General features: G+C 41.0%; 5 protein-coding genes and 2 non-coding genes across 11 annotated transcripts; 3 read left to right on the top strand and 4 right to left on the bottom strand.

Moving 5' to 3' along the window:
• Positions 1-9,163: 9,163 nt before the first annotated feature.
• Trnat-cgu (transfer RNA threonine (anticodon CGU)) lies at positions 9,164-9,235 on the bottom strand. The gene has a single exon. It is a non-coding gene; the product is annotated as a tRNA-Thr (tRNA).
• Positions 9,236-14,713: 5,478 nt separating this feature from the next.
• Positions 14,714-15,783, bottom strand: LOC131264670 (uncharacterized). The gene is made up of 4 exons (XM_058266941.1): positions 15,732-15,783; positions 15,566-15,664; positions 15,440-15,496; positions 14,714-15,363 (listed from the first exon to the last, which is right to left on the bottom strand). Exons 1-4 carry the CDS (start codon positions 15,781-15,783, stop codon positions 14,714-14,716), a joined length of 858 nt encoding a protein of 285 aa, XP_058122924.1.
• Positions 15,784-26,407: 10,624 nt separating this feature from the next.
• On the top strand, positions 26,408-33,805 carry LOC131262728 (uncharacterized). Its single transcript, XM_058264791.1, has 4 exons — positions 26,408-26,533; positions 28,574-28,853; positions 29,114-29,214; positions 33,659-33,805. Exons 2-4 carry the CDS (start codon positions 28,664-28,666, stop codon positions 33,803-33,805), a joined length of 438 nt encoding a protein of 145 aa, XP_058120774.1. The 5' UTR covers positions 26,408-26,533; positions 28,574-28,663.
• Trnap-ugg (transfer RNA proline (anticodon UGG)) lies at positions 27,211-27,282 on the top strand. The gene has a single exon. It is a non-coding gene; the product is annotated as a tRNA-Pro (tRNA).
• A 32-nt stretch (positions 33,806-33,837) lies between the features above and the next one.
• Positions 33,838-34,855, top strand: LOC131262729 (uncharacterized). The gene has a single exon (XM_058264792.1). It carries the CDS (start codon positions 33,838-33,840, stop codon positions 34,009-34,011), a length of 174 nt encoding a protein of 57 aa, XP_058120775.1. The 3' UTR covers positions 34,012-34,855.
• A 3,841-nt stretch (positions 34,856-38,696) lies between these two features.
• On the bottom strand, positions 38,697-50,763 carry LOC131266457 (PAN2-PAN3 deadenylation complex subunit PAN3). Of its 5 annotated transcripts, XM_058268993.1 has the most exons (17): positions 50,647-50,717; positions 47,339-47,945; positions 44,238-44,314; positions 44,076-44,168; positions 43,664-43,976; positions 43,467-43,567; positions 42,747-42,885; positions 42,528-42,674; positions 41,569-41,712; positions 41,372-41,488; positions 41,181-41,301; positions 40,983-41,105; positions 40,768-40,897; positions 39,699-39,835; positions 39,423-39,614; positions 39,160-39,322; positions 38,697-39,048 (listed from the first exon to the last, which is right to left on the bottom strand). In XM_058268993.1, exons 3-17 carry the CDS (start codon positions 44,301-44,303, stop codon positions 38,932-38,934), a joined length of 2,103 nt encoding a protein of 700 aa, XP_058124976.1. In that variant the 5' UTR covers positions 44,304-44,314; positions 47,339-47,945; positions 50,647-50,717; the 3' UTR covers positions 38,697-38,931. The 5 variants fall into 5 exon arrangements, with proteins under 5 accessions (XP_058124976.1, XP_058124972.1, XP_058124973.1 ...); XM_058268989.1 differs by having other exon boundaries at positions 42,528-42,885; XM_058268990.1 differs by lacking the exon at positions 50,647-50,717 and adding an exon at positions 50,177-50,193 and having other exon boundaries at positions 42,528-42,885.
• Positions 50,764-55,155: 4,392 nt separating this feature from the next.
• Positions 55,156-64,172, bottom strand: LOC131263325 (G-protein coupled receptor 52). Its single transcript, XM_058265507.1, has 3 exons — positions 64,004-64,172; positions 63,668-63,926; positions 55,156-61,030 (listed from the first exon to the last, which is right to left on the bottom strand). Exons 1-3 carry the CDS (start codon positions 64,170-64,172, stop codon positions 60,454-60,456), a joined length of 1,005 nt encoding a protein of 334 aa, XP_058121490.1. The 3' UTR covers positions 55,156-60,453.
• Between the last annotated feature and the right edge of the window lie 6,873 nt (positions 64,173-71,045).

Raw genomic sequence — 71,045 nt, 5'->3', positions numbered from 1 at the left:
ATTCACACGTAATTTTTAACATCGTCAGAAGAGAAAAAAGAATTCAAATCGGGTGGAAAAGTATTTTACCCTTGGCGTACCGTTTAACACATTTCCAAGAAACGTTGTTCCGTTTGATCCTTGAGCAGTGCATTAAGAATACGTTTGCTGGATGAAATAATCCTCTACCGAAGCGCCACAGCTGTACAAGCTGGCACATCCAGGTCGGGTCGGAACAACCAGATACACCGCTGGCGTTCACTCCATCCGCGCGCCGGACGCACTCTTTAGTCCTTGGAGAGCAATTCCAGCAAAACAGTACGAACTCGAAAAATCATCGGCACTCGGTATAGCATAGTTTTCCGACGTCGACGGCATCGTCGCCGTCATCGTGCTCAGCAGAAAAGGTGTGAATGAGGAGGTATGTGGGTTAAGTAAAATGTAAGTGCTTCATCCGGCCTCACCCCCACTTGACTTTGCGTCGTAGAGAAATGGTCAAAGAAAGCTTTCCAGAAAACTTCAGACATTGTTGAAACTTTAGGTCCATCGCATCGCCACCGGGACCCGGTTGTCAAGCGTTAAGGAAGGCACTTTTCGCTTGCCTGCCGTACTCCCGAGATGCCGGTCTTGGGGCAGACATGCTGCCTGACCTCGGACGGATCGAACGGGGGTTTCCGTACGCCACCGTTGCCTTTATGCATGCTCCCTCTATGATTTTCTTTTCATTGTATGAATTCTTGCAAATCGTGGCCAGCGCCCGGTATTTGCGAGGCGAGGGAAATTATGTACTCAGAGTCATAAGCAGCTGCACCAGCCAGCTCTTCTGTGCGCACCATAAACGTCCTTAGAGAGTCCGTTTCCAGCTCGCTGACCCGATTGTATGCGAACCGGGCACGGCTTTAAGCACGGCAGGCGAAGTGGAAACAAATTACTGTAGCAATTTAATACGCAGCCCCATCCACCGGTAGGCATGTCCTGGAATGTTCTCATAAGCGTAGTGGTGTGCGGTCACACATCTCTTGCGCCTACCGAACCCGGCCCGCTTTCCGGCCCGCTACGCTCCGAGGAACGAGAATAAATTTGGGATGATTATTTAGCAATTAAAACCGTTCCCACAGTTGCCATAAAGAATAACCTTGTTATGAAGGTTCAAAGAGAGCACATCTCAGCGTTTCTTAACCCTGCGTTGTGTTTGCGAAGACTGTAAACTCCTCCATGCAGTATACTGATAAAAGCAGGTATACTGACAAAAGGTCTTAATGCGAATTTCAGTAAGCAACAATAGCATAGAATGAAACTTAACTTGTTTTGAGTATGAAGCAACTTTTGGGAAAATGTATCATTTTAAACAGTGTAAAAATACATTTTTTTAATCAATATGAAGTATTACAATCTTGCACATCTTAGTCTTTATTATTTTCATACTAATAATGAATACTACGTTTTTCATGTTTCGTGTTATGTGAGTTGAAAACCCCTTAAATGGAAAATCATGCAAAAGTGACTCCCTCCATTCGACTCAATTTTGTCCCACGCATGCGTTTCGACACAAGCCTCTAAATGCAAACTGCTGAACTTTGGTAAACGCGATGTATCATGAGGAGTAAGGAGATTATAATGTATATATGCTACGCCCCCACCGTATGCGGTGCGTCCTCAAACACACACATTTGCCTTCGAAGAAATTAAGAAACTCCATTCAGCGTACGGCCTGGACAATTGTGCACGAAACATCTTCGTCGCAATCGTCGTGCAGGGCAATTAAGATTGCACGTTTAGGCCTTTGGAGGAGGAAATGAAAAGAATGAAACAACCTCGAAAGGTTTGTCTTAGGTTAACCACCATAAACATTCGTAGCGAAAAGGATCCAACGGCGCGTGTGATATACTAGGGCCATGTTTGAGCGAATGAAGTAAAGACACAACAACGACTCCAAGGAGAGGGCTTTTCTGTTCCAACGACACTGATACGATTTTACTACGGATTGTAACGAACTAAGCCGATTGCAATCACTCAGTGGGCACAAAACGAAGGATTGGGTAATGTATGATTAACGAAACGACTTACAACACCACGATGTACAATTTAAAAGTAGACTTAAGAGAACTTAACATACAAATCCGCTTTGATACATTTAAAAGTAATGCCGCAGCGATTGCTTTTAAAATTGTTTTGCGATTGTTTTTAAATTGAAAAAAAAATAAATAAACTCAAACTGTAATGTAGATTTAAATATTTCATCGATTACCTGAAGAATCAACCTAAATCAGCTGAACTAAAAATCATTGTAAAGTCCAAATTCGGAGAAAGTGTGCAAAATGATGTAAAATGTACCAGCCCTTTTTTAGCCAAACTAGGCCCAATTCCCCTATGTGTTAAAGCTTCTTCTTCTTCTTCTTCTTCTTCTTGGCGTAAACGACCTTGTTGGTCATGCCTGCCCCGGTTAAAGGCTTACGAGACTTTTTTTCCCTATATGTACGTCGAAAGTCAGTCCTCTCGTACAGGCGGGCGAACAGCTGTAATTGGATCAATGGAAAAGCTGTATTCTAGCTGAAACCATTACTATTACAATAATGTTCGTATACTTCTGGTAATTGCACTATTTAATTAAAGAGTTTTCGCGTAACTTACATTCCATCCGAAACCGCATGAGCTCTGCGTACGAGCTTTTGTTTTTATGTGTCTTTCTTTTACAGTGTCAAACACTTTTTCCCAGCCGTTTATAAATGGGATGGTAGGTGGAATGCCACTTTTTGTATGCTTCCCAATTCGCGAACTCATTTATTGGAGTGTATCGGCACATTTTAATCGCGTTTCATTGCGACCCGCCCAACTGCGTTCGGCAGACGGGAGACGCCGTTGAAACATTGTTTCGCATAAATATTTCACCACCGATCCCTTTCCCTGATTGGGAGTGCGCTCACGCACGCCGCCGCACATTAATCATGCCGAGTTTTAATTGAAACCCTTCCGAAACCCTTCCGATTACATTACGAAACACTTTGCGCAAGGTTAGGGCGAGGGTATTAAACGTAAATGTGTAAAAAGCTATCCTTGTGTGCCGCGTGAAGATGGCGATGACCACGTGACGGAAATCAGGTCAATGGTTTGCCGAAGTGCTACGGAATTATGGAATAATCAAAGAACCGCACGCCATCGCGATACCGATCGAAATTCAATTCGAAATTTGTCGTTTATGAACTTCTGTTTATAATTCTTTCGTTATGGGTTAACGATTATGTCAAAATTATGTCACTGTGAATTGCAATATTAAATCCGAAGGGGAGTGCTAAGAATTTCACACGAAATAAAAAACGCCAAGTACGAATTTTTAACAGGCTTCCTTCAAATTATTAACGTATGCGGGACTATTTGGAACAAGCGATACAGAATTGCCTATCTACTCTTCTGTTGTGCCAACGTTGGCCTGAATAAACGTCTTGTTGTTCAAACAATTGTGCGAAGGTTGAATTGGATTTTCACAATGTAAACAAACACTATTTTGGCCCCGAAACGGCACTGTGTAACCATTAGATCTTCATTTGCAGCTTTGTTCCGATGCGTGGCCCACTGTCAGCATAAAACCCGTTAGCCGAAGATTAATGCTGCGGAATTCTACAGCATCCGCATGTCCACCAGTATCGTCCAAGTTACACTATTTACCATTCCTCTCCCTGTTCCTTCCCTCATGCGTCCTTCGCTCTGTCCTGTATATCTCTCTCACACGTACACACACAGGCACACTCTCTACTAATTTTGGTTTCTATCGTCTGGCCGACTTCTAAATGCATCGGAAATGTTGGTGTTTGAATGGACGGCGGGTGCATCCTGCAGCAGAGAGCGTCCGGAAAGCTGCCAATAAATCCTGAAGTATAATCAGCGTGCACACCGAAAAGGAGAGGAAATCGCTGATAAATGGCCTAGCGGCAAGTCGGCACCGAACGGGGCGAAAAATGTGAACGTAAATGAACCGAATCGAACCGTGGACTTTTCACCCGGAACGGCAAAAACGTGTTGGACGTACAGAAAAAAAACAGAACAAAACATATCTATTTCTTCATTTGCAACGATTATTTCCGAAAGGTTGAGCACATAACTGGACTATTCGGGTAGAGCAACCCAAAAATGTAATAAAAGTAAAATAAAATAAAAGGTTCGTTAATTTATTTATTTTTGTCAAACGGTTGTGGAACTAATACTACATACGGTGCAGTAAGAAAATGTTGTAAAACTAAACTAAAATTGTAAGTATGTTTAAAAGAACTCTCTTTCTTCTTCATTAAACTACTTCCTTATTTTTTCCATTTCAGCTTCATAACAAGAAATATTTATTTGTGAGTTATAATTTTTTTTAAATTTAAAAGAAACCATACTTTTTTCATCAGATTATCTCCAATATTATGTTTTTAGATTTTAGATTTATATCAAACAGCACGTATTTATTATGCTATATAAGTGGTTTTGAAATATATTTTAAGAGCCCATGCCTGCCAAAAGGTTCAAACACGTACTGCTCCTTTTGTAAGAGATACACCATGAGTTACTGCAAATAGTTACTTCTAAGTAATAAAAATATCTAAAAGGGTTATCACTGCAAAAGCAGTAAAAAATAAACGTAAAACTACAACCGGTCCATTGAATTCGTTCGACGCTCGATAGTAAACCTTTTCCTTCGTCTTTAATGTTGTGCCCGATTCGCTCGTAAATTAATAACTTTTCCCCGGTACTACAGTGAAGTCGAGCTGGGCACAGGAAGGGAGGAAAGGTTTCCGGTTGTACATTTGCCCGATTGCGTTTTACTTCCCCCAAAAATAGAGACACGGTCAACAAAGGGGCCTCCTGCTAGGAAAAACCCTCTCCAACGGGCGATAGCATGCTTTCACCGAAAAGGATTCCGTGACGCCGCAGCACACGACGGAAAGGGGGAGGGAAGAACGTGAAGCGGGCACGGTTCCGGTGAAGATGAAAAAACTACTTTGGCCTTAATTAAAAACTTTCTTGGCATCGATGGCATCGCCCGGGCTCCGTCGGCTGGACCACCCACTGCCATGCCCCTTTTTCCGAAAGCAACCGCCCATCGGAAGGATGAAGAAAAAGCGAAACTATCCTGACGCCATCCGCACGGTACGGCATGCCAAAATACTGGCTGTGTCTGCATGTGATATGATGTCCACCGGTGGAAAGGCTTCAGTACTCTGCTTCCGACGTCTCCAAACCTACTTATCTGTCCCGCTCTTTCGCCTTCAGACAAGGGGGTACCCGGACATTCCCGGGTTGTGGTAGAGGTCGTGCATCGGTTGTAAAATTGGCAAAACTATGCATAAACTTATCTATTCGTTTTATTAACGATGGCAGCTTTATGCCCTCACCGATGGTTTCCATCCGTCGCTGCCAAGGTCTCGGTTCGCTCCTTGGAAAAGCTCCTTGCAGTTCCGCTCTTCGGAGTCATTTCACTAGACCCGGGACGACCCGGCGGCGGTGTTTTATCTCTATGGGACTCGTTGGTTGGTAATCGTTGGTCAACTACGCTAAACGTATCCCGTACTCGCTCTGGGTGGAACTGCAGTCCTCAGGCCATGGTTCAACAACGACGCCCGTGAACGGCGACGTCGTAGGCAACTATCAAGGCGGAATGGTATGGCCAAGCGCAGATCATCTTTTTCTCCTACATCCACTATTCCTTCTGCTTGTGCAGCCTGCCAAACCGGACCAAACTTATGCCATTCCTTCTATGAGCTTTCCTCGCCTCACCCCACCAGTTAGCAGGTCACCCACTTCTCAGGCCGTCAACCGGTCTTCTGGAGGAATCGATCGCCCGGGCTCGACGGGGCGACTTGTCTGGGTTTTGTCTTCGCGTCGTTTTCCCCCCGTTATTGCTCCCGGAACCAGGCGATGAACGCTGCTCTCTGGGAAGCAAGGGCCTCCGACCAGGTAGATGCTGTGTGTAACGGGAAAACTCCACCAACATGATGTTATGCAAGGTCCTCCACCTCCCAGACTGGTGGAGCAGGTAATTTATGCAAGAAGAGATACTCGACGAAACCCGGGCGAATTTACGGGTTCTAGTAGCAAAAAAAAAATAAGTGGCCAAATGTGCCATGACCACCGCTAAGAGATTGCATGAGTACGCGCTGTGATAGGTAGGAGAAAGAAACTGAACCATGATACCTTGTTTTGAACATTTTCAAGTGTTAAAAGCGTTTACTAGGATATTTAAACTCATGCTTAACTCATACCAAAACAAACTTTTTTGAAGAAGTAAAGCGCTTCTGGTGAATTTTGAATAAAAGAGTAAAATAGGATACTGAAAATCAATAGTTTAGTTTATTGGATACATAGTTCATTTTCATTTAATGCTTTAAGGTGCTTTAATGTGAATTCAACCAGTTACAAAGCTTCATTATTTATTAACCTTGGATTATTTATTTGAGACCGTTATCAATTATTCTAATTATCTGACCACATTAACAATATTTTAATACTGGTTTTATTCTCTTGACTATCGCTTACAACGAAAACAATTTGTATGAAATCAACTACAGTCCCAACGAGCTTATTTAAATTACTTGGCATTACTTCCCAGTTCCCCGGTGATAAATGTTGCGGAAATACAAATTTAAACCTTCTACTATTAAACAAAAGCCAAAATAAAACCGAATATGAAACTCTTTTAAATTACTGGATATTTAGAGTTTGAAACAGAAAAATGACACAATAATCAAAAAACGTTGCAAGGTTTTGTTTTACTATAGAAAATACTATTGCTTTTGTTCTGGTGATTCTTAGCGACAAAATATTGTTCGAATGTTAGGAATGTTACTGAATTTAATTAAAAATTATAAAAATATGCAGGTATACACGAAAAAGAGATTTTTTTGAAGATTTTTTGATAGGGTATTACAATATGATCTAACACACATTTAAACTAAGCTAATAATCATTGCATTGATGCGCCTTTTAATAAAATGCAGCATTGCTACAGAGCGAGGAAAATCTGCAACAAACGCATCTGTTTCGACGCATCTGGTTTAAAATCAATTCAACAAACTTACTTAAGAGTAGCCGGTTTTCTGCTACGGCGTTTTACCTTGCTGTGTACTGCAATTACAGAAAATGTAACCTGGATGGGTACCGCTGCTGGCCCCATCTGATACTTGCCCTGAATTTCTACCTTCTCTGGGCTACGGTTCGACGTCCGGAGACAATGCCTTTGGCTTTGACAGGTAATTCCGCAACGATTCCGGGGCTAGACAACCATTTAGAGACTCAAACTCATTAGGGAAAATAACGGAACGGGCACCGGGAAATGACTGAACACACACAGCCACAAAGTAAAGGTTCAAAGAAACAAGGGTAGGTGATTGTGTAAACAGTCTGGTCGAGCTTGCGTTTGTTGGCCATCGTTGGAGAATTTTAACGTGCCGGATAAAAGGCGGATAGCAAATTGTTTATTCCTTACCTAACGCACTATGGTTCTAAAGAATGAATGAGAGCAATTTGATATGAAACAATCGATGGAAACCATAAAACTTAAATTTGTATAATTACTGTTTTTGTCATAAGCTAGTGCAAATATTTTACTTGGGTTTAAATATTATATGATTGTCACCAAACCTAATATGTCGTTAGGCACGGTATTCTGGAAGATATATTTTATTTTTTATTTAGTAATATTATTTTGCAATGGTATTGGTTGAATCAATTCTTTGTTCTACATTCAATGAACGGCATATCAGTAGCAATAGCAAAACAAAGAAAACTAATGGAAACACGTACGTAGTATTACAAACTTAGACGAGACGTAGCAGTTTCAATTGTAAATTTTGTTTTTTGACTGGATTCAGAACACAATACCGCTTTAACCAAACTCTACGCAAACAGACTTTTTAGTGCATTCTGACACTACGCACAGGGAACAGATTATCAATCGGGATGGGACAATACCGTTCCGCGTATCGGAACGCTTCATCCAGATGGAAAGTCAGAGTGAAAAACGAATTAATGGGAAGGACGATATGCGTCGTTTAATAAAATTTAATTTTAATTTTATAAGCGTCAATAAAGATCAATCAGTTGAATCCTCCGTCATGGCGCCAAACGAGTCCTTTTGGTGCAGGCACGTTCGGTAAGTGTGTGTGTATGTGTATGTGCATTTTTTGTATTATTAATTTATTTATTTGCGTATGCTTCATAATCAAATTGCGCACAAGTGATTTTTGCTCGCTTCCATTGTCCTTTTGATTTTTTTAAATAATGTCATCCTGTCATCGACGTCAAACGGAAGCGTAATAAAAATAAATATAAAAACTTTAATATTCATGCACAAACACTCAGGCCCAACCCAGAGTCCCGAAGGAGATCAACTCAGTGGACCGTAATTATGAATTGATGCATTATTTACGCTTGTCGGTTGTGCAGGAGATTATTTAGTAGTTGGGCATGATTATTCCCAGGACACTATGGCGCCCTGCCAGCGTGTGGAACCTCTCAACTCGACTCGCAAACAATCGACAATGTACACACTGTTGCAATCGGTGTGATTCGAAGCGACGGAGCAGTGATGAAAATTGAGAAAAAAAGAATCAGTTTGATCTATATCATCGCTTTTGCTGTACGTCGAACTAATCGATTTTCGAATTCATTTCACGCCAAATCACATCCGCCGGGGTGGTAGCTCTCTAATATGTACCGGATGCAAATATTTGCATCCATTAGGCAGTCTCCAAATTGTCACATTTACATTTGTCCGTCATAGAATGTTGGTCCATTTTATTTCATTCCTTTTCATCCCCCTAACGTTTGTTCACTGTCGGGATCAAACTTGCTGTTTCATATAGCAAAAAACCCAACAATTGAAATCCACACTGGTTCGGGGTGCAACGGGTGTAACTGGGGTGTTCTGCTTCAATATTTGTCTATTCGTCCCTTGGGCTGAAATGTTACCGCCCGAGTATCGGTGTCATAATTGACAGGCGTCCAGAGACGTATCAAAGCTGAATTGGATAGCAAATTCAGCAGCATAGGCAACACTATCGAAATATAAAAAATGTAATACTATTGAGGTGAAAAAAGATGTGCTTTCACGTCTTTTAGCAAATAATTCATTCAGTTCGATGTTACAACAAGAGTTGAATGCAAAATACTACTTTAATAAAAACAGTCCAGCAACGCGCTTTTACTAATTTGCCTCCTGTGAGGATTGAACTCACGACCGCTGGTTTACGAGACCAGCGCTCTACCACTGAGCTAAAGAGGCCATACATTTTTTCGCGTTATAATAAGGTTTTGCAGCATTGATTTTAATTTTTCACCATTTTATGGTTTTATATTCTACCCCAACATGTATGTTGTTGTTAAAATTGATATTAAAATTGATGAAAAGGATTAGCGCCTAAACCTTCTTTGCGCTGGAAAGTATTGCTTACAGATGAACTTCAACAAAGCTTATGAGTAGTAGATAGAGCTTTTCTTGGCTCGAATCCGCAATTAATTATTGCTGTGCCTGAGAATTTATCCTTGGAGCTGGGAATTGCTTACCACAGAGCATCGTATGTCACGCAGAACATTTTATGGTAATTCCAACCACCTAAGTTAGCTCTGTCGACTGGGTTAGCAACTGGATAAATTTCCCAGCCCATTTTCCATGTGGATTCGACGATAACTTACCGATTCCGTTCTGCAGTCTGAAATCAGCCTTGTCGACTGACTCGCGAAAGCGTTACATAGTGGTTTGGCAAAGTTAATTTGAAATTTACAATCTTCGCCCACGCCTACGGAGTCTCTGTTTTATTGAGCATCTTTTTTCGGTGCGTTGCGAATTCGCGTTTGTAGAACAAAAAAACAAGTTTTTGATAGCGCATATCGCCACCGCAACGAACTTAGCTTTTCCATATAGCAACCGCTGTCACGACGTCGGAAACTGTGGCTTGAAAGTTCCGCCCAGTGACTCCAGAAGCGCAGCGTGTCGTAAATACCAAAAGCAGGCGCACTTCTGTGAGCGATGGTTATAGGGCTAGTGTAAGTAAGTAAAAATCCACACCAAATGCCGTGGATGCAAAAATGCGGACAATCATACAAATGTGGAGAAACGCGTCTGGTGATAGGGTTTTTTCATTCCTTCCTTCAAATAGGAAACACGAGAAGCATGTACTGGGCCGAAACTGCTCCAAAAGAAGACCTTTAACGTGTATCCATTTTTCCGGTCATTGTACACCTTTTCCGCGCGATTTTATGCATACCAACTAGGTGATGCAAGGGTCTGGAAGTGAGTGAGATATTTTTCATCATCGTATTTCCTTGTTTCGCATGTTGGAGGCAGCTTGTATGACCAAAATGTCATTTGACATGTTTCAGTTCGGTTCTGTAAGCTTGACTTCAGTTGAAATGTGTTGTATATGATCATTTAAATTTTAAATCTCATTAAATTGTTTCAACGCTGTACATGTAAAACAAAATTAGTTTTAAATTACCAACAGCACGTTGGTCCAAAGAAACAACTGGTTTTATCTCAACAACATTGCACAAACTAAAGTTTGAATAATTATATTTAAGTTGATTTCTATTGAATTGAGTAAATTCCCAAAACTAGATACATTGCCTATTAAATTGGGTATTGGAATTGATTTTTGGATTGGTTTATTAACACACAAAGTATCGATATTTAATTTGATGTTGAAATGGTTTCCTAATTCTTTGCTCATCAACAAGTAGCGCCGCTTAAAAGCAAAAGCTCAGAAACTTGCCTCTAATATTCGGCAGTTATTTGAAACATTAAATCGTCGACCATTTCAACGGTTTCGAACTTCAGCACGAAAAGCTTATTTCATTCTGCGCTTCTGGCCGGTGTCCGGCTTCCGGCTTCCGGTTTTGGTGGCATGGACAAACGATACTAAAAAGCGGTCTAAGGTAAGACTGGTGAGCTGGCGGAAACTGGGAAATAAAAATGAGAAAATTATTCATCCTTGAAATTTACTTTACGCTCCGTTTCCTTCAGCTGCTGGTTCGGGTGAGAATGGCAACACACGGTGGCTGTCGGTGCTCAACGAATTGGTCCGGCCCTCGTCAATCGTCCTGACACATTTTTCGCGATCATCGTTTGCACACGCACACCGCACCGGTAATCGGCAGGTGGTATGCTGAGCACAACTTGCCAGAAAATAACCAAAAAGCTTTACTGTCGTCCCATTCCAACGAGATAACACCTCTAAAAAATAACCATGCTATCGAAAGGTACCTTAATCCGATCCGGCGCTTAACAGGATCATTGTCAATGTCTGCCTTGGCTTAGCGGGCATCGAGAGAACGGCACCAGAAAAAAGGACATCAAAAGAGAACATCGTTTCCACTCGGCACCGATGTCGACGGTCAGTGCGTCATTCTGGTAGACATTTCCCTCAAAAGCTTACGTCCATCCTTCGAATGCGGGTGCGTTTCGCCGAAACCGTGGACATGGGTTTCGGTTGCACTTTGCATGCGGTACCAGAGCCGACGGGAAATGATGGGCAAAGTTGTGCAACTTTTCCGCGCAAATCATTCCTCAGCATGAACAGTGTGAGGGACAAGCTTGTTGAGCAGATTTTTTCCAAAAAAGTTTAATGAAATTAAGTTTTTCCTCCGCTGCAACCAATCCTTGTGGGCGTTTCATCTTCAACCTCCCCAAAGATCTCGAAAGTGCTTAAGATAATTTGCAGCAAAAATACAACGAGTCTTTTGTCAAACGGGCTTGTCCATTTGGACGGCGGTGCTTATACTTTACGCAGCTTCTAAGCCCGGCTCCATTGTTTGCGAGCTGAAGATTTGCTGGGAACCGAACTTTGTACAACTTATGCTTAAAAGTTTCTTTACACTTCGCGTGCCCGGATTGCTCACTAAAGAGGGCATTTTGTACGTGGTTTATTTAAGCATAACAGACAATACAGAACAGAGAAGAGCCGTAGTCTGTTGCTTGTTTCTAAGCTTTATTTTGTCTATGTTGAACTTTACTTTTGATGACTATTTTACAAAGATACAAAGATCGATTAAATCTAAAAGTTGGTTATCAAAATAAATGAATCTTTTTGACAAACATCTAGCTTAAAAGTAGATAGATAAAATATGTTATCCGTATCTTTTTGATAAACTATTTGGTGATTTTGTTAAGGTAAGCTATTTTAATAATTTAAATTTGATAAAGAAACACGCTGACTGGTTTTGTTCCTTTCCTAAGCTCACACGCAAAGTATCTATTTTATTTTGTATGGATTCATTTTCAGCTTTTGGAATTCGAATGAAGACTATCATTCTTCGGGCGAAATTGTCTGCACCAGCACCACAAGAAAATGTTCATTGCGTTGAAAACCACAGCTTGCACCAAACGATTCTCATATAGTAAGGAAATGTCTTTGAATAAATTTCCCGGGAAACCCCTGGACAAAGGGAGGAATTTCTACGCCACAGGTCTCCATGATACACATACCTACACCTACGATTCGATGTGCCAAACGCGTTGACCGAAGAAAGGTGACGAACCGACTTGGTACTCCAGACTCCATTCCACTCCAGACATTTTCAAATTGTCTTCTCGACCGACCGTGCCTTTTCAACTGGGTACGTTAAAAACTACAATCGATTCCTAGCAATTGCATGCATTCTGTATCTAGGACATCCGTATCTTGTATTGGTTTTTGATCATGTTGAAGATATATCGGAGTTCAATGAGTGTTGCCTTCCAAACCTCATGGGATCGGTTTCTTCACTCGTGGTTCGAATGGTTCCACGCTTCACACAGAGCAAAGGTACCTGCCAGAAACCACAAAACAATTTAATGGTAATTTATACACAACCATTTCGTTTCACTGTTCTTTTGCAATAGGTCGCTCAAGTTGTGCGAGTTGTGAAAGATTTGCATCTGTGTGCAAGATTCCAGATTCCAGTAATTGAAAATATTTTCTTGTTAAAAGGAGAAGTGTTAGATTGTTTCTCAGCAAACGAATGGAACGTATTGTTTGGGAAATGTACGAAGAGGTAACCAGAAATAAACACAGTATGGATTGGAAATCTGATTTATTTTACTTGCAGTAGACTGGCGTAAGTTGCTCAAGGTTACTTATTTTGAAATCAATTAATTAAAAAAAAAAAACATTCATATCATTTTATGTAATCTGCGTAACTGAGGCACAGAATGGTAATAAAAAAGAAGTAGAAATATTAATAAATATATCAACGAGAAAAACTTCTTTTTAAAAGGTAAAATAAGGAAACTTAAATTTATTTGATTTTATAAAGCCCTGGTTACTAAAGTCGTGGTGAGACAGTAGTTGATTTGGATACACAATAGACATTTTCATCTAAACCTAAACTGGAATATAAATAAACATTGTAAATTTCATCTTTTAATCATGTTATTCAAATACATTTTATTGCACATATGTTAGGATAAACGACACTAGTAGTTACTCGATTTACTTCTCCGTACAAAAAGCAAAATACTTGTGTCATTGCTGTGCAGATAGGAAAACTAGTGAAAAGCTCATCTCGATTTGCTTAAATCGGTTTAAATTTGTCACCGTTCCATCGTCGTTTCATGTTTATATTTTTCCTCGGCGCTTCTCTAGAGCGAACAGCTTGGCCGCTTGGATACAAATGCACCCTCGGGAGCAAGATCGCGGGGTGGGTCGGTTGCAAAGGATGGATCCCATTAACCGGTGCATAGGGCCAGTAACGAGAGGTACATTAAAATTTTATTACAAACCATAAAGACGGACCATCGCAGCGCGATTGCAACCTCGCCCGCGATCAAACAAACCGTAGTGGAAAGTCGAAGTTCATGTCGAAGTGAACTCGGTGCCAAATGACTAAGTGGCAGCCGGTCGGAAGTGGGGTGTAAATGAAAACTTTTCCCACTCTCTCCGTGGCAAGCAGGTGGTGGACGGGGGAGAGGAACTTTGACTGCAGTTTGCTATCTGTCGTTGTGTGCCCTTCGCCGTCGGGAGTTGGAAACTTTCGTTGGTCAGCATTGCTGCTTCCTTTGGCAACATAATCGCCATTCTTGTGTTTTCGTTTGCGCTCACTCCAGAGATCCACTGACTCCCCAAACCATGTCATTCTTTCTCTCCTATGTTTCACTTCTTGCGGTGAAACCGCGCAAGGCGCACCACGCGAAACTCCAAACATTTGCCATCAGCGCCATTCCGCATCACGAGTGCATACAAGGAGGAAGGTGTAAGATGTACATAAACTCGTAAAATATGTCGACCCTTCTACAGAACCCCTAAAAGAAATAGGGAGCCCATCGGAAGAGTTTTTTAAACAATCGTTTTTTTATGCCAGACGTCACCTACAGCGCATTACGGTGTTGGCTTCAAACATTCCATCGTTTGTGTGAAATGCAATTTTACTTTTCAAATCACCAAATCGATGAACTGAGTCGTTTTAAAATAGGTTACACAAAAAATAGATGTATCCGTAAATATCTGTTAATCATAAAATACACCTACTGTTTCGACACTTTCGAGTAAAATGGAAATTATAAAAAACAGATATGTTATAACTCGCTTAAATCTGTCATAAATTATCTGTCGATATGTTTTTTTTTTAATTTTACTTTTAATGTCGTTCCCCTGTACGAGAGGACTAGAATCAAATAAGGTGTAAGTTGGTAGGTGTAAAAACTGGCCAAGATGACGAGCTTATATTCTTTCCTCTTGTTCACACTCTAATAAAATAAAAAAATGAAGTTCAATACCGATTTTGTAGTTTATTGTCGTTTCATGACATGACATGAAGTTTGTTTATTATCGCTAATTTTAATTCTATCTTTCGCATGGCTCAGCTTCTTCATGAGAAACTGAGCAACGAATTTTCTATCTAAAACTAAATTATTGTTACTACCTATATCTACAAAAACACTAACAATATTCTTAAAATTACCTAAACCTATTTTATGTACACCTGGCGTTTTCGAAATCCCTGTCCAGTTCATCGTTGCAAAAAAATTCCTAGTAAATATTAAATCTATAGTATCGTGCAGACGATTCTCTGCATCTACTCTTGTCACTTGAGGTTGAAGCCAGTGCATCAATTTCTCTTTGTACTTGATTTCTTTTAAATTTTCTTCCAACTTGTCCATATCCTCACGACTGTTAATAGGACTAAACATATCCTCCTCTCTGACATACAAACCTGCCCTTGGGCGAGTAGCTGCTATCAACTCATCTATACATGCATTCTGACGAGCCGTATTTCTAGCTATAACATCTATTTTTTTATTTAGAGCGTCATGTAGCTGCCTGTTTTCAAATTCCAATTTTTCTATCTTATCTATAAATATTTTTTCCATGCGCTCAACAATTTCTTTTAAATTTGCCTCACTGTTTTCCTCAATATCTAGTTTCCGTTTTTTATTTGCTAAAAATATAGTTAAAACGAAGAGGAATTTGTTAATTCAAATTTAAAGAGAAATTAAATCAAATCATTCACTTACTACAAGATACAGCTGCGGATGAGTTTGTAGCTAGTTCATTTTGCTGCGAGATACTTTCTAAAAAGAGACCAATTGTTTTTTTTTATAAATTATATATTTTTTTTACATTTTTTATGTTACACTTACCATCAGATAACTGCGGGTCGGAAGCAAAGGGATTTAGGGAATAGTTGACGAAAGGATTTGAGGAAATACTACCGAAAGGATTTGTTGGTGAAAAGGTGGCTATAGGGAAAGTAAAACAGGAACATTTTCTTTATTTATGACTAAATACATCGCGCTCTATACCTACTTGGAAGATCGTTCTGAGAATCCGAAGATTCTAATTCTTCTTGGCTAAACATTATTACTGTAAATATGAAAATAAAATGCATTGATTTTGCATTAAAAAATGAATGCTTATTTGATAAAAGCATAAAGAATTGAATGATTGATTGAAGCGCATCGATCGGGTTGAAACTTGTAATCATGTATTGCATTTGTGCGTACACTCCTACACATGCAACAATCAAGTTAGGTGCGTTACAAAACGTAAATCTAAACGCACAAAAACGTAACATCACCATGGCGCACTCGGATAATGGAAGGCATCACCAGCTTCACGGTAAATGCAGCTTGTGTTCAAATCTCACATTACTTACCTATCTTTGCAGAAACAAAATTTATCACTTCGTTGGACACGACACGAACGGCAACAAGCTTGAACGCTAACAACTTGGACAAGAACTGAAACCTCACACGTACGCGACTGAAAAGAACAACTGTCAGGCGGAGAGGAAAAGGAACAACAGACGACCGTTGCAACGGTAAAATAAGACAGCGCGCCAAACGTGCCAGATAACTAATAAAAAAGCGGGAGAGCGAAAAGTCAGAGAAAAAAGTAAATAATTTTTTTTTGCGTCTCTTTTTTTTCCAGAGCAATTGCTCTTTAAAGAGCTTTGCAAAGCTCAGTCTCTCTCGAGTGAGCGTGAGCACTAGTGAGAAATCTATCACCGAAAGTGAACTGTATCTCGCTGGTGGTTTCGGTTTGGCTTCGCCAACGAGTCACCACCGAGAACATCAGCGAGAAAAAGCGTGGTGTCTCCTTGGGTGACTATCCACGTACAACAGGGAAACAAGTCTCGTAAGTCCGGTACGGGCAGGCATAACCAAGAGGTCGTTACGCCAAGAAGAAGAAGGTGGATTTTTTAAGAGAATTTTGCAGAAATTCAATGATTCCTTGATATTTGAGTTATTAAATGTTTCTTTTCTATTCCATTATAGAATTCTACTGTTTTGAGAGTAATTTCAAGGTAAATTATATTCTCCTTTGACCAATGGCTTCATCACTTTTCAAAATAAGCAATGGAAAGTTTTTGTAAACTCGTCACAGTCTTATGCTAGGTTTACATGAAGCGGCAAGCAACCTTTTTAAAAGACAGAATGCTGTGAAACTGTCAAAATCAGCACAATTTGTTTTTTCACCTAGTACTACCCTTTTTGCTGTTTGTTTATTGCTAAACACGCAAATCTACGTTGAATTCGATGCAAAAATGGATGTAAACCTATTTTCTCTTATTTGACCGTTCTCGCCCAGTTAAGTTCATTCTACACTTAGATAGCAGAAAGAAAGCCAGATCAAGCCGAGGAAATTGTTGAAGCCAGTAAAGTTTATGATTGTTAGAGGAAAGTTTCATCAAAATCAGCTAAATCAAAGCTCTGTAACATTCATTAACACCTACTGCTAAAAATAAAACAATTTATGCACAAAAACGGAGGAATAAACTCATACTGGTTAGTAAATATGTTACTTTCCTTAGGGTACACTGGAAAAAACATATACTCCTAATCAAATATGAGAAACAAACCAATTTTCGTCAAATTTAGTCAGCATGATATTAAAGTTTACACAGAGAAGATCATACAAAATTGAGTGAGCTTTGCAAGTTGACAAAAAAACATAACGAACAGGTTTTTATTCCACACCAAGATCCGATTCATCCGATTTATTTTGAAACCATACATTGCAAAGCCAAGCAACGTGTCACATGCTTCTTTGCCAAAAGCGGCCATAAGCATTTCATGAACCGCATGCAATATGCGGATCATTGTAAAAGTTAAAAAAAAAAACAATACAATACTACGTTGAACAAAACCATCCGTAGCTATGTTTATGCATTCGGTAGCGATCGGGTGCATGGCGTGGTTTGGGTTCAGTTACACTCTAGCAAATGGTCCCAGACTTGGTTGGAGTCAAATGGCTTGAACATGTAGGAGGAATAGAGAATATTGAAAACATGAATAGATTATGAAAACATAACTGCAGTGTCTCACGGCAGTGGCTCGGAAGGCAGTAGTCGTGAGAAAATGAAAGAAAAAAGAACACACACACGGAATATAAACCACAGCCGTAGTCGAAAATAGTTGCACCATAAGTCCTCCCACGTTCACCAAGGTGGGGACAAATCGGACAGGTTTCCGAGAAAGTTTCCCGAGCCTGGGAGACGGAGCCCGCAGGAGCGTCCCGTGGATCATGAAAAATGATTTGTTTGTGTTTGGTAAACTTTTTAAGTGCTCCCTCTTACAGTCGCCCGGTTGTCGGAGGGTTTACCACACATTCTTGGACCATTGTTGCGAAAAACGAACCCCGAATGCACTGCTCGGTGAACGGTGAAATTAGGTTGCGAGAAAAACGAATTCTTCTGATAAAACTGTGGGAGGCTGGTGGCTGGGCGGGACAGTTTTCAAGAGACGACTTCATAAGTCTCTTCTGCATGCGAAGTCAAACCGGGAATCTCCATTGTCGTTGGCATTCCCATTCGACAGTCCCGGTTCCAGGCAGAAGTGCCTCTAGCCTCAAACCCCTCGTGCACCGCGGGATCGCCGGGAATGTGTTGTTGATGCAGTTTTCATATACACATTAAGTGCATTATTATCGTTTGCAATGTAGCCGCCTCCTGCCGGCATTGTGTGGCCGCGTTTTCATTTGTAGGTTGCGCGGAGCGGAAGCCAACCCAACATTAGCTACGAGCTCGCGGGACACCGACGGAAGGGACGTCACAATATGCTTCTACAATGTAAGCGCATTTCCGTGCTGGCTGGCGTGTGCATTTTAGAAACGGGATTCCAGCACTATGTGCTAGTGATAGGATATATTCATGTACCCAGATAACGCACAGTTCAAGTTTTGATAATGTAGAGATTTCTTGTCAAGATGATATTTGTCGAAGATGAATTCAGTTCCTCCATACGATGTAAATCTGTTGCACGAATTCAAATAGTAACTAAACCATTTCCATAAGAAAGAGCAGTGTTCATAATACATAATTATATTAGTAATATGTTAATAAACAGATAGGAGCAACCAATATTACTAACAATATCAAATGCATATTAAAACCGTGAACTTTACAAGCAGAATTATAGATTATAATGTCCCAGCACTTGCCCAAACGACAAGTCGATTTGATTAATCTCTGAAGTCTGCGTTATAATGTATTCAGCGATAAATTGTAGAACTGAATTAACTGAATTAATAATAGAATTTAATTTTCTTTCATTCAATGCACAATTTACCTTTTATCATTTCTTTTCTGGTTAATGCTCCAACCATTTTTTTTAACTCACGAAATATTTCAAAACAAATAAATTGATAAGAATGGTTTTGTAGTTTTTAAAAGCAGTGAGCAGTGACCATTTCATTAGTTTTATCGCAAAAGAATAATTTTTTGTACTTAACAATCACGTTGCCCCATGGTTCGACTGTGCTCGAGGTTTTTGACCTATTTGTATGGTCACTGCATCTTCTGGTCTGGTCTGGTGTTTATTTTCCAACCGCCAGGCGCATCGGGCGCATCTCGTCTGGGTGGCTTTCTATTTTCCTTTCCATGTATGGTATTCTTCTGCATGTTTGCTTGCACGTTCCCCTGTTTCTCACTTGTGCTTCAGTTTTTTATCTTCTCTTCCAATGTTATATTTATATTTTCCCTTGTGCATCTCCCATATCGCCGGTCTGAAGATTGTTTATAGGTTAGCGATGGTGTGAGGAAACTTCACCCCGCGTGTATGTGGCCAGCATAATTCATCTCTCCAGGAGATCATTAGTTTTTGTCGCCCATGGTCCATGCTGGTAAGGTTATAGGTCGGCCTGTGTTGCACGCGATTAAGGTGGCAGAGAGACAGATTCTTTCACTTGAGCCTAGGTTATTACGAGCACGATTACAATAATAGGCATCGGCATATAGAACGTTTTATTTTCCAAAATTTAAGGGCGATTTTTTGGGGGTCTTTCGATTTGGGGGGGATAACCAAGAAAAGACAGTCGTTAAGCTAAGAAAGAAGATGTAGAAGAAAAATATGTTGAAAAAGAATAAGAATAAAAAGAAGAGCGATTGTGACTAGGTTTTTAACAAAAGAAAAACAAACAACAAAAATTTGCATGGAGCCAAATTATATCATTATATTCCTTTGATTATAATGATATAATTCCTTTGATATTCTACTACAATTATTATCGTTGCTATAAGTTTTGTTCAGTTATACTGGTACGGTTCGGTTTATTCTGGTTCGTGTTTAATAATTTAATGAACCGAGCAGAAAACGAGTGTCAGAAGACAATCTTGAGGGTGCGTCCCCCGTGCTCTTCTAGCCAATGTAAACCATGACCACCCACACGGAACGGTTCACGATGCACAAGATTATCAATTCTTTGTTTGGAATTGGTTAGTAAAGCCAAGCCAAAGCTCTTTCACTTCGAAATTGGCACTAAAAAGTGAGAGCAAAGGGATATTCCAATCAGTAACACTAACATTTTACGATGCGATTTGACCAAACTCCTTGGGGGGAGGAGGGGAGGGGGAGGGGGGGGGATGGCGCTGTCATGGGATTCCATGTCTGAGACTGTTGCACATTCTCCCACGAGGATCTACTCCGACCCAGATCCGAACAATACCGGGTTATTGATTCTACAGCATGCTACAGATCTTTCCAGTGCAAACGCTGGCAAATGAACAGCGCCCGAGACCGGAAAATGTTTCTCCATGGACCCCCTTCCAGCCCTGAGGTCACACATGGCAGAAATGGTTTCACAAACGACCCTATCTCATACCGGGCAAAGGAGCGTCTGATGTAAGCACACTTAAAACCAAAGCTGTGGGAAAAACCACCGAGACCCGTTCGGGCTGTTTGTGCGGTGCGAAGAAGTAATCAAGAATGCGAAACACTTATCGGAAGGGTGGAATCGGTTGGGCCTGTGAAAACCACCGAACCGTGCCATCCGATCTACCCTATCGACGTGCAGGGAGTTTTTTTTCCTGCACGTCCACGTTCGCTTACGTGGAAAACAAAAAACGCCTTCATCGGATGTGCAGACTTGAGCTCGGAATGGTGAGGTCACAATGTCGTTCTGTTCGTGGAAAGGCAAAAGGTAAAAGGTGGCGTACACTTTTTGCAAAATGAAGGGTTTTCAATACAGCTTCCAAGGATGCTTTTACAGTTTGGAGTTCGGAAGAGTTTTAAGGATTCTTCCGAATATCCGGGCAACGAAAGCATTGTTATCACCGATACCAGGTGGCGAATACGGCTGCTCTATTGATGAGCAAACACCTCCAAACCTGAAAGGATCGTTTCACGCCGAATGGTTTAATGAAATGGAAAATGGGAAGTGTAGACCCGTTTGCACCGATACGATCAAGCGTTTTCCCGGAAAAATTCTTTTTCGCTCTCAATTCTTCTGAGTCGCGATAGGATTTAAAGGTATCATTAGTGTATGCCAAGAATATACTTTTCTTTTTTACGGAAAAGTTTTTTTTAATGGTGGTTTACGGTAAAAGAGCAAAGTTTTAAATTAAACCTTTGAAATTAATTTCTAAACACTAACTTACAACAAAAGGGCAGAAAGAATTTAAAAAAACCAAAACTTTTTAAAAATTTCATAATTTGTAAGCTCTAGTTTTACTAAAAATGACTATAACAAACAAAGTGGATTTCTATATAACAGAAACGAAAGCCTCCATTATGAAACTAGATCTAATAAAACCAATCAGTTTACTTTTAATTTTAAAACAATTATAATAACAAAAAACTTGTTTAAAGAAAAAGCAGTTGAAAATATTGGAGAGATATTGATGAAAAATAATGTTGCACGCGCAATAATAAGGTATTTTTTCACGTTGCTGTGTTTTCTCCCATTGCGTTAGGTAGTGCAGTGGTATGCTTACGAAATGCTTATAATAAACACTTGGTATAATATGGTATAAGTTCAGCTGCGGTGCCATATATTAATTGGGCAATTACATTTTTCCTTTGATTCTTACTTTAATAGATTGATAAGGTTATTGATTTCAAGCTTACTCCCTCGTTTCTTACCCTTCAAGAAATGTTCCTATTTTCCGTCAGTAAGGTCGAATACGTTATTGGACTAATGAAATTTTTCTCTTTGACATCTGAATCTGAAAGTCTATGTACTGGGAGACAAATTATTTTTTTATTGGTACAAAGAAATCGTAGTACATATCGTCGTAAGAATGTAGTTTTGTTCCAATTAAATAGTACTATCATATATCACCCCTTACCTCCAAGTTATGGAGGCCGATTCGCAGCAAAATAAGACACAATCAAGTGGCTGATGAAACGGATATTAAACTTCCCAAAACATGGTCTCTCATGGATCTTTGCATATGGTCGTACCGTCACACTAACCTGTTTTTATTTTGACCATTTGAAGGTTGTTTTCAAACTCCTCCACCCACTTAAACAATGGTGTACGGTCACTTCAGTCTCATCCATCGTTTTTACTTTCCCTAGCCATAGTTTTTTTTTGTGTAGTGTGAGGATAGCCGTAGTTTTTAGTCAACCTTCTCCCGCTTCCATTATGACCGAGTTTTCATAACCGGAAACTGAACCAGTTGAGAGGTCGGGCGAGGTATGTTTGTCAGAAAGACAGCAGACAAGGGATGCAATTTTTCTTCCTTTTTATCACAGCATAGGCTTCTACCGCCAGTTTACAAGAGTTTGGTTTGGTTTCTTTTAAAGCAAAGGGAAGCAACTGTTGTTATTTAAACATCCATAGCTTTCCTTCCCTGCAATAGTATACGCATCCTTCTTTTCTTATTTTTAAGTTTACTATGAACTATAAAAAAAACTGACCTTTGAAACCTCCTACTAAAGTGTATCCGTTGTGTTCAAATCCTTTTAAAATAAACTATATGATGAAGTTTGAAACATAATAAGTAAAAGAATAAGGATTAAACAGTGAAACACTAAAAAGTTAGAAGAATAATGAATATATAAAAAACACAATAAAAACATTCAACCACACATAGCTCCATCATACTCTTAACCGTTTGTCACACACGACTTTATGAATACGGAAAATCAGTCAAGTGCTTTCGAGGAGAGAGTAGGAAACATCCTCGCACAGACGACACACAAAACCCAACGAAGAGAAAAGCTTCATGACTGAATCGGCAAAGATTAACTTCTCGAGAAAACTTACCACTACCAAAAGTTATCCCAGTGCTGTTGGTGACAAAAGGGTACGAATTGAGAAAATGGTAAGAAAACTTTAATCCACTATAACACTTTTGTTCTCCTTTTTTTGCTAATGTCTCATAACTTTATGTCTCATATGTGTGATGAATGGTTCTATTCGGCTGCTATTTTTACGTAGGGCTAGACCTTCCCTATGGCTGTTAATTAAGCTCCTTAATACTTTCAAATGGGTTAACAATTTTGTGTGTGAGTGTTGTGAGTGACTGTAATACTAACCAAGCATAAAGTACCCATTATTTTTCTAAAAGTAAACTAGTTCAGAAAATAAATTAAGTTGAAAAGTATAAACTTAAAAAGGCTATCTATATCGAAGGGAGATGTATCAGTTTGAACAGCATTTCTTTAGTTAATTTAATTTAGAGGTTTTTTAATTTGAAAAAGATAAAAATGAACATTTATTGATACATATCTGAACCCTTGGACCGCTGAACAACTTTCTAAATCAATCGACCCGTGATCAATTTCTTATTATTTGGAATCAAGATTCCTACCCATGTGGATCTTTTCGTCCTTAACATTATCGTTGTTTTCGTTCTTCATACTTTTTTAAAGTTGAGGAAACTCAAAGGGACCGAGGAACAAATTCTGGCAACAAGGAAAAGCACCCTTTCGGAACCCTTGTCTTTAATCACCTACATAATTCCGATTTAATTACCAGCAATTCTCAACACAACCTCCCGACGCGGGGATCTGTGGATTTAACTTGAAGTCGGTCTTGGTAAGTAGAGTTTCAACACTACTGGTGTACTCGTAGGTTGGCATGAACTACAAGTGAACGGATCCTCGTCAGCAGAAATTAAGCTCGGTTTACAATTACACCGGTGCTTCACGTTGAACGATTCCAGCGGCACATTTGGCCAGATACCCATGGCCTTACCTATCCTGGAATTTCCGATACGATGCAACGTAAAGACCACCATAACTGATTCCAATCGAACGGTGTACCAGTGCTATGGAGCGTTGTATTTGCTAAATGCTTAATGATGCATAAACGGCACCAGCATACCACGTACCGGAACTGGATGGTTTAGTCTACAGGATTGAAAGGATCGTTTAGGGCCGGAAGGGATATTCATCTGTACTTTTCTCCTCCCATAGGGGAAAAAGTGTACAGCAAAGTGCGAATCAACCTCGCTTTTAACAGGAAGGATCACTCAGTGAAGGTAAAAAAAACGCGATAAATATGAACTTCTCTGAACTGAGGTGGTTGGAATTTGAAGTAATCGTTTCGATAAGAAGAAGTGTATTTTTTTAGGGTTGCTCAGAAAAAGGAGCTCTTAAATTGATTGGTTTAATTTTTTTTGTTAATTGGCATGACTACACTTTACTAATCCATTCATGTGCATGCAATTAAAGATTTACTAAGAGAAGATTAAATAGTATTCAAAACATATAACATTGATTTTCCAAAATACAAGTAAGGTTGATAAAACTTTCCAAAATCTTGCACAAAATTGTACCAGTGAAATACTCTTCCACGCGCTCACAGCATAACAATAATAAGTGCAATCAATCCTGTGAAAATGTTTTTCCCCATGTATGTGATTGCTTTTCACGGCTTCTCCACGAACAAGAATCCTTGCTCAACGTGAAACTGCAACGAAGCAAGTGCAACTGCCAACAGGAAGGTGGAATAAAGCCTCCCAATGTTATCGAGGTCAGGGATTAGCATTAGTCCTTCTGTGTTGACGGTACAGGATGCAGTATTTGTACCACACGCCAATGACATGCCGCATAAACGGTCGCTTGTGTGCGGCTGAAATCCCCCTCATCTTCTACGTTATTGCGATCTATTGTTGCTTACGAGTTCAAGATTGAGGGTCTCGAACCACTATGCTCGCCATGGCGTACAATGAAATCTAATTAAACGCACAATGCTCGTTGAACGTGTGTTAATTGAGAAATTTATTAACAAACTCGTCGTTTCAATGTTGTTTGCCCATGTGAGCGTACACGGAAACCGCGAATGAATGAAATAAATTTTGTCGTCGGAACAGGCGAAAAAAGTGTATGGAAATAGATGGAAAAAAACTACACGGAATCTGCTCGATGATTTCATCCTGTGCTGTATCCGACGGCGTTTTCCAAGGTGCGGCAGATTGGAGCGGCTGGATATTGGACGTATTGAATTAATTGATTCCTAGAAACGTTTTAATCAGTGCATTTAGTACGCGTTTTCAATTGAAGTTTTATGTTGTGCGTTTTTATTTGTTTGTTTTAGCTGTGTATGCGTTTGTCGGAATTGATTTCAATCGAAGCTTTCAATTTGAAAACATTGTCAATTGATTATTTTCCATAAGGTACAAGGACAGCCCGTCTCTCGTGATTAAGATTCAAACTCACGCAATCGGGGAAATGCGCAAAATTTAAATCTTTTTTATCTTTTGAAGCATTGCCAAGCATACTAACAAAACATTATTTAGTAACATTTAGTAAACCAAAGGAAGCAAATTAGTCAGTTGAAAGGACGGAAGGAATTGAGAATACAGGTCCGGGTTTTCATCACCAAATGGAACTTGGACAAACATTACCAACACGTATAATTTCTTGTAACCGTCTCAACATTGAACAGTCATGTGGTCCTGTCTAAAGACTTTTTAATTACTCAGTCGGAAATTCACACATCTACGCTTTATACTTTCCCCGATTATCCTTTACTGTTGTGATGACTATTTCAAAAAAATATTAATCAACGTTGCATAGAGCAGGTCTGACGTGTGGCTAAAAACTGGGTATATTTGGTGCTCCTTCAAAGTTAAAATCCACTTTTGGATGTAGAGTTGGTCGGTGATTTAATAATGCACGGGTTGACCGTTGAAAAAACGAACAAATAACACGTATGGTCGCTGCGATGGCAGACAGTTTTTAAAAGTAGCCATCACACACACACCACAGCAACGTCGGCACAGGCAAACTCGTAGCTACGAGCTACGGCGAGACCTGCCTAATTATCATTACAATGGCGTTGTGAGCTCGCCGCACAGTGGTCTTTGGCCTATATCAGAAGGTGTCTGAATGGTTTTATTGATTAGAAAAAAACATTTTAAGATCATTCTTCATACTTCTGAATTGGATAATTTGCCAGGAAAGTGAATAGATGTTTTTACTTACGAATGTTTTGCTATTGTTTGAATTAAACAAAAATTGTGAATACTTTACATTTTTATAATTTAAAATTAGGATTATTATAATCCTATACATGTCTGCTGATTTATAAAAGTTGGTTACGTTCTACATAACATAATTTTCGTGAATTCACACAAAATATTTTTCATTAAAAGACATAAATAAAGACATCTAGGTAACCATTGTGGGATGATCGGTTGAATGAGCGGTTGTGTAGCGTATGTTGGTGTTTGTCGTGACCGAAAGGTTCCGCTGTATCCGTATCCGTGTGTTGGCGGTTGGATCGACGACTTTCGTTTGGTTACACTTGCACGAATCAAAAGCACATTACGACGTAAGCTGTGGCTGCGAGTGGTTTCCGTGCCAACAGGCGTTGCGAGTATTTGGAATTTCCAGCTATCTGTGTGCTGTTTGGCGTGTCTTATTTATCCTTCCGTTGTAAGTTAGTAGAAAGTGTAGTAGCATGAAATATACTAAAGAAAACTAAACAAAAAGATTTCAACGAGCGTTGCGTAGAAACCGCAAACAAATGTGAGAACTGTGTACCATGTGTCAAATGAATTCAATCGCGTACCACACCCTAACCAGGGCGGGCTAACGCCCTGCAACGACAGTCCAATCGATTCAAAAGAGGGCCAGCGGAAATGAAAAGCATTTTGAATGAAAGTGGCATCTTTTAGTGTTCCTAGGGAGTCATTGGATCTCCATGTGAAATTTGTTAGCGAGAAGTGATCACGCCCTACATAAGAACGCATCGGAGGGAGAGTACACACCGATCGCATAAGATCATCGCTGTACTGTACTGTAAAGTCTGCATGAAGAGCGATCGTCGGTCATATCTTCTTCACATGATCGATTAATTGAAAGAAGATGAATTCATTCGATTTAACAACAATTGTTTCATGAAGCTGACTCATCGGAAGAAACATTGTCGAAAAGACGCAAGACGCATCTGCAGCGTCGAGCGGTGCCGCGTGTCTCAGGTGTGGGTACGGCGCAGCGTGTTTACCAACACACATGTCTAAACGCGCTTGTTTATATCGTGTGGCGCGCGTTGTATCCATTTGTTCGTACGGTTGATTTTTAACCTTTGCTGTTGGGTGCGTCCAACAGGTGGCTCAATGGTCTAGGGGTATGATTCTCGCTTTGGGTGCGAGAGGTCCCGGGTTCAAATCCCGGTTGAGCCCGATATGGGTTTTTTTAGTTGGGAATTATATGGAGGATGATGATTTGTTTTTTCTTCAAAATCCGAGTATTGATATAGTAAAATACAAATTTTGTTCCGTAAAATTCCCATATTGTTTGCTCGTTTACTATTTTTGCGTAAAATACTGAATTGTGTTAGTTTTTTTTTTTGTTGAGATTATAGAGATTTTGACCGACAATTGTGTTAGTTCACTCTAGGCGTTCAACAAGTGGCTTTAAAATATAATAGAGTTTTGGGCATATCCCTTACAACAATTAGTTTCGAAGGTTATTCAACAAAAGTCATTACCATTTAGCCAGTGAGCCAATATTATATCAGCCTAACCGGGATTAACATGAGACTCTCACAGTTAAATAAAGCGACTGAATCTTCCGATCGTGCTAAGGCTTTTAATAAAAAAGGATTGCATGAAGTTCACATGATTGGAATGCAGATTCTCCAAAGAATCGGTTCGTCTAATCGGGCTAGGCATGTTATGACCTATGTAACCGAATTGCCCAGACTCAACCCTTAATTGCCAGTAGTTCTTTTTGGTTCGATATAAATTATCTGAGAATAATTAGAAGCAGGTTTTTTGACATTCTTTTAGCCTTAAGTCTATCGAATAAATCATTTTTAATACGCTTCAGTTCAATAGGTGTAATATTCAATACCAGAGAACAGTATGTTGCAGAACAGTAACAGTGTCGTTAGTATAATGTTTTATTGTTTTGTGCAACTTCTACTTGTAAACGGCAACGACTTTTATCACTGTCCTTTGACCACGTGTGCATTGTTGAGGGTGGAATTAGGTGTACGTGACCAGATTTAAAACACATTTAGACAAAGCAGTATTTCATTCATGTTTGGTCAGAAATCATAGAATATGAAACGTCCTTGATTTTTGTGCGCCTTTTGTCTACCGTTGCTGTTTGCGAAAACCATGGCGAATATTCCCCAAACGAATCAAATTAAGCATTCCATTTACGTCGTATTTTTCGATGATTGCATTCGGTGGGCAACGGGCTCATCGCGTTTCGTTCGGTGCAATCAACAACAGCCTGCTGCATCTACGATCGATTTGTCCCTAGCGCTCCAGAGTCGTAGGCACAGGCAACATGTGGGAGCTTTTTCACTTCCACCCTTCGATAAGGGCTAGCAAACTAGAACTGTAAACGGGAACCGAGACATCGGCTTGGACAAACGTTCATCAACATCGCGAACTGACCCATCGTTTCCAGGTTTTGTTCCATCGATTTGATTTCATCGTATTTTTATTCCTTTTTGGCTAGCGATCCTGTTGAATTGCTCACGGCATTAGCGCGTGTGTGTACCGGTTTGAATCGAACACCTGGAAGGTCCCCCAGTTGGAATGGTGTATCATGTCCACCATCGAGGAGCGAACGGCGTATCTGGATAACCCATTGTTCAAAGGACACATCTACGGCAACTTCAACCCGTTCTACGTTACAATCGCCATCTGCACCGTCTTCGGCGTTCTACTTATCTTGCTGAACATCATTTGCTGCTGCTGCTCGAAGTACAAAACGTACTGGCAGGACCGGAACACAGGTATTGGAAGAGCCGGAAAATGTAATTGTGTGATTGTAGTTTAGTAGAGGGTCCGTGTATTCATTCTATGTGATGGATTGATCTATCCTTCCTTTGAAGAAGCTTTAGTAGACAATACTATTCAACTACAGAAATTCTCTATTCCTGTGTCAAAACTGCATAACACCTTCGGTTTGGTGTATTAAAGTTCCTGTGAAGCAAAGCCCTGCTTCTTCGATGAAATAGTATTTTTTTAACTCGGTTATTTAATTAAATTCTAGGCAATCTGTGGTTAGTGTCACTTTGGTCGTCCACGCCCCACAAACAACCGCCACTTGACTTAACGGAGCTGAAGGACGCCAGTCACTTCCAACCAGTCAACGTAAGTGATAATGTAAAGTTTATTCTGTTTTTATTCAAAGTCATTATTTAGATAAACATTTATCGTTTCTTCTATATGCGATAAGATTACACTATTATCATAGATGACTTTTTATAAGCAATGAACAGTGAATGGTAATAATCAAACAAAACTTTAAATTACTTGTGCAAACACAGTAGAACTTTAGAATAATATGTAGAATGTGTAAGAGCAATTGGACACCGACAAACATATACTAGTGGTAACACACAAGAACTGTTGGACTTGTAAACATATTGTACACCGTGTATAATATATCAAATTTGATATCTTATCTCCAATTTTGGATGGATTCCGCTACGATGTGCAAAAGGTACCGGAACAGACACATTTTTGAAAAATCCATAAGTTTTGTGTTATAAAAGCATTGAACATTTTTTTATGAAAGCATCGATAGAACGATGCCAGGCATGTGAAGGGACAATTAGAAAACATCACTTTACATCTTCAATGTGTTGCTAAATTGGTAAAAAAGTGAAATTTACAATGATTTGTTATCTGAATTGCCACTTTTGATGGTGCTTCGCTGTGAAATTTCGCTCAATGCAAGGTACTGAATTAGATTTGAGAATGTAATAGACAACCAGTTTTGCAACAAACGTAACCACCGCCAACACGAACCCTCCTACGAGCAGGAGTGCAAATCCTCCAAGTTTCGGGGGAAGTGAATAGCGATGGCATATTCTTGGGGTGTTCGTCCTCTGCAACGATTTCCAAATTGTGGTGCAACTGGTCGTAGGATTCAATGTGCTCGAAGTTTGTCACGTTGAGCGGTATGTTAGAGGGAGACAGCGTCCTTAGGTGCAACTCGTTAAACGAACGTCGACAGTAACTGTGCCGAACAGGATTCGCGCGGGAAGACCAGTATCCCTACATCGACGAAGATCACGCGTTATCCGATCTTCGCTCTGCAAGATTATTCAAGTCCTGGGTGAGCCGTAGTTCGTTGATCGCCACAACAAATCTAGCCGAGTGATTCCAGTTCCCTTTGGCCGGCAGGAACTGTAGACGCAGAAACACCTGCTAGGGGTTGCGTTTCCGGCTCCAGAAGCAGATACAGTGAACATTGGTGCTGCAGGTCGGCACTACATTTAGTGCTACTGACGACCCGCGGGAACAGCGGAAATTGAAGCAGATACCGGTATAACACATCGCGCCAGAAGTTATCGTGTCCTGAAGGCTGGGAGATACACAGCGCGTGCCCGGTGGTAACTCGGCCCTGCTCAGATACGGCGTGACAAACTGGAGGCTCTCGAACGTCGGCAACGCGGCCAAGCCGAGGTGCCGAGGCGAAAAAAGTCCCTAGTCGAGCGAGGCCATTTTTCACCACACGGTGGCCGCTGATTGGTGTGGGCCTTTCGGTACGAATCGGTATCAACGAATGAGCTATATTGCTCGCCGGCGGGTCGGCCAGATTGGACTCACATCGCAGTATTGGGACCATCTCTGCAGGGAGTCGTTGCGCGAGTTGCGATAATTATCGACGAAAATCGGTCGGAAATTGTTCTCCAGGGACGATGAGAAAAATAAGGATACAGGTTGCACACCAAGTATGGAATTGTTTTGTCAGACAATAGAAGAGAATTCATTCGAAAGTTAAACAAATTGAAAGTGATTTAATTTTAATTTTAATTTTGTATAATTTTATACCGTTGATTATATTTATGATGCCAGCTTAAAGTTACAATGAGCTGATATGCTGTTTTCTTCTATAAATGTTTGGTAATTGCTTAAATAACATCGTTTTTAAACTTGAAGGCCAGTTTTGAGCTTACCATACATTTTGTGTTTTTTGTGTGCGTTCACCAAAAATGGCTAAAGCTTAGCAATTTAGTATCCTAACGGAAATTTATTTCTCGCATGGAATGAAAATTACTCCTAAGTTAATGGTAATTAATAGTTTAGTATTATTTTTTCTATGCTTTTGTTATCCGAGTCAGCAATCGAAAAATATTATGCTGTAGGGAAGGTAAAGCGTTTTGTTTAACGATTGTTATATATAGCGTTTCCCGGTTATTGCTGAATACTATAAGCATAATATAATAAGCAAATAAGCAAATGGTTATTTCATAATTTTGCATTCAACCGTTTAAAGTTAAAGCTACAATTTATCTTTTTACCAACCGAGGAGGAATCCCGGTAGCAGGGTGTTAAATCGTTCTTTCTGTTTTTCTTTTTGTCACCACACCGAATACCGCAGTGCTATCGCTCGTTCGCACCGGATCTGGTGGCCAATAATTGATGGGTAACATTATTTAATTAAAATTCTCATCTCTAGCACCGCGGGCTCGAGCCGAACGGATGGGCTAGGCGTCTGACCGGATCCGCAAAATTCGCGCTAGGATTCGAAATAATCCACCAGCATGGCACCGGCGGCGGCACACCCGTTCGGCAATCCGATCCGTTGTTTCGAGGTGCAAAGGACAACACCGGAACGCAGGACTGGTGGGCGGGGCGACCCAATTAATGCACTTTGCTGCAGTCCAATGCAAGTCGGGTTCTATGCATAACCGACACCTGCATACACATACTACATCCCATGGTGGGCGGTGTTTGCAACCGGTTGAAAAGCGGTCAGCTCCCCCAAATTTTCCACCGAGCAGCGGTTCATTGAACTGTGTGGTACCGGGGGTGCCTGGAGGCGCATGAAAAATGTGGCCAATCTGATTCGTAATTCCTTGAGGGCAAGAAAAGTGACTCTCGCTGAGCCGATCGATCGTCAGCCTGGTCGGCATCTTTTTGACTCGTTTGGTGGACGCTGCTACTTCCCTAACGATGATGATGACGAAAGGCTCCCCCGGGGAGGATGGATGCTGCACGGTTGCCGGTTTTTGCCCTCGAAGGCCTCCTGCCATGATTTGCGTAAGCCTTTCCGATCGTCGGTGATTTCGGTTCTCTTTCGAAACGAGCCAGGGAGGCATTTTTCTCGCTGGCAGGAATGCAAGCGATACTTCCGGGCTAATTCCGGCTCTCCGGACACCGGATGGGGGTAATCGGGCAAATCGTTCGAAGATAATCGGCGATTCTGCTGTCGTCGTTCAGCAGCTAAGATACTATGGTGTCTGTAATTAAAATTAGGTTTTCCATCGACGAAAGCTCCGGAACGTTTTCTCATGTCTGTTTTGCTTGGTGCAAAAATACCGGCGTTAAAGGTGCCATATCGCTTGTGATACGAAAAAAAACACTCAAATTGTGAAGTCCTGTTAGGCAAATTCTTATTGTTATAAACTTATCAGATTTTTTAAGGAAACGAGGCGGTATAAGATCACAGCCTCCGTAAAAAATGTTCTAATTACGTTAAGTAGCTTTATCATTCTAATTTTATGCAATACACTGTTCAAACCGGTAAATGGAACTCCTGGAAAAAGAACAATTGTCTGGCTTTGCGGTCTCTTTAAAGTACTTAGAATCGATAACTATGAATTTCACTTATATATATATAACATCTTCTTTGTCCATCTCTTTACGAAGTATGTGCTATAAAGAGCTTAAAAATTGGTCACCAAGTGGTACAATGATCAAAAAGTGCAAATAGTCATCATTTTGACAGCCAATCACTGGAATCACTTTCTGACGATGAATATTAAATACTGAACCATTATTGTATGTACACAAAAGATGAATTTTGAACAATTATTTCACTCTATGTTTAAAGTATGTTACACTGCTAGACGGAACAAAATATACGATATCTTTCTATTAAATACATATAAATGTAAATCTGAAAAAATGGTGGAAAGTTGTCTAGTTATAACTACAACACTCAATAGGGTCACAGCAGTCTCCATGTTGCGTACATATTTATCCTTCCATAAGTTCGTGCAAAGTTCTCACGAAATATGAAATAAGTAACTTAACATAAAAACGATCTCAACAGCAGAAGCACAGAATTAAGATATATGGTCGTTTCTGATTTTTCAATCATATTTTTGGAATTTGGATTATAAGGATAAATGCGTACACAATACGGAGACAACAAAAACAGTTTTATTGGTGGTTTAAAGAGTTTTATTGAATAATTTTTATAATTTTCGGAAGGATTTTTTTTTAACAATGAAATTCGTTCATAGAAATATTTTAAAGTGTTCTTCAGTATAATTTTAACCAAAATAAGAAAGGCAGAATTTTCGTCTTAACCGGTATGATTTTTGTGCCATCCAATGCAGAGCATAACTTTTCAATTACTTACGCTGCATAAGTGATGAATCATACTTTAGGCAAAGCACGAACGAGAAAGCTCATGATTGCTAAGGCATTTCTTTTTGTCTTAAGTGTTGGACATAAATAAGAAAACGAGTGCAAAAGTATGAAAATAAAATATGTACCGATCTTTGCATAGAAAAACGTCCTGCAGAGATTTCCCGCTGAACGATAATTGAGTTTTCCTTCTCTTCTTCACTTACAGCCCGACGTCGAACGCCCAGTGGAGTACACCGTTTCGCATCATCGACCCCAGTACCACCAACAGCAGCATCCGCGTGGATCCACGCCCCAGGGTTTCCATCGCGAAGAGTACGTGGAACTGCAGCAGAAGCGCGAGAGCGACATCTAACCAAGGGGACGACCGCGTGCCAGAAACACAGGATGGCTTGGTTGGTCGCGTACCCGGCGGTGGCCATGTTGGCGATGTTCATCGTCCTGGTCATCATGCTGATCCTGCGGTATGGGGCGCAGCTGTGCCGATTGCGCCACCATGCCCTCCCGGACGATCAGGATCTGCGCGACAAGGCGTACGATCAAAAGGTCAGCTACGCTTGACGTGGCTGGTGCCGTTCGACACTGATGCCAAATGCCACCGCTACTTTCCATGCATTTCGTAATATCGTTTCCTTTTATTTTTGAACCCCATTTCTATCGCTACTATGTAACCCGTTAATCTCAGCGAATATTTCTATATCTTGTTTGTTTTTCAATGACGTCCATGAGTAGGAAAAATCACTCCTCCAGTTGTCGGGTTGGTTTACCTCAATTTTGAGAGCAAATTTAATCATATCAGGTAGTTAGATTATAAAGATATGTTTGAAACTATTCAAGATGCCTTGTTGAGGTGGCAGTCGAAATTCAATTCTCTCGAACAATATCCAATGAATCTTTTATGAGTTAAGATTAAACAGATTTAAATCCTTAAATGTGTCAAGGATAAAATTTACTCGTCCATGTCTGTCTTATAATGAAACGTTCTCCGTCCTAACGTAACGTAATCTTTCCATTACTTTAAAGCTATCGTAAGAAACTTTTATAGGACTGTACAACACCACCCCACCGGGGGTACGCTTTCCCATTTCCTGTGGGAAGTTTATCGCAAGCAATAAGTAAAATGTATTGAAAAATAAAAGAGAAAAACATATATTACAATTTGTATTTTGAAAGACGTTACGAAGATGCACAACATGCACAACTGTTTACTGCATGATGGCCATATCCGGCGCAAGGTTTAAAAAATGTGTTCATTTATCCATAAAGGAATACCCAGAAGGAGACGGCAACACGATAAACGCACCCCATATGTAGTGTATTGATTTTATATGACCATTTGAATAAAACAGAAATCTGGTAGTGAAACAATTATCTAAACAATAGTGAAGAAGTGCCCATAAATAGTTTCCGTAATAAAAAAATCTTTTGAAAAATAACTGTATTTTTTATAATTAACCATGTCTGGTTGGTGATATCACCAACTTATCGTTTATTGTATTCAATTTCAATTGAATCGGTCTTAGATCTGTTTCCCATTTTTTATTAAAAGATATTAAAAGAATAAAAAATCACACGAAAAAAGTTATTTATCAGTAAATATATGTTTTCACATTTTATTTCAACGTTTCATCTCTCACCGTTTTTTTTTCTTTGCCTTTTGCACGCACAATCGTGCGACTTTTCTGGTTTTCTGTCAAATATAATTCAACCCCTCGTTTGCTGCCTTCTCGCGAAATGCCTTTTCTCCTCGAAAGTTTTTCGTGTTCTGTTGGATGGTGAATACTTTTAGCTGCTACCCTTTTCTTTATGTTTTCTTCAGATTCGGTACGTTTTGCACTGTTGTCTATTTTCCTGTGTGTATATGTTATTTCGTTTCGTTACTTGCCATGTAGGCTCTGCTATATTTTGTATTTTGTTTCGGATTCGCAATGTTGTTTCATGTTAAAACAACAACTGTCTCTTATTTCATATTGTGTTATTTCTACTCACACACCTATCGGGGATAAAAAAGAAAACGACATAAAATAAGTAATTACTCACACTCATGTGGAAGAGCTGTTTTCTAAATTAAAATGTTAATTAGCAAGTCAATACAACCGTTTTTACTGCTATTTAACAGATTTTGAAAACCAATAACCTATTCAACATCAATCAAAAAAAATAGTTTTGATCATTGTTATAAAAATAATTTTTGACAAATAATGTTTCATAAATTGGATTCGAATACAATGGATTTTAAAAAGAGACTGCTTGGATTCAAAAAAAAAAGGACATCGCACTGCTGCAAAAAAAAGGGCATCATAACTGCACATTCGCTTCGATCACTATACGATCATTTTGCGAACTGTAATGTAATCCAACAAGTGTCCATCCTCCGCGTTTTATTTAGATAGTTCGTCAGTTTGTCCGTCTCCCATCGGTTGTATTCGGTGATCAGTTCAGTCGGGGGTTAGAAAAGTTGCGGTTCGGAAAAGTTTGATCAATTTGTACGTCGTAGGCGTCAGTACGTAACATCCTTTTTATAGGACCCATTGCGCTTTTAGTTGGGCGCTTTTTCAACGATTCGATTTTCAAATTCCGAGCACGTTTGCCGTCAGTTCTTCTCCGTGCTTCGCGAAGTATTTCCCGTATTTTTGTTGACTTATTTGTTTGTGCATTGTTTCTCTTCCTCTTTACTCCAATTTCCTGTCTGGTTTTTACAAATATATCTCTGATTGAAGTGGTTCCCGATCCACCTCTCAGTTTCGCGACCCTGTGTATTTATCTGTATCTTTTTTTCTTTTTGCGCAGCGTGTTTCACGAAATGCTTGTGTGTCCCGATGCGCTAGGTTTGTTTTAAATATTATTTGTCACAATAAAAAGTCTTTATTTCTGCTATAACCAATCTACAGAAGGTTCAATAATTTTCTCATCACCCACAGCATGGGCGCTGGCCAACATGTGCTTGATAATTCCAACTGCTTGCGATTCTGTTGCTGCTTTCTCTTTTGTTACCGGAACAACGGTGTCCAAGAGATATTTTCTTTCCTCTTCCGTTCCGTTTGCATCCCCATCCTTTTCCGGAGATTCACGAATGTAACGTAGAAAATTTTGACCATTTCTCGTTCTCGTTCTCGTTCATTTAACGCTATTCATGCCATGCGTTGTTTGTTGATATAAGTTATAACCATATTTCTTAATTTAAAGTTTTATTAGTTCCATCCTCTTTATACGTTATACACCGGACATTGCCATTTGATTTGGGCACGTGTATGTGTTTGTTTGCGTTCTGACAAAAAAAATACCTTAGAGCATAGTCTTATGCCATTTCGCTCCGATTTACATGTATGTGGGGTTCTTTTAAGGTTTCCAATATATATTCATCATTTATGTTTATCTTCATCCCGGGTTTTTAAGCTGCTTTACGTTACCATCATGAGTGAGTGTTCTTACTAAAAACTAAGATGCTTTCTATTCATTACGGTCGTTTGCTGCTGTTTCTTTGTTTAATGGTTGATTTCTGCAAATTTTCCACATAAAAATGATCTTACTACGCAGTGCTAACGGCTCTAAAAAATCCTCCACTCGTCCGCACGTTCCAATACAAAATCGACCACCAACGAACGGTTCCCGATAGAGCAAAACTTAAATTGAAACATTTTTAATTTGGTCGAATTATGTTCTTCTGAACGAAAAACAAAAATGTAAGTAATTAAGTCAAACAAAGTAACAATGTGATCTTTTGTTTTGAGTCTAAATTCGTTCTGTTTCAGTTGTGGAGGAGATATTAATAGAGCTTGCTCCAGGGATGTCGCCTACCAGTGTTACAGTTCATGTCTGCACCGTTTCAACACAGAACACAAAATTACACGACCAATATTTGAAGTACATTGACAAAACTGTCGAAAAACTAATTTTCTCCCTTCTCCGCTTAAACCAAACGAAGCCAAACCCAAACTCTCCGCATCTGGTAAAATAACGCTTCCAGCAGCAACAGTCTTACGTTGAATTGTACTAAAACATGTATATATTTACGAAATAGAAGGAAAAATAACTGCTTTAGCAGTTTATTATAAAAATAAAATTAAAAAAAAAACTCACACCCACCATATGAAACTTCGTTTTCCATCGATCCTTCCGCGAGACACACGCCATCGCATTTCTCTTCCCGTTTATGCTTTCATTCAGATATTTGCCACTTCGCCTACTTCGTGGGTTCGACTAAAGTATAATCTTAAGTTAGCAATATTATCATCATCATCATCATCACCATCATCAGTATTACCTTCTGCATCATTCGTGTACGTTCGTACGGTGTTTAGCATCGTTATTCTGGAGATCTACTTTATTAACAGAAACACTCACAAATACTATTTTCTACTTTTTGTGTTGCGTCTTGTATCATCACCCATCTCTACCACCCATCAGGAACTGTCACACACACTCGCATTCTTTGTCTCTCTCCCTCCCTATCGCTCTGTGTCCATCGATTTTTCGACCTTTTCTTCGACCTTCCTAATTTCCTCGTTATGTCACTCTTTCGTATCTTTTTTAACGGTCCTACTCGACCTACCATCCACGGAACGATGGTCGCTTGTGCCGCATGTCCTGAAAATTCTTTTTTTTTTTTTTGCGAAGCCTTTCGCAACTTAATGTTGGTCTTGATTGTTTGTTTGGCCTGTCTAGTGTTGTTTGTTCCTTATATCTTTCCATCAACGGGTTGTCCCTGATCCAGACGAATTGTCGACGTGCAATTGAATTGAATATTCATCAATTACAGTTCATGTTCAATACAAAACCAAACCCAAAAAACGAAACTATTCAAACCAATTCTTCTCGATCGTTTCTCCTTAGATTCTCTCGAAAAATCATCCAACAGTTGCTGTTTAAGCTTATAATAAGAAAAAACAATGTGGCGCGGGTGGGGTTGCGTTTGTTGTAGTAAATTGTATATCACACTTGATAGTCACACTTTGAAGTTATCGTTGTACATTATAATTTCTTGATTTTGTGTTTTTTCTTCTTTTTGTTACAATCAGTCTATAGCGTTAGCGGATCCTTTAGTAACGGAGAAGTGGATTTCCGTGTTCGAGGGTATTTTTTTAAACTTTCTTTCCTGTCTTAAGTGTTTTTGCCACCATCTCCTCCCACCATTATCCCGATTCTCTCAATGGACAGTGCGAGAGTATCTCAATACGAGAGACAGCGCGACGAAACGGGTTCCGTGTCGAAAATGAAAAAAAAAAAATATATTCATACACAAAATGTCCAGCAAGTACGCATAAACGATTCTCGTCGATTGTGGATTGCGAAGCCGAACGCAACACGTAACAACATAAAACATAAACCATCGATCGCCTTTCGGAGGGGCAAAACCAGAAACGGAGGATAAGCCGGGATAGATCGACAGAAGAAGCAACAAACTAAACAAATAACAGGACCGGAAACAGGACTCATGCCTCCAACACGCCTTGTCGTAGCATTCGATGTGCCGGATGGCCACTAAACGGTTCCGTCGCTCGCTGCTACCAGCTCGGAAAATGCTTGATCGAGACAGTGCTTTAGCTCAGCATAGGTCACTACTAATACTGATTGTTCGTCACGGGACATAAGTTGAACCTAGAAATAAGGAAAAGGATGGTTTTGTAATTAATTATATTTGAAAAATCATATGAAATCCACCTAATCTCTTTCAATATATACCACACCCCGACCGACAAACATGCTTACCTTTTCCATGGTACCAGCGTCCAGCTTGTTCAGGCACTGTACTATGTGCGACTGGTTGAGCCAGGGACGACCATCTTCGGTCACGGTATGGAAGAGGTAGTCTCGGAACAGCTTCAGCATGTACCGGTCGCCTGTTTCGGACCACGTAACGTCTAGGTTAAGCCTGCCGGGGGGTAAGTAGGAAATTAAATTTTCCATTTGTTGTGATGCAAAGTGTCGGGAAAAGAGTCGTGGCTCGAGAGCCAACACAACCCGGAACCTACTCGGGACGTTCGTTGATGCAACCGAGCTTCACAAGCAGCCGGTAGAGGCGCCCATTTTCCATCTCCTTCGCCAGCTCGTCCTCCTGGATATCACATTGCGTTTGGAGTGCATCGAGCTGCACGAAAAACCGGGCACCAATCATCGGCATGATTTCCGTCACCGAACGGCGGGCGGTAGGATTCAAAAGACATCTGCGTGATATAGGATGGAAAACCCCACAACCATAGTCATTATAAGTGACGTCTCCAACGATTTATCCACTTTGTTTGACTCACAGTATGATATTCCTAAGATCCTGCGAATAGTGGCGAGATACTAGCTCAATGCTATTCTGGATTTGATCCCGTTGGACCGATTGAAGGGAGCGGCATGCAAGCGCAAGTATGAGTTTTCCTAGGGCCGTAAGATCCTCCTGCCGAAATACGTTAAAATGTTATGTAATGTTAAAAAAAAAAAGAAAACGTAGACCTATAAACGGACTGATTCTTTTTAGTACCGCTAGGTTAATTCCCATATATTTTTGTTTTTAAATACCGAACCCCGTAAGATCGCATGCAATGGAAACTAATAACCTCCAACTATAAGTATTGCATAACTATAAGTCCACTGGATTTCTCTTAAATACATTCATTAAAAATTTATAAATAAAAAACTCTGCTCAGCAACAACAAAGTACGAAGGTGTAACACATAGTTCCAAAAAATTAATAAAAAAAGGAAATCAAAAGATCAACGATCCGATAAATCCAAAAGTCGAATTTAGCAATTTAAAATAAACCGAATATGGTTGTTTAAATCAATAACCAATCAAGTGGCACTGAATACAAATAAACACATTTATTTTGCTGCTGATATAAATGCTGATAAAATAGCTGATCAAACTAAAAAATTGGTTAAATTGCTGGAGTATTTTATACAATTGAAAATGGGTTATGCAGTAGTAAACACCGAGAATTATTCATTTCTTATTCAAAGAAAAATGTAAGCCACATTCTAGTGCTGAATATTGTAAATCCGAATAATCGTATACAATGGATGAACCGCAAAATTTTATGGCAATTTAGATAGTTTTTATTGGAAATAAAAATACAATAGCTAAAATGGTTGCTTGTAAGTTTGTGGAAGATTTTAGCGAATTTATGACCGAGTATATAATAGTGCCAAATATTTCCACGCGCTTCCCCAAAAATACAGAAAGAGATTTAAAGTTATGTTAGCGATAAGTTATTGAAAAGAAAAGCGAATACGTTGGAGCTTATCGGGTATTCAGTAATTGTTCATAAACTTAATACAAATCGTAAAAAAAAAATTTAAAAAGTTTAACAACTTTTAACGTTTATTATACCTGCTGATGATGATTCACGACGGTTAGTGGATTCTGTTGGTTCGGATCGAATGTTGCGATGTCAGAAATTCCCACGCAGCTGTATCGTATCCGCTTACCGGTCACAATGATCTTCGTGGGATCGAGCGTCCTTGACCGAACGAAAGATAAAAAAAGGCAAAAATGATACATAATGTTCTAATGATTATGATTTCTAACCCGATTCTTTTTCTTACCGACAAGCCAAACCGGCCTGATGCATCGCGCGCAGGCCCGCACTTAGCTGCATGATAATTGACCATATTTCGTTTTCTGGCAGGAGAGACGTTGCGCTTGTACGATGCATTGAACTTTTGTGGCTGGAAAAACAAAAGCCAGAAATTGGTAAATGATCATCGCAAAGGTGAACTAGAAGCGGGTTCTTCTTGCTTTACCTGAAGGGCCTTGCTTCACCAGCAAAAGGATCGGTGTATCCGTTCGTTTCCGGAACGGACGTGAAGTACTTGGACAGTAGCGTTTGCGAACCGGCATGAAAGTCATACACTATCACTAACGCTGGAGATGCGAGGAAAAGTGTTAAGGTTAAGAACTATCGAAGAATAGTTTAGTAACGACGAAAACTCACAGTTATCACCGAACGTTTTTGTGGTAAAAACCTCCCGCAACTGCACGATGTTCGAGTGCTGCAGCTTTTTCCACATGTCCACCACCTGCATGCACTTGGTGGACTGAAGACGGAAACCTACAATTGGAATGGACGGCATGAGGAATCAGTTCGTGAAGAAAAAAAATATAGCCATAGACAACGAATGCTGAACACACCATGCAGACGTCGAAGACAGTACTTTACGCCGGTAATGCTGTGGGTTGCCTTGTACGTGGACGACGGTAGTGGAAGCTTCGGGTGAAGCGGTAAAGACTCCAGCAGACACAGCGAGTGGTAGTTTTCCACCTCGAGAGGTATATCTAAAAAGCATGAACGCAAAAAAAAAAATATTCATTGATCCAGCATTAAAGCGCTTTACTCGCCAACAGGCAAATTCAGCAGTATACTTGGATCGGCAAACGATGCAAGCCTACTATAGTGCAGTTGAGCACACTGATCCTATAAAGCTACGAATTGACTACTTAATTCGTTTGGTGTAAGAGCAGATTTTGCAGTAAGTGCTTTCCAGTAGGATTGCATCATTTGTCGATCCAAGCTGTATTTCCCTATTGGTTTGGAAAAGGTTGTAACCAAGATCGTTTAGAAGAGAGGTCGCTGCATATCCTCTAACGAGCCAGAAACCCAGGGAATGTTTTTGTCGGTTACTTAAAAATATGGTTAACTTGTAAGAGCGACTTGAAAACGGTGTTTAGGAAGGTTAATGCAAAAAAAAGTGTATATCTTCAACTGAACAAGCAATTGACAAGTGTTCAGTATATGTTATGGATGAAGGTTGCATATTACGAAGATCGTCGCACTTGATTTTTGCCATATCATAGCGACCAACAGCATCCATATCCCATGACTTCGCAACTAGGAGCGGACTACTCGGGATATTATTTGACGAAACTATCCTCGAGGCCCTGGGTCACAACTAGAAAACTGCGACACGGTATATCAGATAACCCATACTACTTAAGATATTGTTGCGTATAACTACTACATAGCGCAAGTACATATGTTTGTAAACCTTTTTATAAATAACTGTCCAAACAATGGTGGTTCAGAAAACAGCTTTACAATGACCTTCCTTTTCACCGATCTTGGCTGAATGCATTTCGCTTCTTTTGCTTACCTGGACAATCGCTATCGATACTATTGACTATTTCATTCCGCGCTAAAATATCATTCCGCAGTTCATCCTGCATGAAGAATGCCGCCGACACTTGTACCTTCGATTGCATGTTGATAACGTGCGACGCAGGTCCCGGGTATATGTGTCCTATTGGGAAAGGGAAATCGCGCGAAAATAAATATCCCGATCGTAGGGTAATCGCATCATCCCAACCGTTACCTGGATGTGTATAGCTTAGATTAATTTGTGAGCTCGCTATGTGGACAAATGAGTTATCAGTCGTGTTAACTGTACTGCTCGACGGCAATTGATGGTTGGCTGCGGTTGGATAAAAGTACGTGGTGCCACCGACGTTCTCCTACGAAATGGGGAAAAGTTGAGAGTAAGAGAAGTAGGTTGAAAAAGCGACATTGATTTGATTTACGCAACAAATTTGGACACTCGGGAGTAACGGCAGGACCGTACGTGGGAAACTGTGTGTGCGTGTATGACAAGTGTGTTTTAAACACATTGTGCAAGAGAAGCGACAATATTTGGTACCATTTACATCAAGTATAACTAAAAACGAGTCAACAAAACTAGTGGTACAAATTTTAATTATACTCACTTCCGGATAGCTTCATATAAAACAATTATTACGAGTTCTTCAACATTATTCGCATTAAAAAACATATTCGATTGTGAAATTAGAATGGTGATTGGTAATTTAAAGCATTACTACAGTTTCACGTTCGAACGAATGTTAAATTATCAAAGATCGATTTCAGTTTTCAACTGTCGAAAAAAGGGTAAAATGCAAAATAAAATAAATTTGTCTATCTTCATCTCTTTCAACCATCACAGATGGACGCAAATTATTTAAGCCTAGCCGAAATATTCAACTGAGAAAAACTGAAGTAAAACATCGAGAAAGGCGCCAAAAAGAAAAGTGTAGTTTACTTGATGAATGTTGGTGGTAATTGGCGGTGGTGATGGTTGGGGCGTAATACGAGGGGATGTATTAGTACTTTGCGGTGACTCGTTTCGCAGCAAATTTCGACCTACGAGAAAGAAGAGAGGGAAACAAAAACCACGAATTAGTGTCCACGCGCACCGAACACACGGCAACAATGGGGGGAGGAATGGGCCCGGCGTACCCTTGTTCGGAGTGACCGCAAAAGCGGACGTACTGCTGCCGAGTGCGCCGGCCAGGATACTGTTGCCGCCGACCGCGTACCCGACGCCTCCACCGCCGCCGGCGACGACCGCACTTTTCCCGACGACCGTGGACAGAGCGGTCGGTTGAGCTGGCTGCTGGGTGGCCACCACCGTGCCATTACTGCCGACGACGGTGCTGCTTCCGGCGCCATTGTTGCTGTTGCTAAGTATCGAGTAGGACGAGTAGAAGTTTGGCGAGGATGAGCTGCTCAGCCGGTTGTTTGGAATGAATTCGGGCGACTGTGGTGTCACCTGAAGGAGGAAACCAAAGTGTTACACATAGTTAGTGAGAATTTAAAAAAGCTAAAAATGTCCTTTGAAGCAGCGAGTGCCCGGATGTAGCATGCTTGCCTGTGTTTTTTTTATCGATATCGGTGAGTCGAGCGTGATTTTCTGAAGACTGACCGGCAAACCGTATGCAGAGTTCGTTCCATTTTGACGACTCTGTAAATTGAAACAAAGCAATTGTTATTTAAAAAATATTGCGTTTTTTTGTATTTTGCATATGCTTACCATGTACGTTGCCAGCTTGCTCTCCGAAGGGACTCCATTGGAGGGAGGAAAAAACATGGGATCCATAGTCTACTATTCTGCAAGAAGAACAACAACAGAAAAAATATTGTTTAATAATACCGACCTGATGAACCAAGCTCTGATTACACAAGTTAATGGCTTGTTAAAAAAGCAAAGGAAAATATAACGATCATCCACTATAAATGTTTTCGATGGAGACAGACAGAGATCATTCTCTTTGAATTTAAAGAGAATGGTATTTTTTTTACATTTTAGATATGTATAATATAAAAATAAAGTGTCTTACTCAAAAACAAATAATTTATCTATACTGGATACTTTACGATTGATGAAACCGCATGACATTCGTGTGACCGATTAGAATAATATCAAGAACTACGGTAGCATATTCACGAAACAAAAATAATTATGCAAAAAGATCTTGTAATATTCCATCTTTTCAATACAAATGTGATTCTAGATCTTCTTCTTGGCGTAACGACCATATTTGGTCATGCCTGCCCGTTAAGGGCTTACAAGACTATTTTCCCTTCTTATAGTCCGTCCTCTCGTACAGGGAAGATAGATTTAATAATTACTTCAATTATGTAGGAGCAAGTGTATAATCGCAAGTCTGGGAAATGATCTTGATGGTATTTATTTTCTTCTCATTAATTTCTTTGACACTCTTCGGTGTGCGCTAGCTATTTCGTTCGCTTTGCAAAAAGGTATTATTTTTTAATTTTTAATCAAAACTAATGAATATTAATTTTCTTTAAAATAGCATGGCATTACTATTCTTTTTAAGAGATATTCATCTTTATCCTCTTCTTTGTATAGCCTTTGCCAAACAACCAACAACATAGAACCCAACAAAAAAACCATCGAAACCTGAGAGACACAGTTATCGGTCACCATCTGCTCACGAGCCTCGTTTGTCCTCCTTTGGATGCTTCATCTATTTCGGTCTTCCGGTACGGCGCTCCATAACCACCACAGGCACATCCAGCGATCCGGGGGGTTCGTTACAGGCTTGTGCCACACCAAGGAGAAACCCCACGCAAAACCGTTACGAACGGGGCACATTGCGTCGCTCGCGGTGACGTTCAGAAAAGCCAGACTGCTGCTTATCTCGTCGGATTTGCATCTGGACTAGAAAGGTCGAAGGTTGGTTGGTGGTTCGGCGAAGGATGTTCATTGAATGGTTAATGTGTTGGAAAATGGTGTCCCAAAACAAAAAAACAAACAAAACCTCACCCATTTGTTCACAAGAAATGGAAAGAAATCTGTTTCAAGGTACAGGGTATGTTTAGTAACAAAAGAAACATGAGCTGTATGCTTGCGCTGGTTTACTTGAGCAATGCATTTTCATTTCCAGAGCGGAAAAGCACAATGGAACATGTACTGTCCCAAATCCATTCATTAAAGCACTCGGTTAGAATAAAAACAAAGGTAAACAGGCACTCAGTTTCATACCTAGGCCACAATTGTTCATTATATATTAGAATGTCGTTAGGTCGTTCGTTTTTAGTATAACAATGAAACTTTTGTAAGGTATGAAAAATAGGGAAAGCAGGTGATACTTTGATACGGCTGGAGGGTGAATAATGTCCACCTCAGAAATACATTTACAACAATCTGATCAATTCCTTTTCTTCGTCTGAAAACAAATTCTCGCTCTGTAAGAGGCAATCCCAATAGCGTATTTTTTATCATTTTTAAAGCACACTGGTTGCGTCCCCCTTTCGTGCCCTTCGGCGGGGACGTAAAATATGTAAACAACAAACAAGTGTTCTAATCGCTCGTTTCTCTTCAAACGCACAACTACTGATGTACATAAAAAATACATACGATCCGCAAAAGGCTGTTAAAGATTGAAATTAAAAAGTTTTGACGGGAAAAAACGAAGTTTCAAATTAATGAAACAAAAACAAATACCACCAAATGGAAAATCGTGAAGAGGCTTTCTGTTGTTCTCCATTGTTCAGAAAGGGCCTCAACAAGAAATCCTCCAAATTGGATTGTCTTTGAAGAAAGGTCAGAAGGTTTGAGTTAGTTTCTGGATGCAAGCTATCCAACGGGTCCTTAGGAATGCGTTTGGCAGAATTTAAAAGTGATTTAATCTTTGGTAAACTGGCAGTCCCTTATTGATAAGTTATCTTTAACGCGGATAAGTTATCTTTAAACGGAACTATTTTCATCCGCCGAAAATATTTATTTTAAATGAACTTTTAATACTATTATTAAACGGTTTTTAACTTTTCTCAATAAGGTTTTTCTCGTCAACATTCTGAAAATGTCATCAAGAATGTAGTAAAAGTTAATCATTCATCTTTTGTAGATGGGTTCAATAGATGTTTCAACATGCCATAATGCAGTTTATAAAAAAATATCGAAAAGATAACATCAAACACAAAAATTACACAAAAATTCTGTTTAATTCCCTTTTTCTTCCCGTGTATGAAAGTGATGATGAAAGTATGGCCCGACTCTGATGCAATGAAAACATACAACATTATGATTTGTTGAAACATGATATTCGTAGAGTTCAACCGAATCGTAGATAAAACTCCACATCTGTTTGCATTGGTCCAGAGAAGAATTGTGTACAAGAAATGTATGCAACATTCCATAATATGATTGCAAACATCCAGAGCGGGTTTGTATTATTCCATAACCGATTTTAAATATTCCACCAACGGATTCAAGTGTTCCTGTATATGATTCTAAACTCTGTAAAATGTATGTGGCAAATGTGCAAACATTAAAAATTGGCGATTGCTGACGATGATTTATTTCTCTCGACTTGAGTGTACCATATTTAGCATTATAATCCCTTTACAATATTAATGTTTAAACAGTTTTTTGGCAATATTGTTGAAAGATGTTGTACAGAGACCTGAAATTTCCATCTCCTACACACGCGCCTCGCCAACTTTGTCCATTATTCGTCTCACTCGTTCGAACACTTTCAGCCCTTGAGCACACATCTTAGCTGGTTGTTTACACGTGTGGGTGAGCAGATGGCGAAGATAGAAGCGACGCGGTGGAGGGAGTGTGGGTGGTGTGTTCACAAAACAAGGTCAACGTACAAAACATACCTGTGTGTTTCAGCTTCTTTGCCGTGTTTTCGTACTCTTGATTTTGTTCCTTTTCCCTCCCTTTGCGCTGTTATGTTAATGTGCGGGCAAACTCCCAACGCCAGCGGCGTCAGCGGAGCGCGATCGGCCGGATCGGTCGGAGATCGGTCGCTCGACGAAAAGGTACCACCGATCGCCGCACCCCTCTCTACCACCAACCACCGCGTGTTCCAGTTCGGTTGTGGCGCTCCGTTGTGACGTGCGCGGCCGCGTTATGCACGGGCCCCTCGCTGCTCCACACACCCCTACCAGCAGCACCCGTAGCACCAGGAGCACTAGCAGCAGCTGTTGCCGTGCCGTTGATCTTCCGTGCGCCACCTACTACAAGCGCACACAGCAAACTGCACTACACTATACACCGAGGATCACGACGCACAAACACCACCGGAGCAGCTCCCTTTGTTTCGCACGCTTTCTCTCGCACACGCACAGACCGTGTGTGTGTGCTGGTATATCGTTCGGGTTTTTGGCCAAACTTTCTTTCTGCACACGGGCACACGCGGGCAGCGTAGGCTTCGGTATGATATCCGGTGGGCTACCGGGTCGATCGCATTTTACCGCAACAGCACTGAATAATTAGAGAAATTAGAGACAATGAATATGAAAGCACCACGGGAAAAGCACGAGAAATGAAGCTGTTCCTACGTGTCAACAACAATTTGATCCTTTCCACAATAACACAAAATTATAAAACCCAACGTTTCCCTCGCTCCATCAGCAGATCAGCAGGTTGGGAGATGGCAACAACGCAACGCGCCGTACTGCCTGTGTGCAACAAGATGCAAGTTCAATTTCACGCGAAGGCAAAGGGCGCAAACGTTTGGCTTGCGAAGGGCAAACGAAAGAACGAAATAACTGGGGCACCTCTGAGACATTCGTTTTGGTTTCGGTAGCAACAATCGCAGGCGTCGCGGTTCGTTGTCGTTGTGATGCTGCTGCTACAACAGCATTCTACCGAACAAAACCGCGAATAAATCCGTGAGTTTAATGCGCTACAGCTCCCTACACCAACATAACCTCTCCGAATCGCTGACCGTAACCGACCGCTTTTTCCCCGTAGCGATGCGCTCGCGTTCTCGTTTCGCTTCTATCGTGCGCTGAGACGAACACCGGCGGTATGGTTCATCTCCCCGCCTGCTAGATGGGATCACTTCTGGCACACCGCAGAAGAGCAGCACAAACCCGCCAGCCAGCTCCTTGGACCTACAAAAAAAACCCCAACGGCGTACGTCGCTAGCAGGTTCGGGAACCCGATGTGGCAGTTCCATTTTGCTCTCCTTCATATTGGATGATCTATCCTTCTTCTTTCCTCCTCCACTACCCACCCGGTGCCGACAATGGCGCTTTTCTTTCCACAGTCTTTGGTCTCGCGCGAACTTATTGCGATCACGGTGTCATGGCTACCAACAACACAACAAAACCAACAACAATAACAACCACAAACGCAAACCGCCGAAAAGGTGAGAAGATCAGCGCGTTGTTTTTGTTTTTACTGCCCCTAAATCGTCGCCGCTGCTGCCCCCGCCGCCACCGCATGAGAATCTTTCTCAGTTCCTCGCGAGGGGCCACCACCGACGTGGGCGTGCGAAAGGAGAAAGGAATCATCTGTTTTCGTTGTTTGTTTTCTTTTCGGTTTTCTCTTTTCTCGTTTCTCGCTTCCATAGCACAGAAGTTGTGTGGGTTTCTGCTGCTGCTGCTACTGCGCTTTGTGGTGCGCTCTCGATCTAGCGATCCGAGAGGGAATTGTTTTGTTCACCTTTTTCTTTACCATCTGGAAATGTTTTGAGCGGCCGACATTTTCTTCCAAACAAAACCCGTCGATCTGTGTTTTATCAAGATAATTTGATTAAACCAATTTTTTCGACTAGTAATTTAAGCGGTTACCATTCGAAACCTTTGGTCGAAAAAATGAATCCTTCGCAGACTGACAACTTCGGATTTTATCCGGATGCCACGGTTGCCATTCGATTTCGGGAGGGTTACAGGTGTCTCAGGCCATTTTCAATTGCAGGCGAGAGAATCGACCGGTTCATGGTATTACCACATTCTATCCTACTGTGTTTTAAGAGTGGGTTTGGAACAAACGGCAACTTTGGAAGCTTCTTCTCCCGCTTATCGAAGCCTCCTGGTGGAAAATCAATTCATCTTCCAACACTAATCGTTGCCGCGTTGCATATACCCCAGTGGCAACGCTGTTTTGCTGATGTGTTTCTGTAGAACTTTCCTTTCCCTGGCCATAGTTGAACACTACCAAACAGGCATCTCTCACACACTAGCGTACAGGCGTCGTGTACATTGCAAGGACATCACACCAGCACACCAGCCGCCCGTTGTTCGTCTCCGACAAAACCGATGGTTCTCCCTCCAGAGGGTGGGCAGCGAGGTCGGTTTGCGACCTCAGCAACAATTTTATTTTCTGCCACAAACAGACCAGAAGGGTTTTTGCACACACATGCTGCACACCGTGCCTCACAGGTGAACAACTTTCCGAAAGCCACCCCACACACTTGCCCACACACTTTTGCAGGAAGTGAACACATACGAGCGAGTCGGTCGATGAATTGTCCTCACGAATCTACCATACACACACGCAAAACCCCGAAAAAATTGCGTTTCAATTCGCGAAGCTTTTCGCTTCCTGCAGCGCATCGCTTGTGAAACAACGCCAACTGCGTTGCTCTCGCTCACAGACTGGTTCTTTTATTATTCATCAAATGATTTGAAAGATTCACGCATAAAAAATAAAGTACCGTAGGCACTTAGATGGTTACAAATGAAAAAGGGGGAAACAATATAAACCCTCACTGCTGGCAACAGCAAAGAATCTGTACGTGTTCCTGGTGCTGCTCGCTTTTGACTACGTATTTACTAACTACGAAATATACAACATCGCAGTAGCGAGTTTCACACATACGAACACACATCCACTCACATACACATACACGGATTCGGAACATTCGTTCAACCTTCAAACTAGTTCTTTTCCTTCCAGTAACCTTCCGATTGGTTTTACAACTAAAAGCCACGACGCATAGTATTGCCTCTGCAAGGCCACAATATTCGCATTCCACGTCGCATTTTCGTGGGTAGACGCCATGAAGAAAACAAATCTTCTAGTACGGAATATACAGACGCCGCCGTCGTTGTACGCAGTACGATGACGATGACAACGACGATGAACAACGATGGGTTTCTTCTACACACAACGCAAACTGACACGGTCGGTAATAAACAATGAACCAAATTGGTTATCCGTTGTAAATTATCACCTTCAACAGCAACGCATCTGATTCGGCTGAAGCTTAACTTACCACTAACTAACTTGCTACTAACTTACGATCAGCAGCACAACAAAACAAACCTCACCTCACAATGAGGTGACACAACTAGTGTTGGCCGAATCGGGATTCGGAAGACTCGAGGACTCGATCTCTAGGCGGATTTAAAGTATTGAATCCCGTTTGACAGATTAGGTTTGATTCGTTTGTGATTTGAATCAGATTTGATTTGTTTGGGACACGATATGAGTCGATGCAGGACTGATTCTACTCTATTTCAATTTATGTGATTCGATCCAAACACGAGGTGATTCGAATTACTCACGTAACGAGTCGTTCTAGAGACAATGTGATTGATTTCAGTTTACTTAAATCGAGCATTAAATAGAATGGATTGAACATAGATTTAGGTTTTTGCGCGATTTAACTTAAGTTCGAGAAAACATCATGAAACTTATTGTAATCAAAGCAAGCAGTCATTTTTTCGATGTTTTCAAAGTGTTGTTTACCCTTTTCGTTTCGATCCTTCCAATCTTCAATGAAATAGTAACCTCAATTGATTGGTTCCCGGTTGACAAAAATTCAAATTTTTTGCAGCTGATCATGTAGTACCAGCAAGTTTTTCCATGACAGATTGCTGGGACTCTTGCTGGAACTACATAGTACCAGCAACAATGTCAATTTCTGTCAACCGGGTTAACATCGTCTCTCGACTGTTTAATGGATTGGGAGTCGGATTTTTTGGTTCGAGTCTATAGTAAGTATTCCTACCACTAGATATGATTAGAACAAATAATTTGGAATTATGACTAAATAACCAACTTGTAAATAACTGTTTAGTGCTTTGAGCTATAAGAACAATAGACCCTTCAACTGAAAGGTCCATTTATGATTAATATGTATGATGAAAGTATGTTTTTATTGATTTTTGAGAAAATACTTTAGGGAAACCGCCACGCCATTCAACTGGCTGTCAAATGCGTTTAATGACTCGAGTTGGATCAGGGTAACGTATTTTGCATTTTTGCAGAAACATGCTTTGAAATAAAGGTCTATAAAAAAATAGGTCGCAGCGTACCATGTATCCGTATGAAAAAAGAGCCATTGTTTTTCGTTCGACTAGAAAGAGCAAGAGGATTTTATTTTGGAATATATTTTTTGTCGACAAAGAGGAACAAGCAAACGTCATAAGAACGATTTACAAATCGTTGTTCAAAAACACTTCTATCGCCCTCGGCGCTCACGGGCCGATTTTCTAACCGGCGCTACCGCTCGCCTGTCGCTTACCCTCTCTAAACACATCAGTTTATATTAAAAAACCCAATAAAAACATGAATTAGTACGCCAGTAAATTTATTACACTAATATATTAAAACTCCTTCTCGCCGAACAAAACACGATAATGATCATTTTTAAATGCGAATAACGGTCTTTTTGTAATGTCGCAGAAAGCCGCGACGCCCCGAAGCAATAACCGTTAAATCCGCAAACCGGTCCCGCCTCTCGTGTGGGTCGGAGAGAAACGGAACATCTGACACATCAGCTGTCGCATTCGCATCGCCGGCGTTCGAAATTTTCGAATGGGAAACGGTCTTACCGATTTGAGTCGTATATAAATGCGACGAATCAAGAACGCCAAACGTGTGTACAGTCGGTATCCGACTTACGCGGATAATGGGGACCAGAGAAATCCGCGTATCTCGAATTTCCGCGTATCTCGAATATTGCTTGACACATAGCTTATACTAGGATTTAACCTGTGGTCACAGCTTTGCGCAACCGCATGCGGTTGCGTTTTTGTTCTGTCAAACGAGCATAGCTTTTTGCCAAAAATAATACTTTAATGTTTGAATATACCACTTATATGAGCATACAATCTCATTAAAATCTACTAGGAACAATATTTACTGTTGACATATAAAAACGCAAGAGTCTGCGGCAAGAATCAAACTCGTTTGATTGTTTAGTACAGAAACCGCAAGGTCTTGCGTCTAAGGTGACAGCCCCTATATCTCCCATGGGGAAAAACGCAACCGCATGCGGTTGCGCAAAGCTGTGACCACAGGTTTACATGATCGCGTTCTGGTGTCCATGTAACTCGGGGTCCACACTGCAGCGCGACGTCCCGTTTCAAAAGTAGCCCAGTTTCGGCAGAACAATCGCGCAAGCCAAGCGCGACAGAGGTAGGAGAGTATGTGGAAATATGTATCACATTGGGGCGCGAACTCGGCTAAAATTTTTTTAATGAATTTTGAGGTAGCAATTCATGATATTTGTTTAGCTACGTATTTTATGCACCCTGAGTGAGTTTGGCGCTTCCACATTTGAAATTCACTGAGAAAACAAACTTAAACAAACAACGACGATATTTTGGCCCGCCGTAGGAAGTATATAATTCCACATCATCTCTTACTTGTTGAAGAGCAGTTTGTTTACGTTTCGGCACCCGAAAAAACTTTGGTAAAAATATCAATTAAAACGGAGTTTGATAACTGAATTACATTTGTGAAGCCTAAAAATAAGTAGTACAGTCTGTTCCCGAGTTACGCGGTTTTTGCGTTCCACAGAAATCCGCGTATCTCGAATTTCCGCGTATCTCGAATATTGCTTGACACATAGTTTATATTAGGAGTTAAGAGATCGAGCTATTGTGTACATGTATCATAGAATATTCAAAATTTTTCTTTGTCCAATGAATGCAATGCAAGCGTATTCAAACTACATAAATTGCAACAAACGAAATTATAAGCGTAAGTTATGCAAATGTGTAATTTACATATTTATTCGTGTGGTTGTACATCTCAGGAATTTAAATCGATGTAATAAACCCAATCTACTGTCAAATTTTGAAAACCGCGTATCTCCGAATCCGCGTAAGTCGAGAACCGCGTAACTCGAGAACAGACTGTACTACGAAAAATCCGATGTTTCGTGAAGAATATTGCTCATTTTGTTCGCGTTTGTGTTTCGGTTTGTCTACGTTTTGTCCAGCTGTTGGCTTGTTTTCGTTTCGAATTGACATTTGACAAGAGCTAGCGCGACGTCGCGTTTTTCGCTGTTTCTACACTAGCGCGATTTGTGCGACATGTTTTTTGTATGGAGTTCGGCCGCCTGTCAGGCGACGTCGCGTTTCGTGACGGGACGTCGCGCTGTAGTGTGGACCCCGAGTAAGGTAAAATGGGGAAGCACGCACCCCTTAAACCCCTGGTCACAGCTTTGCGCGACCGCATGCGGTTGCTTTTTTCCCATGGGAGAGATAGGAGCTGTCATGGGCTGTCACCGCAGACGCAAGATCTTGCGGTTTCTGTACTAAAAAATCAAACGAGTTTGATTCTTGCCGCAGACTCTTGCGTTTTTATATGTCAACAGTAAATATTGTTCCTAGTAGACTTTAATGAGATTGTATGCTCATATAAGTGGTATATTCAAACATTAAAGTATTATTTTTGGCAAAAAGCTGTGCTCGTTTGACAGATCAAAAACGCAACCGCATGCGGGGGGAAATGAAAGAGGGGCTTCGAAGCCCCAGTTTTCTTCACTGGGGCTTAGCTGGAAAAGAAACTGCGGCTGTCACTTTCTTTGACAGAATGTTTGTTGGGCGAAAACGTTGGCCGCCGCATCCAACGCCGCGACTTGGTGCTGCCGGGGTTTTCAGCACGTCAACGTCCTGCAAATATGAAAATCACAGTTTTTGCTAATGTACTAAATTTTGTACTAAATTAATTTCAAATAACATTCCACAACTAGAGAAAAATAAATAATCTATTGGAGGTTTATGTCCACATTTTAAAGCAATTTGTTTGCAATTGGACAAACAAATGGATTAATGTACCACGTTTGCTTCTTCTTCTTCTTCTTCTTCTTGGCGTAACGACCTCTTGGTCATGCCTGCCCGTTAAGAGCTTGCAAGACTTTTACCCTATTTGTACGTCGATAGTTAGTCCTCTAGTACAGGTCTCGGTTGGGATTCAAACACACGCTGTCGAGGTGATGACCCCCGGCGCTCATGGGCCCATTTTCTAACCAGCGCTACTGTTCGGCTGTCGCAGACCACGTGTGGTAAAGTCTTAATTATACAATAATTTATCTCTTATCAGTCTGGTTGTATATGTCAGCATTCAGTTAAAAATTCAAGAGTATTCTTTCTTTCTCATAGCAAATTGAGTTTTAACTCATTTGAAATAATGTGTGTTGAGTTATGATAAAATACTTGGATGTTCGATGGTGCGTTCGACCAATTTTCGAGGTAATTTTTACAGTTGTTTCAACGATTGAACTAACTTGATGGCTTGCTACAGCTTTTCTTAATACAACAATGAGGGTCTCCGAAGGTTCGTACGAAATGCCGAAGACATTTTAATACCAAATTTTTATCTCTGTGAATATTCATGGTGGTTGAATCTACGTATCTTGATGAATCTTGATCTACGAATGATGCAAAACATCACGTTAATAACATCGAGTACAAATTCATGGAAAATACGAAAAACCGAATTATGTTTTTATTTTGAAATGGTTTATTATAAATTAAAAAATCTGGGTATTCTTCGCCACACTTTCTTTCCTTTCAATTTTATAACATACCTTGATGGAACAGCCAGTTTGCCTATTCTAAGTTTTTAGATACAATGTTTTTTTCTTATGGTTTTCTTAATGTTGCTGCTGCGTTTTTGCGATGATACATGGTTGTAGTTTATTCCCATGGTAATTGAATATACGGAAGCTTCTACAAAGTGTCTTTGACTTGCGTCTTTGTTCGTTTGCTATGATTTTTGTAGCATTTACCATTTGAATTCTATGGTAGTAGCCGCACGATCTACGCATATGCTATTAATGCTCATCGTTTGTTAATAAACGATGCCTATACAAAACTACAACATTGCAGTTGTGTTTGTTGTGGTGAATTTATGTTGCTAATATTGCTAATGCAAACTTAAGAAATTGTTCTTACAATACGACACTAAACAATTGTTTTTCCTGCGTTCATTGGTATCACTATCGGGGGTGAATAATTATTAGTAAAATAGAACACCATAACCCTTTTCTTGTCATTGTCATCAAACATAGTTCGACGAAACTAGTAAGCGAATCATGACCTATTCTCTAAATTATTGTGTATCAAACCAATTAACCAAGTCAGATGACGTGTTAGTGTGATTTCTCGAAGGTAAGCTATTTTGCTCTAAATTTTGCCTCACTACTTCTGAAGTTTATCCTTATAGTACCAATAGCCAATGAGATTAAATTTCGACTGTAATGTCATCCATTGAGATTTTAAAGATCCATATTTACGTTCGTGCAAGTGCCTCAAAGTTCACCAAACGGTACACACTTTAAGTTAACCGTTTACTTCGACTCTCGTTCCCACCCAGAACTATTAAATGTAGTATAAATTTAAACGGAGAGATTGCGATCAACTGTAGATTATTAGGTTCTAGTCTACGACCGAAGCGAAATATATGTTTATTTGGAGCATTTGGTGCCGTTTCACTGATCGAGGTTCTCGTTAATCGTTCGCTTTCCCTGGCGCATCGCCCGATCGCCCTCTGCAAGCAACACTAGCTGACCTAGGCTGACGGTTTGTTGAAAGTTTTGTTTGGTTTTGTTTTGTCATATTATTCAGTGTGGGATTGGTTATAATTCGATTCATTTAAGTAGTGGAGGATATTAAAAAGATGGTACAATTATGATCTACGTTTGCTTCCGTTTGCAGACTACATGGAGAGTCGATACATTTCGATTTTGATAAAACATGCCACCCTTTAATTTCGTACAAGTTCTGTTTGGAATGCCCCGATGAGGGACTTCGGTTTCGAGTTTCTGTTCCTGCACCCTCTTCGCCAAAACTGTTGCTCGTGGCAAACCGATCCTCTCCGTTTAATGTAAAATGTACTACGCGGTTGCGTCTATTCCAAAAGCCAAGCGCAACTGGGAATGCTTTTGTTTACTTCCATTCTTTTCTAGGGCTATGATTTAAGCCAGATGTATGGCACACCCTTCGATGCAGTGCGGGCTAGAGAGTGATGGTGTATGAACTTTTTGTGTGCTTTTTTTACGCACAAGCTGGTGTTCGATAAAAATTTCATAGCTGAAACGTACATTTCTCGTACTTTTGCAAAAACGTACATTTGCTTTCTTTTTCTTTAACTATTACTTTGGTCTGCTGGGCGTTATTCGTTGCGATATTATACCATTTATATTTGGCTGCATCTTCAACTGTTCTGTTCTACATGCCATAACTCGTGGAAAAAATGGGAAAGGGGGCAGTTTTACTGTTCAACAACCTTTTGTTTCACATTGAATGTTTGTAGCTTCATGACGCGCGACTGCGCTGTGTTCAATCGGTAATTGAGACTCTTGTGGCGCTCCGCCGAAATAAAGCTATTCCTACGAGGCCCTCCTTATGGACGTCCTATCGGAGGGTGAAGCTTCTGCACACATCGGATCGTGTTTTCGCAAACACCTCCCAGAGAAGAATGTGCATCCATACTGTTGGCGGCGGTCAGCCGAAAGGATTCCGATACCGCGGTCTGGTGCGCCAAACCTGTTCTATTCGGTTTGCTTAACGTTTGTCCCACAATCCAACGGGGGTATGAGTAGTAGTGTGTAGGCCATATGGAAACGTATATGCCGCAAAAACATGACAGTAAGTATGGCTTAATTGGTATGCACCGCGTGCGTGTCTTGCAGAAAGTATTCCCACTGCTTGAAAGGGGGACACATTGATTAGAGTGGCCTAATATGTTATACTCACTTCCTATCCGAATGCCACGTACTACACGTTGACTAGCTTGGTGGGTAGAAGTAGTAGCCTAGCGGTTGAAGTAGTTAGTACATGTCGGACTTTTGTCGTGAAAGGACGTGTCTTAGTACCCCAGCCCTAAATGGATCCTGTTGCTTCACTGCCACTGCCGCTGCTCGTTTCTTTTCCCTCTCTCTTTCTGGCTGTATCTCTTTCTCTTACAAACAAACGTTAAAGGAATGCTTGAACAATGGTCTAAGGAAATGTCCCTGTTTGTTTATTATTATTATTATTATTTTTTATAACTGGTACGATCGCCATTGGGTTGACTGAAATCCCTCAGTACTTCAACCGTTCTTAACAACCTTCCAAGTTAATGCAATTTCAACCATACATCAATCCTTATCAGATACATTAACCCTTAACTCGCTAACATTACTTGCTGTTGCTGTATCTAACTTTCGTATTTTTCATTTTCTAAAGTTTCACTAACTCTCACACAAATTCCATACGTATCATGTACAAGTACGAGCTTAACCCAATTCCTACTCCAACTGGCTCTCTCGATATTCCGTCCTCTATGCACACTCCTGCTATAGATAGCCACCGCTCGTGGGCATACTTTGTATGAAACGTTAACGAACTTTCACGTACACTTAAACTCAACATACTACGCTTCTAGCGAACTTCGAGTGACGCGGCTGCATTCATCTCTCTCCCTTCAACATTCAACCGAGAGTACCGATTCGTTGTCTCTTGGAGTCTGAACTAGCTTTTTTCACCGGAGGAAGCTAAATGATGTTTTACGTCGATGCGTTTCAACTTCGAGCGTTGAAATTGTATCACTCGATGCATGTGCATGTGCTAAATCGATTACTTAAGTTACTCTGGCGTTGCTACCAACGGGGAAGGATCGCGAAAGTTCGTACAGTGGACAAATGAACGCGCCACTATGCGTAACACTCCGGCCTTAACCGATTCGGCCTGGTTTGTGCAGTCGCAAATAACAAAGATACTACAAAAAACGAACGACGTCCAGATGCGAACGAACCGGCCCTTGTGTTCCGAGGGACCGTGCATCTGCTAGCTTCTACTACTATATAAAACATAAAACGCCAGATCGTCCAAAGAGGATGTCATGCGGATTTTTCAGCGTACCCTCGGTATTGCTTGACAAAACAACCTCAAACGAATCAACGCGAGCTGCCTGTACTGATCTTGGTGTTGGGCAATTCAGGCCGCCAGTTCTATTCATGTATGGTACAATTTTAACAGTATGGCGTGCAACGAGCTTGGGTTTACGTTTTCCTACTCCAACCGAACGCCTTTCGAATTCCCACTGAATGTATTTTAAATCATCAATGCTGGTACAGTCGTTGCCTGTTCGAGTCCTGTTTTGGTAAGTGCCATTGCGTTCGCTACAACTCCTACGCTTCAAACTCCCCGAAACGCTCCAGTACTCCTTGGAATAGACGGTTTACATTCGGTAGTCGAGGGTGATTTGACGGTGTGTATTGTTACTCGTTTTTGTTTTTGTTAAATCTCACTCTTTAAAAACCTAGAAAATATAATTTTCTTTGAATTTTTCACTTCAACTTGCATGTATGTACGATGCCCTAAGAGAAATACTTCTCGCTGGTGTGGCTCTTTCTTAATGGCATCCGACCAGTACCTCAAAACTTTAGCTGCATTGCAGCTTAGCGTGCGTACACTAAGCTTCTGTTCGGCTCTATTTTGCAAATGTAAGTTTTTGTCTTCTTCTGACCTGGACCCTGCAGGCGGGGTGCAAGAGCGAAGCCATTTTAGCCATTTCTTCATTGATACAGCATTTTTTTAGTATTCTTTTGCTTGTTTTATTTGGCATAAGTTTATTATTCTAAATTTGTATTTTATTTTTCATCGCGTTGCGCAAACCTGGGTTTCCTCCTTCGCCGTTATGCATGGATTTTCCTTGTATGTTTTTTGTTTTATATCTTTTATAGATTCGTTCATTATGTCTACGGTGAGCCCTGAAAATGTTTGTTTTATATTAATTCCGCTAAAAGCACATCAGACGCGCCTGCGTTCTCTTCGTTCATTCGTATTCATTTTTTTTTATTCTGCCTCTTGCTCAACATTTTCAATTTCCACCTAGCGGTGTTGCCTTTGCGCGATGATCTCACTCATGGTAAATGTTCAAGATCTTGCATGCGCGTCCTGCGGAGTTTTTTTAGCGCGAAAAATCGCTTTCCAAGTCCGCTCGCTAGAACACACCGAAACACACCGAAACACAAACGTGTTTTTGTGTCTGTTCTAACATGTAATGTACGCTTACGGATTGCGAGACAGTTTGATTGTTCGGTTCCTTGAAGGTTACTTGTCTGGCATCTACACAGCCCTTTTTAAAGTAGTACGTACGATGCCGAATTTTGTTTAGTGTGATGTTTAATATTGTTCTTGTTTTTTTTTTTAAACAGTTTCATTCCAGTGCACACGGATAGGTGAACACGTGTAATCGTGATGTCCTGTTAGTCCTTAATGTGGTATACCTGTCTGAATTGAGCACTACACCAAGAGTAAAACGTAGCTTACGCATATTTGAAAATTTAAATTGATGTTCTTCTTGCGAATGAAATGCTTGCTAGAACCGCTTTGTCTCCTGATTTTTTCTCTTTTTCCTTGAAAAAGGATGAAGTGGATGAAATGGAACTGCTATGAGACATACGTAACCGATCTGCGCAATGTGTTGAATGTTTGTTAATTTTTTTTTTCCTCTCGTTTCTACGCACAAGCTCAAGCACTGCGCGTTACAGAATGCTCGCTTTATTTTTCGTAGTTCTAAATGGGTGTCACACTCCGCGGCATCATTCAACGAATGCTTGGAATGGAGCAGTAACTTGTTCTAATTAGCGGCGGATTCTACTTTATCTGAGTGGGATAAGATTTGTTTTTATGTATGTTTGTTTTAATAGCACAAAGTTTGTAAACTTGATTGTACGTTCATTCGATTTGACTAAACACACAGTGTGAGCGTTGCGGCTGGGTGCAGGAAGGTGCCCGTAGGGCCGATTAGCGTCTTAGTCATCCGTTTCGAGCCCAATCAACTCAGCCTGCTGACGGCCCTTCGTCTTGCAGCAGATGGTGAGGAACAGGAGCCGCACGAGCAGCCGGAACTGCTGCGACATGGTCGTCATGATGATGATCTTCCAGAACGAGTTGAGGATGCCGATCCAGACGGCGGCAAAGTGCAGCAGCGGATTGTCGATCGTGTCGCCGCTGACGAGCTCGTAGATGCGTAGCCCGATGAACGGGGTCCACGAAATCCAGAAGGAAAACACCAATGCGAACGACATGCAGTGACTGGGGTTCGCTAGGTTCTCTGCCAGCGCCGTGGCGTACTCCTTATCGTGGATCGGTGCCCCCGATCGCACTTTGCGCATCATCGTGAAGATGTAGCCGTAGTTGTACACGATCGAGATGACACTCGGCCCCAGGACCAGGATTGCCAGCGTTGCGCTATAAGCCTCTATGGTGCCCCACTCGAGCATACAGATGTGGGTCACTTTGTTGTAGTCAGCCCTGTTGTACCCAAGGAGCGGGGGGCTGCACAGCATGGCTGCCGAGATCCACGTGAACGCCATCCAGCATTGGCATCTGCAAAGTCGGTTAGTTAAGAGAGCGGATGGAAATAGCAAAGAGGAAAAAAAGCACGTTAGCAAGGGTTCCTTGATCTTCAGCACGTGCACGTGCCCACGTGCAAGGAAAAGAAGAAAATCGAACTGCTTAAGGCGCCAGTTGTGAACGATACGAAGACGGTCGTACGCGTCCCCCGTCGTCCCACTTCAGCCGTGGCAAGGAGACGGACGGGCGCGGGTACAACCGACGACAGCTCTACTTTTACAGGTTACAGCAGTACACTACAGGGAAAGTACAGGGGAACACGCGGCCAGGCTGCGTAGTGTGTACACGGACACAAGAGGTGCCGCCACGTGGCTTTGCGTTCGTTTCTGCGCATTCCGCTTTGATTCAAGAAAAACGTGAAACCACCACCACCGCCAGAGGGGAGGAAAACAGAGGTGCAAGGTGCGCGTGCCTACACAAACAACAATTACCGCCAACATTACATCTACCAGGGAAAGCGATAGTACTGATCTACACATAAAAAGACGAGCGAGCGAGCGAGCGAGCTAGCGAGAGCGTTGCATGGTGGCAGGTGTACTTAGATGCCGAAGGCTACTATCTACGCGCACATGCTTCAAGTGCCGTTTGTCAACCGCCATCGATGTTTATGTGCTCGAAGCGACAGAGTAACCATACACCGGGTGAGCCACACATAACTGGTGTTACAATGCTGCTGTTGAAGAGACTTAAGTGTAACGGTAGATAGCAGACATTATGCGTTTAGTACAGTTTTAGAACATTTGAGTTATGGATAAAGCTCGTTTGCCATAAGGTATTTTTGTTAGCGTAACCATTACTGATAAAGCTGTATTTATTTCATTTTGTTAGGGTCACTTCTTTTATGTGCTTCAAAACGGGAAATAAAAAAAATTGAGGACACGGGTGCTAGTTAGGTTTTATGAGTGTATGAAACAAATGTTTCGGTGGATGTGCAATGTGTTTAATCGAAGACTACTTCTAGCAACAATGGTATATACACTAACTATACACAAAAGTGGAAGAGTTTGAACAAACAGAAAATATTTGGATTGGGCTCAACAATAGAGTATAAAGGAATTTATAGAACGAAACTCTATATACAATAGCCAGTTAAGCAAGGGATACAAGAAACAATACGGAAGTTTCGATGGAAAGCGTTAGAAGGATTATTAGATTAAAAACAAATGTTGGTAAGTAAACATCTGGCTAAAGTATGCAAACCTTCCATTCCTAGATTTTAGTACATATGGGGAGGAACAGCACACACCAATAAACATCGATCAATAAAAGATTCTTCCGTTCTTTCGTTTTCTCTCTCCCGTCGCGTGCACAGATACACGCGAGTTGTTATTGTTTGGTTTGGTCATTGTTTCATGTCCGTGTTGTCCAGCACGGTGAATATGATCGAGGGGTTGTTTGCGACCATTCGGGGGGGTTGTTTTCAGGATATGGGGATTGATAGTTATTAGTTTTGTTATTTCGTTTCCAACCCGGAGGATCGGCACGGGGTTTGTTGGTGGTCGTTCGGTCGGTTGATCACGAAAACGGCACGCACAACGTGGGGGCCGAAGTGTGTTTGCCATAAAAGTATACCATAATGGGACGGCAACGTTTCGGTCATTTTGGTGTGGCGTGTGTGTGGACAATATATTTGATGCCAAACCGATCAGCCGTAACCATGAATGCGGAACGAGAGAAAGAGAAAGATAGAATGAGATACGGAACACAATCGGGAGATGTAAGAACAGGTACAAAACGAGATGGGATTGAAAAAAAAGAGAGAAACAGAGAGACAGAGAGAGGCAGACAGAGATAAACAAGATAGAGATAGCAGGAGAATGTGGAAAATCATTCGGTTTTCCAGCAAACAACGCGAAACGTTAAACTAAATCGAATGTTAAACCCATTTTCCAACAGAACAAAAAAAAAACGAGAAACGACAGACAAAACCGAAAAGATAGGTAGAAAAAGCACAGTAGAACAAAACACAACAAATTTCAATCCTTTGTTTCACACTAAAACAAATAAGTCTTCCACTAGAATGTTACATAAAGGTTTAGTACACACACGAACACGAACCATTCTTGAAAGTCAAACGGGTGTATTATGGCGGAAATTGGAAAAGTTGTTAAGATTATGTGAAACACACACACACGGAGGTAAGTGGTTAGTAGAGGATACATTGCACTACTACATGGTGTGATTACGCTTTAGTACACAATCGATTTAGTACACATCACGCACAATACACAACCGAGCACGCAAACAGACATACATACGCACACACATACACACCCGCCGATAATGGCATTATGCACACCAATACGGTGCGATAGTGAGGGAAACAGTTTCGTCTTATAGGCCATGGGGTAGATATAGGATTTCGTGTACATTTTGGGAAGAGTTCGTCTGGAACTTCGGACTTCTGGAGCAAAACATAATTTTAACCGGAAGAATACTGGAAAAGGTTTCTTTGGGTAACTATTCCAAAGTGAAGGTTCAGTTGTGTTGCGGGAGGGAGGGGGGATACCGACGGGAATGTTGGGGAACAATAAGGTACGAAGGATAGTCCTCCGGTTCCGGTTTGATTGAACTCCTCTGGTAAACCGGGAGAGGAAGGTCAACATTTACCTGGTTTTGGTTTGGATCGTTTCGTAGCGTAGCGGTTTCCGCACGGCCAGGTATCGATCGACCGAGATCCACATGAAGGTGTAGACCGAGATGGACCACAGGGTCACCTCTAGGTAGCCCACCATTCGGCAAAGCACATTGCTGTACACCCAGTCGCCATAGAATGCCGGATAAACCGACAGCGAGACGATGAACAGGCCACATAGCAAGTCGGCGACCGCCAGCGACAGCAGGTAGTAGTTTATGACCTCATGGGGACCTACGAGGGAAGGCGTTAGTAGAGACATGCTCCGTTGCAGTGCAATAGCACTGATCAGATGGTAGCGGATAGCTTACCCTTAAAGTTAAGATATGTGGCTACTACGATGAGGTTCGAGATGACAATGGCGACCGCTAGGATGAAGATGATCGTGGCCTGCGTTAGCGCCTCCAGGGTTGAGCCGGTTTGCAGGTGACTCAGCCCATGCATCGTAACTCCTGAAACAGAGACGGGCGAGATAAGCATCGTACCCTCGCCGCATCACTGCGTCACCGGATCCGGGATTACCTCACATCCGGTCATGACGTGGCGACGGCGAAGGGCCAAATGCGTACTCGCTTGAACCGTCGTCGTGTTCGGAGGTTCGTCACTGCGTGCCTGTCCTCTGTCCGGTGGTGTTTTGCTCTGGTGCTCACACTTTTTACGGGGGATCCCTCAATACATTGCTTCCGATGGAGGTGTTTATTTGTTTTGTTTAATTGGATCAGTTCATGATTCGATTTCCTTAGAGTATCTCGTAATACCGCACCAAATGTCACGCACTGAATTTGTTGAACTACCGCTCCTGTTTTACTCAGCAATAATGGAAGAACTGTTGATTTTCAAAGCCAACTTTAGCGAAACTATTTTTCCATGCCAAATCTGAAAGAATGATTAGAGAGGCAAATGTTAGTAGAGAATTAAACTTATCTGCATTTTGTTCTAAACGAATATAAAGCTATATAACACGTTGACTGCCACGTCACCCAAAAGTAGGTTAGCAACAGCAATTAGTTCTTAAAAGTGTTTGACCCATAAATACATGAAAATTCAACATAAAAACTATATTAATATTTCAAATAAGTTATTTGGAAAGTCTTTGCTTGGTCTTCAAAACCCGTCGGTTTAACAAATGTTATAAACAATTTTTATTTAAAAAGATTGTGCTTACAAATTGTGCTAAAAACGCTTGGCAGTCAACGTGTTATGTTGTAAATATTATGATCGTTACTTAAAACTAGAAACAAATGGAAGATGCAAAATGATACATGAATAAATAAGACTTATACCGAGAGAGATGAGAGCTTTTATCACGAAATTTATTGTAGAAGCTTTCCCCAGAGAGACTGTCTCGTGTTACTTATTGATTAACAGTGAAAATATTTGGACGTCAGTCTTTAAATGTTCAGAGAAACGTGAAATAATGTGCTTATTATTTGACCATACTTCACAACACGTCAGTTTTCGCTGTAAATGTACCGGTTTTCTACTTTTGGGGACGCCAGACGCTCGTTTGCATATCTAATTTCCCTTGTGGCTGCCAACATACAGACACCAGTTGACTCATTATGGCACCCGTTACTGCTGAAGGCCTTGCGATGTGCTGAATGGTTGACGTTCGTTTCACACGAATTGTTTTTATTGAGGTAAAAGCATTGGAGTTGAAACACATTCCAAACCGGTTGGTAATTATTGAACCGTTTGGTGGCTTTTGAAAATACTCTAAGCTTTTCTCTGGTCACACACGAGAGAAAAAGGCTTCGTACATTTTTTCCAATAAAAATGCACATTTATCTTATTTCCCAGTGCCGAAAACCTCGCTTCACTCATACTTACACGTCAAACGACGTACAAACGTAGTGCTTATCGTAAACGTGCTACATAGTTTCAAATTCCACGTAATGGCGCTACATCGCAACGGAAAAGCGTCGTTTCCGGAAGAAAAGGATTTAATGAACGGCCTGCATTAAATGCAATTGCATAATTGTTAAATTATGCACCTCCCCATGTTTCACCGCTGGTTACTCCGCGTGGTAAAGTGGAATGCAGTAGTTCGCGCCGGACCGGGTCAGGTCAGTTAATGTCCGGTGGTCAGCAAGGAAGAAAAGGAACAGTAAATAAAATAACCCCTACATCGCTCGGGAACGGGTCTGGGATTAACTTGCAGTGGAGCAAAGGTGCAAAGGACCGCGTTGGCATGCGTCCATCGATTTGGAGGCATGATTTTATTGCCCTCAGACACGCGGCCGCGTGCTTTGTTGCTAAAGTTACACGGCACGGCGGAAAACGAGGATATCCACAATGAGAGTGCTTCCCCGTTTGATAAGTACACAATAACGGGGATGAACTAGTAGAAGGGAGTACCGGGAAGTAGCCTTTATAGATCTTGTAAATCAACGCAATTGGAACAGTTAGTACTTGATTTTTTGTTATTAGTGCTTAAGTCAGTTTATTTATACAGATATCAGTTATTCATTTGCTCAACCATCGAGCTAAACATAATTATCTCTCCTGAAAGCTGAAAGTTGGTATGAATCGCAAAAACAATTCAAGTCAAATCCTCAGGCTGCACATGAACCACCAGGCGCCCCCATTTGATGATGAGCGAAACCAAATGTGTCAAAATTATATCACAATTGCAAAGAGCACCGGAGAGCCGTCAACGAAAAGTCGTTCAAATGCAATGCGAAAAAAGTACTTATGTGCAAGTGTGCATTGGAAATCTCATATTTGACACCGAAATGCGTATCCCCAGCGTCATAAATAAAGCTCTCAGCTGATGACAGGCTTATTCCAATCCAGCAGGCTCGGTAGTCCAGCCATCAGTGAGGAAGGGCATAGAGCTTGTCATGTCGTGTTCTCTCGCAAAATGCACATGTGTTTCGAGCCTGCGAATCCGAGCGGAACGGTTCGTTTTTATTGAGTTGTCCATCGGTCCAAGCAACAAGGACGAAATGGTTTCGCTCGTCTGTTATATCGATATTTTGTTGTTATGGTGTAGTATTATTTTTCTTGCCGGATGTTGTTGGAATCTTTGCTGCGATCCAGAGACCCATCGCCAGGCTGTTGAAGGTCGGTCGAGGGAATGTTTGAAAGTGGAACGCGCGGTTTCGGTCTCGATTCGATGGCGCGCGAGTAAATCACTTTCATCAACACGAACGAGCTGAAATGTTGCCCTAGGGAATCCTTTTCCTAATTTTGCATACACTCAAACGAGCGACGGCGCACGATAAGGGAAACCCGCTCCGGGGGAGGAAAATTCAAAATCGATCCGGTTAACGAGACCGCGAGCCAATTCACGATGGATCGATTGCCAACCGTAGGACGAAGCTTCTACAGCGCGTACGACCTGGTCGGATTCTTGCTGGTGAACCCCGATGGCAGAACGGTGATAAAATTCCTTATCCGAGCTCTTTTTTCCAGCGCAATTTTCAGCACCATCTCGCTGGGCGTGTGTGCGTGATGGAAACATGGAAAAACTGCTGGGAATTGCAGCGCCGATTTTTTTGTTTTGCCTTTTTTTAACATGTTTTTATTACGAGTTTCTTATTGATTTTGTAAACCAGATTGGCGCGATACGGTGCGATACGCACACCGATAAAGGGAATCGTTTGAGAATATTCGCACGTGTTTTGATTAGTTGTGTGGAAAGGGGCAACGATGGTTCGATATTGGCTTTTGACCTCTACGGGGTGGGAATGTTCGGTACGATATTTTATGACACCCATCAAACAAACTGTCTATCATTTTGCATAGCTTGATTTAGAGAACCTGCTTTCGCAAGGTCATGAGAAAAACAAATAGTTTTCGTGGTTGCTAATAACCCACATAGTGGGTGACAGACAATGCCGATGTTGCCACGAAACTAGTGTATAATTGTACCTGTATAGAAATAGGCTATACTAAAGCAAACAATTATCCTTATTAAAGTTTAGTCTATTTGTTATTTGTTTAAAAAAAACGCAGTATTTGTTTTATGTGTTTATTTTATCAAAAAAGACTGTACCAAACAAATATTCTAAAAACGATTGGTAGACAAAGAGTTAAGCTGAAAGACCAGGCCAAACATTGAATTCCATTTAACACGTTGACTACTAAGCGTTTTTAGCACACTTTTTTTAGTAAAATATGTAATTTAGTAAATATGTGTATTTATGGTTTCATTTATTTATGGGGGCCGTGACAGCCGAGCGGTAGCGCCAGTTATAAAATCGGTCCATGACCACCTCGACGGCGTGAGTTCGAATCCCAACCGAGACCGGACCCTCCCCTGTACGAGAGGACTGACTATCCACGTACATATAGGGTAAAACGGCTCATAAGCCCTTTAACGGGCAGGCATGACCCACAAGGTCTTTACGCAAAGAAGAAGAAGAAGAAGAAGAAGAAGAATAAAAAGAAGAAGAAGAAGAAGAAGATGGGTAAAAAACTTTTAAGAACTAATAGCTGCTGTCACCCACTTTTGGGTGACATGGCAGTCAACGTGTTAATTAAAAAAAATTACTAGCAATTGTTCTAAAATTGCAGTCAACATGTTAAAATATCTTGGGAAATCAATTCTTAGAAAACCAAAGAAAGACTACGCTTCCAAAAGACTATATTTTTATACTTACAGCAGCTTAACTCTACATCAATGCTCTACTGTACTAGTGTACTATATAGGAGGTGCTCATGGCGCAGCAGTAGCGCGAGGAAGCACCACCCTATAGGTGTGGAATCGAACCTCGAGTCTGGCACCCTCCGGTACTACGAACGCCTACGAGAGAGGCCTTGTCCCACTAGGGGATGTTATGCCTCATAAAAAAAATATTAGAGCAAAAAGAGCTGATGTACTACTGCGTCCAAAAAATAAGGTGCAATTGGTGCTCAAACTGTGCGCGTCAAAGGTATTGGCTGATTGTTATTTTTTAATTGTTAATATATGTGTTTTTGACTTCTCCAGCAAATCTCACCTAAAAATATTCATCCGGATAGGAGATATGATTTTTTTTGTGGCCTACTACACGTATAGACCTCGATTGGCTAGTTTTTTGGTCATGGCTTATTCCTGACACGGTATTTATTCGATTGATAGATTATTTTACAGTCTTAAGCATAGTTACAGGTCTCGTCTACAGTAATAATGCATTTGGTCTTGTCAATTTAGTCGGATAGCGTTGTTTCACCCACTTCAACGCGACGCCTTTTTTAAAAAAAAATCAACGATTTTGGTACCAGTCGAGTCCCAGCCCCAAAACCTCCTCTAAAATGGTATTTACTGATACTTTCGATAATTTAATATTATCAGTGAAGTCTCTAATCATCAATCGACGATTATTTAACATTGATTCCTAAATATTTTGAACGTGAGCTTCGTCGAATGCGGAATCGTTGAGGATGATTTGTCCCATGACGCCATTTTGGCAATTGTGGCCATGGCGGCCATTTTTGAATACACTAAACCCCTCGCAAACATTTTTTTTTCGACATTACTGCATCACCAAAAGCTATTTCAACGAATCCGCAGCTAAAAATTAGTTACGCATACAAAATTTTAAGCAAATTCTTTGCTCCCCAAATGTGGCCAGGGACGAAAAACGAGGGTCATACGTGTAGTAGGCCACAAAAAAAATCATATCTCCTATCCGGATGAATATTTTTAGGTGAAATTTGCTGGAGAAGTCAAAAACACATATATTAACAATAAAAAAATAACAATCAGCCAATACCTTTGACGCGCACAGTTTGAGCACCAATTGCACCTTATTTTTTGGACGCAGTAGTAAATTGCTGATATCACCCGCGACACGGGGCAGTCAACGTGTTTAATGATCTAATGCAAATAAAGTGTTCATTTTCGCCAGGTCAATTGTCCTATATTTTAATTTGTTATTGATGTCAATTATGCATCTATTTTCAACTTTTCACATGAACATTAATGTTAAGTATGTGAAATTTCTATAACCATGCTTAGCTCGGATAAATAATCAAAGGTATCTTTCAGATTTCAGCCTGCCCTGTAGTTAAACTTTTCGTTTCAAAGTAATGCAATTCACATTTTTATTTTATGTTTCTCATGCTTATTTTGAAAAATGAACCATTTTCAGAAACAAGAGAACCCACATCTTCCAAAATATATATGCATAGACTTTCACGAACAGAAGTAAGACTTTATCTTTTATGTGTCCATGGAAAACTACGCTAACACAATTTAGGGTTCCGTACACTTTGTTTCTCACTTTTGTTTTGCTCTGTCAGCCAAGATCTTTCGATATTTCTCAAGAATATCGTTCGATATTTTGTTCTGACGGCGAAAAAGATGCATCGTAGTTTAGTAGCTAGTTTGCCGTCCACTATAGCCAGCAAGAGTGTATGTGTAGGTGTGGCTGTGTGAATTAGAGAAAGGGTGAGAAGAGAAGAATGGGCGAGAATGGTCCGATCGAGGCCATCTTCTCAATGGACTTCAATGACATGCGTAGCACGTGACCAATCGGGCTTTCTGGGAGCCAGCAGTAGCGTTGGTGACCTTGGCCCAAAAATCTTGTGGTGTGTGTGTGTGTGTACATGTGTGGCCTTGTGCAACCGCGGCAGAAGCATAACAGCGGCATAATAACAGTACATAAATGCATAATCACTATGCGGTCCAAGAATACCCTCCCACTAATGGGAGGCACACTACACAAATGTTCCACCATCGGGTGGAAGATAAACGGAGAATATCTCGTCCCTTGCCGACATTCCGACTCCGTCCGATTTCGCACACCCCCAACCTTTCCTCGTGCTGCCTCTCTCATTGCGCACAAGGTGCAACAAATGGGCGGAAATGGGTTTCACCATTTTCCGGACTGGGGAGAAAAATCCCAGCGATTCCTCGACCCAAAGGAACCCCTCTCATGGATTGAGGAAGCCGTATGAAAAGAATGGGAAATGAAAAAAGCCTTATAGAGGTTGTGCAGCATCCTACGGCGAAAGAGAGCGAGCGAAAGAGACCGCGCGTCCGAGTGAGCTAATGGTGAATACGTTCTAGACTCGACGTATGACGTCAGATCGCTCGGGGCAGTACGTTTTCCAGCGCATTTCCTCATTTCGACACCCTTTCAATCGGGCACAGCAAACGGATGGAGCTTTCCCGTAAAAGTTGCAGTTTATGTAGCGCAGCTTTTCAACAAAATGGAGCAGCCTGCAGCCAGCGAACGATTTGCAAGTATGTTCCAGTCGCTCGGAAAATGGAGGAAAAAGTTTATGCTACAAAAGACTCGGAACGAAAGGTGCGCAGAGGAAAAAAAGAGAAAGAATCAAGTGAAAAGGTTTTTACAATAGCGTGGGAGTGGAATGACATAGGTTCACTAATTATTTTTAATTTGCTTTTTTCCACGCTCC

This window comes from Anopheles coustani, chromosome 2 (assembly GCF_943734705.1).
Source record: "Anopheles coustani chromosome 2, idAnoCousDA_361_x.2, whole genome shotgun sequence".
Lineage (NCBI taxonomy): Eukaryota > Metazoa > Arthropoda > Insecta > Diptera > Culicidae > Anopheles > Anopheles coustani.
This window is presented reverse-complemented; position numbering and strand designations above follow the sequence as displayed.

What these genes read in the sequence shown, in the direction of transcription:
- LOC131264670 (XM_058266941.1), bottom strand. Translation starts at nt 15,783, where the DNA reads ATGTTTAGCCAAGAAGAATTAGAATCTTCGGATTCTCAGAACGATCTT. An exon ending in TTCTCAGAACGATCTTCCAA is followed by an intron (nt 15,665 to 15,731) that starts GTAGGTATAGAG and finishes CTTTCCCTATAG; the next exon opens with CCACCTTTTCACCAACAAAT. An exon ending in CGACCCGCAGTTATCTGATG is followed by an intron (nt 15,497 to 15,565) that starts GTAAGTGTAACA and finishes GTCTCTTTTTAG; the next exon opens with AAAGTATCTCGCAGCAAAAT.
- LOC131262729 (XM_058264792.1), top strand. Translation starts at nt 33,838, where the DNA reads ATGGCTTGGTTGGTCGCGTACCCGGCGGTGGCCATGTTGGCGATGTTC.
- LOC131263325 (XM_058265507.1), bottom strand. Translation starts at nt 64,172, where the DNA reads ATGCTTATCTCGCCCGTCTCTGTTTCAGGAGTTACGATGCATGGGCTG. An exon ending in CACATATCTTAACTTTAAGG is followed by an intron (nt 63,927 to 64,003) that starts GTAAGCTATCCG and finishes CTTCCCTCGTAG; the next exon opens with GTCCCCATGAGGTCATAAAC. An exon ending in ACGATCCAAACCAAAACCAG is followed by an intron (nt 61,031 to 63,667) that starts GTAAATGTTGAC and finishes CCGACTTTGCAG; the next exon opens with ATGCCAATGCTGGATGGCGT.
- LOC131262728 (XM_058264791.1), top strand. Translation starts at nt 28,664, where the DNA reads ATGTCCACCATCGAGGAGCGAACGGCGTATCTGGATAACCCATTGTTC. An exon ending in CTGGCAGGACCGGAACACAG is followed by an intron (nt 28,854 to 29,113) that starts GTATTGGAAGAG and finishes ATTAAATTCTAG; the next exon opens with GCAATCTGTGGTTAGTGTCA. An exon ending in GTCACTTCCAACCAGTCAAC is followed by an intron (nt 29,215 to 33,658) that starts GTAAGTGATAAT and finishes CTTCACTTACAG; the next exon opens with CCCGACGTCGAACGCCCAGT.
- LOC131266457 (XM_058268992.1), bottom strand. Translation starts at nt 44,303, where the DNA reads ATGGATCCCATGTTTTTTCCTCCCTCCAATGGAGTCCCTTCGGAGAGC. An exon ending in TGCGGTCACTCCGAACAAGG is followed by an intron (nt 43,568 to 43,663) that starts GTACGCCGGGCC and finishes TCTTTCTCGTAG; the next exon opens with GTCGAAATTTGCTGCGAAAC. An exon ending in GGTGAAGCAAGGCCCTTCAG is followed by an intron (nt 41,106 to 41,180) that starts GTAAAGCAAGAA and finishes TTGTTTTTCCAG; the next exon opens with CCACAAAAGTTCAATGCATC.